At 41.4% G+C, this 60,948-nt stretch overlaps 2 protein-coding genes across 5 annotated transcripts in view; both read right to left on the reverse strand.

Moving 5' to 3' along the window:
* kalrna (kalirin RhoGEF kinase a) overlaps positions 1 to 23,415 on the reverse strand; it is a 119,739-nt gene extending 96,324 nt beyond the window's left edge. For 3 of the 4 annotated variants that reach the window (XM_067515396.1, XM_067515395.1, XM_067515400.1), the window contains exon 1: positions 23,108 to 23,415. In XM_067515396.1, coding sequence (XP_067371497.1) covers positions 23,108 to 23,174 — 67 coding nt within the window. In that variant the 5' untranslated portion in view covers positions 23,175 to 23,415. The remainder of the gene's footprint in view (positions 1 to 23,107) is intronic. The other variant, XM_067515398.1, reaches the window with a different exon arrangement.
* A 5,071-nt stretch (positions 23,416 to 28,486) lies between these two features.
* LOC137132439 (aryl hydrocarbon receptor-like) lies at positions 28,487 to 58,631 on the reverse strand. Its single transcript, XM_067514873.1, has 11 exons — positions 57,814 to 58,631; positions 55,273 to 55,460; positions 43,102 to 43,187; positions 40,009 to 40,098; positions 38,792 to 38,927; positions 37,365 to 37,498; positions 36,846 to 37,048; positions 36,294 to 36,403; positions 35,480 to 35,621; positions 33,703 to 35,278; positions 28,487 to 31,676 (listed from the first exon to the last, which is right to left on the reverse strand). Exons 1-11 carry the CDS (start codon positions 57,852 to 57,854, stop codon positions 31,527 to 31,529), a joined length of 2,856 nt encoding a protein of 951 aa, XP_067370974.1. The 5' UTR covers positions 57,855 to 58,631; the 3' UTR covers positions 28,487 to 31,526.
* Positions 58,632 to 60,948: the final 2,317 nt, after the last annotated feature.

The following is a 60,948-nucleotide window of genomic DNA, read 5'->3' on the forward strand; positions in this document are numbered from 1 at the left end:
TCCAGCACACACACATTTAACACGAGCCAAATATTCAAGAGGCATTTATTCCCACACTGCCAAATAAAAGAGAAAATCATTGTGGAGTGTGTGGTAGCAAAGTCCCAATCTGCTAAGTGTGTATGCGTCAGTGTGTGAAACGACAGGAGTACGGTTGTGCTTGGATTCATTTAGTCATTTAGACACTTTTATCCAGAGCGACCACACACACATACACACATGTAGATGTTAAAGGTCAACATGCAGTGCTGGAAGCACTAACACTGCTACCCCCACCATAAACACAAACACTGGTCAAAGCAGCACAGGAACAAAGTCACTGCCAGTGAAATCAACCCATAATGCAGTGGGAATGAGATAAGCAGTCCACTTTTAAGTTCTGTTGGCATGACAACACCCCTGGTTGGATACGTTTTTCATCAGACTGGGAAGGTGACATTGATGATGCTCAGACGGCTAACAGACGTCCGTCTTAGACATTAAAGCTGATAAAACACAACAGATATGACTCACTGTACTGAACATTTCGGTGATTTATCTAAGGAGAGATGCTCATTTCCCAGATCAGCATGAGAGCAGCCAAAACGTACAGGATCCTGTGTGTGTGTGTGTGTGTGTGTGTTTGATCTGTCCAGCAGTTTTGAATAACAAGTACAGGTTAACAGCTTTATGCAAAACCAAACTGTCGTGTGTGTGTGTGTGTGTGTGTGTTTGTGTGTGTGTGTTTGGGAGGGGCTGTGGATGAATGAGGCACATACACACACACACAAACACACACACACACACACACAGAGGTCATGTGTGTTCCTAAATGTCTTAAGAAGTCAACAGGTGAGGCTGTCTGCACCCTAGCAACAGCTGCCTCGACAACCGGCTGCTTGACCGCATGTGTTACCACGGTGACAGGAGCCAGGGTTTAAACCTGCTTATCTTACATGTTACATGCATGTCACACTGTTCAGTATAAAAGCTGCAGATAACCTACTGGGCTGCAAACGAGCATCTTTTATCCATTAACCAATGAATGATGTTGCCGTGGGTTACCACCGCTGGATCAAAGCAACACCTGTCCTCCAGTCTCGTCAGCACGTGTTCACTGTCAGGATTGGGTTGCACCAGCTGTTTGTATCTATTCCTACATTTGTGTTTGAGTCTATTTAAAGCTCCTACAGTCTCCAGTATGAGCTAAAGTACATTTACTCAAGTACTATGCTTAAATGCTAAATTGAGAATATATCCATGTATAAGTACTGTATAAAAGTACATGCTGATTCTTCAGTATTAACAATCTCATAATCTAGTCCATAACAGTATAAGGGTGACAAGGGACCGTTGTCTTAGTTTTGGTACGTACTCAACATTCTGTTGACGTATGTATGTTTACTTGTTACGCAGTACTTTTACTTATTATATACCTATGGTTTGGCCTTGTGTGGATTTCACTTTCAGATCTAAGAGGTTATAAGCACATGAGCATATGTACTTCAACATGTGCATGTTCATCAAGCATGTAGAAGTGTGTTCTTTAACATTTTTTGATACTCATCCATCCTCACTAGGGCTACAGTATGTCTGTTTTAGTACATATCCCCTCCAGCCCACCCCCTGCCTTCAAATCATCCCTCCTCCGATGCATTTTATGATCCATGACTACAAACAAAAGCTGTCGAATAAATGTAGTAGAGCAAAAGTACTATATTTCTCTCTAAAGTGTAGGGGAGTAGAAGTATTTTAAGTTGCAGGACTTTTTGTGTACCTCAAAACTATAATTACCTACACTCAGTCCATTTTAAGTCAACACAGTATGTCAAACTTAGTTTTTCGGTGACAGTATCTCACTAAATATGAATAATTCATGTCTGTCTCATTATTTTAACATATTACCCACATATATTCTTTAACACTGCAGGGTGAGCGACCATGTTTCCTATCTGAATTTCTCTCTCTCTGTCACACACACACACACACACAAACACACACACACACACACACTTTAATGGCTTCGGCTCCAGTTTCCCCCTGCAGAGGAAAACCACATCCATCACTCTTCCAACACAAACCACACACTGCTCTCTCTGTCTCACACAACCACGCACTCAAGCTCTCTCTCTCTCTGTCACACACACACACACACACACACACACACACAGAAAGAAAGAGCTTGTAATAGTTAAGTGCTTGCCAAGCACCACACTCTGCTCACTACACACACACACACACACACACAAGATGCAGCAGATGATGTGTTCTCCAAAGGGAAGCGTCCTCTCATATAGAGACAGTTGCTGGAAGACAACGATGAAATAATTAGAGATAGGACTGTCTCTGTCTATCTGCGTATTACTGTGTCTCACTCCTCACTTAGTTTAGCTACTTATTCCTGGATAATTGACTTACTGTGAGACTGTCTCACTGTTTTCACTGTGATAACAATGAGCTTTTCCTCCTATTAAACCCTCAAGGCTACTACACACACACACACACACACACACACACACACACACACACACACACACATGCATACACGCTTGGCTGAAGGCCATCAAAACAAAATACTTTCACCTATTAAGGAAACTGGAATATTTTAAATGTGCCTGCATGTACACAGACCGCACTGTACGCGTCTCTATTTCTTGCCCTCTTCTATCGGCACCATCTGACTCATTCAGCGAGGAGCCAATCAAATAAAAGCTTTGGCTCGGTGGTGATGACATCATCTGTGCTGCGTTCCTACCACATGGAGAGGTGCCATCTGGATGGAGCTGACTCAGCACAACACAGAGGAACAGCAGAATCCCTTAGTATTGTAGCAGTGGACTGAAAGGCAGAAGTGATTCTCTTTCTCAGCTCTTGCTTGCGATGTCTGTTGCTGAGGTTTCTACGTCCACCTCCATAACATGGAAGAGAAGTCCCACTTTTACTGTGAGTGATCCACAGACGTCAGTGTGAGATGTTTGCATGAGGATTATTTCTTTGGGAAAGGCTGCTCACAGTCAGACGTGAGCATTTTTTTAGAGCAGGGACAGTGTTTCCAAAGTTCTTAAGCATGTATTTGCTGGGTGCACCACAAAAAAGGTCTTCAACTTCATTCGAGTGGAGAATCTTAGCATCCGGTACGAATAAAGGCAAACTTTTCTGTATGCATTGTTGTCATTTCGGGGAACTTAGAACTCTTGGGGATGACTGAACTATTATCTTAATCCTTTAACAATTATTGGTTGTAACCACTAAACCCGGGTATGGAAAAGAACTGGAGAAGTAGGTTGCATGTGACCACGCTGCAAATCCCTTTACATGTCTTGCTGGCACACTGTGTTCAGCAGAAACTAGCTATGTGCTGGGCAGCAGAAGACAGGACACAGTTTGTGCATCTCAGCTGGAATCAGAACTTCAATAAGGCAATAAATCAAAAATAGTTATTGATATGTTGAAGCTCGGTTAGCCTGCACAGCATGTGCTGGAAAGTCACTGTTAAAAGACCACAATAGGGTGCAAAACGATCCCAAAGAGACAGACAACAATCCTAAAAAGACACATCACAACCAAGAAACAAACACAAAATAACTCCAAGTGAAGACAGAATGACCACAAACACACATTAAATGAGCAAACAGCTACAAAATGACCATAAACACCATGACAGCTTAATTTCTGGACATTTTTTTTTTGTCTCTGTCAAGGAGGTCTCGTTTGTTCCCAGTGTGCCTCTTTTCTCATAATCCATCCATGTATGCGGTAAAAACCAGACATGGCGTGGACATGTCATGCTATCGTGCCTACGTCTCATTACAGAAGTCATTTTTTCTTTTCCTTTTGCCAGGTTTTACAAGCAGGTGCATTAGCAGATACAAGTTTAACTCAGAATTTACACCGTTAGAATCATTTTGTTTTCAGACACATTCCTCTTTTTTGCAAAGGTTCATTGTGGTTGAATTTTCTGTCGAATTTTATGTTTGGAGGAGATTGATTTTTTTGAGAAGATGCACACTTTATTTCACATGTTGTCGCAATAATTTTGTGAGAAGAGGAAAATGGAAGCTAACGTGTAAATAGACCAAACTGTCTATTAGCAGAACAGATTCTACTTTTTAAAGTGTGAATTATATGGATTGTATTTTTTTAGGTTGCTTGGGGCAGCACAGTGGCGGAGTGGTTTGCACTGCCACTTTGCAGCTAGAAGGTCGCTTGTTCAAATCCGCACACGCTCCAAAGAAACTCACGTTTAATTTGGGGATTCTAAATTGTCTGTGTTGGCCCTGAGAGAGACCGGAGACATGTCCAGGGTGGACCTCACCTCTTCTCCTATGACAGCTGGGATGGGCTCGAGCCCCCTTCAACTCTAAACAGGATAGGTGCTTGAAAATAATGAATGGATGGGTGATCTTGGGAATGCGTCTGATCAAAGTCTGGTTTACTCAGCTCAATATCAAACAGTTTTTTATGTGACGGCCATGAAATGTGCTGGTTTGTTGGTAAATTGTTGTTACCCCTCCACGAAAAAAAAAATAAAAAATCCATTTTAACTTTTAAAATAGCTAAGATTATATATAATTATATTATAGTGATCACTTTCCCGTACAAGTTTAGAAAAATAGAAGCCAACAAAATTGTAGTTGTCTTCCACAAGATGCCCCCCCCTCGCCTCCCCCCCTCCCCCCCTTCATCATAGCATACGCTCCTGAAATATCCATCTCGCCATATTGATACAGGCATGCACGCACACGCTTGTTTATCCTGCTGGGACACTCACACACACATAAACATGATTAAGCAGAGAGGTTAGAGGTCAAGGGGAAGCCGGAGGTCCCTTCGTCAAGTAAAGACAGAGCTGGAGACAAAGAGGAACCAAATGTTATAACACAGAACACGTGTTTCAGCTATCAGATGAAACTCTCTCCCACTTGCTCTCGCTGTGGATCAGCTTTCAGTCTCCAGACAGCAGCTGTCTGTGGAGAGGAAAAACTTGGACTGAGATGTCAGACGTGGAATGTGTGAGTGTGTGAGGAGACCCGTGTCGGTTAGGTACTTAGAGCTTCAGCCTTCACTGTAACCGGTGTTGTGCATGAGCATGTTACAATATCATTAAATAAATTAATTTTCTTCGGCGAGTGATGAGCTGAATGTTTGCAACAGAAGAACGTGGGCATCCTTCACGTGAAGGTAAAGGCTTCGTTCCCTTGGTGTGTCCCTAAACTCTGGGCCACCAGGTCTCCATCGTCCTCCTTCAACACCATCATTCACTCCATGCATCTGCGAGGCTTTCAGGGACCACACAGAGGGTAGATCAGTTGCATCTCCAAACCACTGACGAAGTCGCCAAGCTAATACGGCCCTAAACTACATGTAAAACAAAATCCAAATTTTTTTTATGGCGATAAATTTGAATCACAGCAAAATGCCAGCATGGTGGTGCATTTGCATACATACATGTGATGTGGGCATCTCACAAAAAAACGAAGGAAAAAGGCGTCTGAGAAGATTTCATTAGAAAAAACAAGTTTCCCGTTACTTGGAAATGCTTCAGTGACCAATCAGATGTGAATCAAACATTTGTACCAACAACGGTTGGAAACATGGATGGAATTTGTTCCCCCACCTCAAGGAGGAGATCACAGCAGATGTTAGACCAACAAACGTCGCAAAGGCCTTTAATTCAGGGGTTTGTTTGACAGTGGTTCTACTTAAAAGCTGGGACAAACTGACAGAGTCAGTGGCATTTGGCTGAGCCAAAATTGCATGCAGCAATGCAAGAGGGTTTCTGAAAAGCCCATTCACTGTTTGTTTGCATACGGAAACTATCAGAGCATTTCCAATACTGAGATTGACGTGAAATCTCCGGTTGACTCGTCCGTCAAACAAATGGACTTGTTGGGGGAAACGTTGCCACCTTATACAAATCAAAGAACAGTCCCAGAGAGAGCTGTGGTAAGAAACCACCAAGGACAGCTTCCAATTCAGCTGTGCACCTAATCCTGGTTCACACTGACACTGCTGTAATTACCTCTCTCAGGCGTCTAAATAGTGTCAGTGCACAAGTTTTGATTACGACTGACTAGGATTTTTCAGTTCTGTTTTTGAAAGATAAGGCTGCTTATTTTCTGTATTTCTTGTCAACAAATCTCGTAAAAAAAGAGTCAAAAGAGAAAAAGACGTTTACTCACTGTAAACGTGTGAATCCAGAACCTCATTTTTCTCATTTCTAACAGCAAGTCACATCGCTGCCCCGGGTGACATGTTTCTTCAGATGATTTAAGCAACGTGATGCCTGTTTTAATATTTTTCATTTCGGATCAGATTTGGATCAGATCTATTCATCAACTACAGTGCTGTGTTTCTGATTATACACTAATTTCTGAGCTCTAGGTGGTGTTTTTTCCATATTCTATACTAATTAAAGCCTCTCACAATACCACATGGACAGAAATAATTTATTGTCTCCAAAAAAAACAAAAAAAAACCACCTTTGTCTCAAACATTTTGTGTACATGTAAGAACACATTTAAGGAGTCATGGTAAATGGTAAATATACTGTATGTCCCTTTTGTACCGTACTGGCTTTACGCTGTTTCTCTTCCACACACACTCATGGGGGAGCTGCTAACTTAGGGTTCAGTGTTTTGCTCAAGGACACTTTGACATTTGACAGGAGGAGCCGGGAATCAAACCAACCACCCTGGGACTAGTGGACGACTGCTCTACCTCTTGTATGCATTTTACCACAAACCGATTCGGGATACATTCAGGAAAATGGAAAGACAGATATTATGCTTTTTGTTTTTTGTATTTTTAGTTGTACCATAACTGGAATATTAGGTGTCCATATTAAAGATGTAAAAACATGAGTTGAACATATGTAGAAGAAATAAGACAAAAACTAAATCCTATATCAAGAGTTTCCAGAGGCTCCCGGAGACGTTTTCTGGACTCTTCTAACCTTTCCCTGACAGTCCGATGTATGAACCTCATCGGTCCGTAAACTGATGTGCATTCTGCACAAACACAAGCCTTACAGTGTGGCCCACCTGCTCTTGTAATATGTCTATGACTCGGGTTAGAGAAGCCTTCTCTGCTCAGCCCACCGGCAGGATTCCACAAGCTTGCTGATAAGGAAAAAGTCAACTCAGGAACTAACACAAACATTTTAAATACTATGTAAAGGCCTATTTTAACCAAGCAGGCCCCAACACCACTTGTTCCCCCAATGAGTTTACATTTGAGTACTCGTCGATACCGAGTACCAATACAAGCACTAAAGTGTTTTACTTCTAGTATGAATTGATGACCTGTAAAATCCTCATCAATTCACTGCAGTTAAGCAAATCCAGATGGAACGGAAATTTCTGCGTGTTCTTCTGTTTAATAAACGGAACGACTTTTGCTGAAAAGAGCAAATAGTAATAGTAATAAGTATTAATGCAGGGTGAGATCCCGGATGGAGAAGCGTGGAAAACATGGAATGTAGAGTCTACACAGGAATATGAAGGTAAAATAACTTTTTCAAACAAAGTGAATTTCAGGTAATGTTGCTGTTGTTGATGTCAGTCGCAAATTTCAAACAAATTAAATTCTAGCAAAAGATGAGGATGACGTTTAGTAACTAGATCTTCAGACTTTAGCACAGCAAAGCTTTCACTACTCTCTACCTGCAGAACGTGATATCGAGTGGAGTTTAATAGAAGGTTTACAAATGAGAGTAGAAGTACACATGATCATTTTGCAGCATCCCTACTTAAGAAAAACAAGGAGTTTTAAAGGCCAACATATCCAACAGTATCTTGGGGATTTTGCAGTCAAGAGTATCATGTTTTTGAAAAGAACAGTGTTAAAGCGATCATGAATTCGAAGCATTGCAAAGTGACACTTGATCTTAAGTATTTGAGGAGACATTGTTGGAAGTAAAACTGATCCTAATCACTAGAGTTGGCTGCCGGGGCCTCCAGGGCTGCGAATCTGATGAGAGGAAACAGGTTGCAAGATAAGATGAGCACATCATCTAACTCTACCTGTCTACAGGCAGGATGAGAACATGCTGCCTTCGTCTTTGTAGCAGGGTTGTTGTAATGAGCATCCTTGGAAGAGGAACAGTGAGGCTGAATTCTCTGATCGTGGATGAGAAGCCCCGAAGATTAGACGAGAATTGAACCCTGAACTGAGGAATATTAAGGATCAACGTTTCCACTCTCTGTCTCTCTGTTCTATTAATACTCCACGGTGAGCCAGGTTCTGTTCGCTCAATTACAGCCTGAAACAATGTGTGTGTGTGTGTGTGTGTGTGTGTAGCCTCCTCTAAGGATGAATGAGCTTTAATCAGCGCTTGGTTCAAAGACGTCAAGAGGAGAATAATGTCTTGTTAGGAGAAGGTAGATCCACTACCAAACAGAAAAAAAAGAAAGCACTTTAAAAAAAAAAGAACAAAAAAACCCAATAAAAGGAAAAGTATTGTGATTCAGCTGCTTCACTCATTCCGTCCGCATGGAAACTATTAACAGAACGGTGGAAATGAATGAAATTCACAACCCTCCTGCAAAGAGCTACTTGTGGTAATACTGGAGTGTTTTCCTGTATGTGACACACACACACACACACACTGACTCAGTCCAAACCACAGCATACTAAATCCTCATATGCCTGCAAGGTTTAAAGTTTTAGCCTGAACTGAAGTTAAAGTGAGGACAAGAAGCACTCAGTAAACCAGGAAGCATGCGACTTTATAAGCCTCAACATAAAACAGACAAACTGCTGCGGGAAGTGAATTCACCTTCCAGAGGAGACAAACCACCGAAACAAGAATCACGTTGTTGTTGTTGTTGTTGTTGTTGTGGTTGTGGTTCATGCTCATGTTGTGCACGTGCGGCTCACATTTTATTAAAGTCCGACAGTGTTCACTTCTGAGGCAGATACAAGTCACTTACAGTGACGTCGCTGCCTTCATCAGTGGCAAAGCAATGGCTTTCTGTGATTGGTCACTTTATTACACACCCACGTCTGACACAGAAAGACAGAAGATGATGGTTGGTTGGCCCCATCTAGGAATACGCTCCTGACGTAGGATGTTGTTTCTAATCGGCTTTCTGCAACTGAGCGTGTGCGTAACAAAAGATGGCAGACAGAAACACAAATCAAATTCTGCATGAAGTCTGACAGTTTATCTGACACGAAGTGCCTCGTAGAAACCTAAAAAAAAAAATCACTTTCCCCTGTGGATGATTTAAGCTCAGAAAGTTCTCCTAGTGGATCAGCTGTGTGTTTTTTCCTGCCCCTCCCCCTTAGGTGTCACTCTTTTCTGCAACACGCGCACAAACAGAAAAGTGAGAAAGCAGTGTTTTCTGTCAATACAGTTAAAAACTGTGCACTGCGCATCCAAAATGAATGAGGTGGAGGAGAAATCAATTTCCAGGTTTCTTAAGTGCATGTAAACCCTGTTCCCCGAGAAAGCTGATTTCTCTGAGTACCCCGGTTACTTAAGGGCCTACAAACCCAGTGGAGGTCCGACTGAGTAGGACTGGAGCCATGATTACAGACACGTGACCCTGAGACTAATGGAAAGTGCTGCATGTCTGAACGTGGCTCACAAACATCACTGTAAACCATTAACATTTAAGTAATGGATCTAACATCACAATCATTTGTGTAATGTTCTAGAAGCAACAATTCACAGCCACCTGAACAAAACACATGCGAGCAGACAGTCTAAAAACGTTCCAACTGAAATGATCTCTCTCTAGGAAACAGCACAGCTTCGGCGGTTCATTTTATTTCAATTACTCCTAATAGTTAAAATCTGAGCATAAATATGACTTCATGTATTAATGAAAGGCTGCGTGGTAGCTATTAATAAAACTAAGTTCTCTTGCCCACTTCAAACGGTGTTTTCTGATGCTCCTCTTCACCTCAGGGGAACAAGAAACGATTCCTGAAGCTGTCAGCTCACAGACTGATGTCCTGCTTAATAAAAACAGCATTATGATGAACTGGAAACAGACAGACCCGGATTCCCACCAAATCCCCTTGGATTTGTGAGACACGCAAGTTGGAATGTGACTGTAAATTAGGAGCTCGGTGTGCCGGCCGCTGAAGCAGCGCTCTCCTGGGACTGAAAGAGAATATTTGCTGTGGAATATTTGCTGGGATTGAGTATTGTGCTTACAGCCCTTAATTGTGTTCATATAACCATTAAAGTGTTTCGAGCTAAACTCTCCATCCATCAGTCCAGGAACACGAATGTCATGATGACCATTTTTCTTCTCCTTCTGGATGTAAATGTATTAGAAAAGTTGTGTTCTGCCAGTTAAAAAACACTAGTTAGACATAAAATCCCTTCACTTCAAGCTTTTGTCCGTTGAGATCCCATTTGACTAAGAACACAAGCTTTTCCTATATCTCGTTCGCTCTCTCTTGCTCTTTGCCACACACACACACACACACACACACACACACACACACACAGAGTAGTTTCCTTGTTTACTAAGAGCAGCCAATAAAATGTTTTACTGCTGTGTAGTACAGGATAAGAGGCTAATTACTAACTGCAGTAAACTAAGGACATGGAGAAGCAGCAAACGAGACCAAACTATACCCAACTGTAAACAGGTCAGAGGGGATGATCGACAACATGATGCCAGGCCGTGTATAGCTGGATTTATCATCCTCAGGTTCATTTCCAGTGACTGTAGTGGTTTCTCTTCACTATGAGATATTGTTGTTTCAGTGTCTGTTCTTTTTTTGTTTTGTGATCTGATTCTGCATTAGAATAACAGGGAGCAGTCAATATACCCAAAGCAAATGTAATTATACTAGCAAATTCAAAAAAATTCAAAATCACAGCATCAATGTTTTAAATGAAAACGAAATATAAGGTTAAGTTACTTATCTTATGGTAGGATCATTTTTGTGTTTTGGACTGAAAGAGTGATGGCAGATTATAAAATATTCATAAAGCCAAAGATTACTAGACCATAGGCATTTTAGCCATATTAATGTTAAGTTGATTTAAACTGTTGTGTGGAACACGTCCATGGATGCAGCACCAACTGCAGCATGAATTGAAGCATGTGCAGGAAGTGGTTCTGATGCAGAGTCAAATGGAGTCAGTACGTTCAGTCAAGTGTGAACCGGACGTGATGCGGCGCAAATATGACCGTTTTCTTCAGCTGTTTCATGCAAGTTGCTGCATTAAATGCAGTCTGTCAGAACAAAGCTTTATCGAGAAAATCATTTGATTAGAACAATTACTAATCATGAACATCGTTAGGCACAGGGTCAGTGGTCCATCCTCAGCTCCGCCTGGTCTTGTGTCCACGCGTCCTCAGACAAAACCTCCAGGTTTGTATGATAATTTCCCCATTGGGATCAACAAATTTTATTAGAATTTTTATTCTGAATCCTGTGAAGTCAAGTTGGTTTAGAGTGGGCAAGCTGGCCGAAAGAGTAGAAATATTTTAATGAAAATTAGTGAGATACGTCTTGTTATTTCTCACACACACACACACACACACACACACTGCTTTAGACAGGAACTAACGTGTGCAACTCAAACCTCTGAAACGTTTACTGATGTTGTTTTGTGGCCAAGATGCCAGCAAACGTATCTCTGTCCTAGTCGGCAACAGCCAGGTTCGTCACAACCAGTTCATGTACACTGCTTCTAGCAATTTCTGCTAGTGTGTACAGTGTATATAAAACAAGCACATGTCCCATCACAGTTAAAAAGAGCCCAAAACGATTTCTTTACACAAACCCATCAAGAATCCAATCTACAATAAAAACCCTAAGCACAGAAAAGCAGCAGAGCCTCACACCTGCCAATTATGGAAATGATTAATCTTAATTTGCCAAGTTCTCCTATCAATTGATCAATCAAGCGAAAAGCGCTTGAGGGGTAAAACACAGGTGACGTGATGTGGCTCTGCTTTAAAAAAAGAGTGAGACAAAGGAATCAATAAGGGATGAAGAGAGCTCAGTAACGCGGTGGACCGGTCTGATTGACTCTCTCTGGATTCTTATCTGCTCTCTGACAGCTCAGCCAGCCACAGGGGAGCCACACACTTGAACGAAGGGTAGTGAGTAATTACTCTGGGTCAAGGATACTGGTGAGCTCTGTGGAGCTGCTATTAGGTGTGTGTGTGTGTGTGTGTGTGTGTTGACAGCCTCACTCAGGCTGTTAGTGGTCAAGCATGGACAGCAGGGATGTCTAGGTAACAAAGAAATGGGGTCATTTCAACTACAGAAACAGGGAGTGGAGGCGTCAGAGGCCTGTCCAGGGGCCAGTTCAAACAGGAAAGACACCACGTGTGAATATGACCATGTGATTCAGTGATCCGATATCAGCCCATGATGGAGTTTAGTATATTGGCCTTTTACCATCTAGAAGGTGGAGTATCAATCACCCGGGCTGATTCGGTGGGCTCCTATCTTGTGCTATATTCTGCCCAAAGTTTATAGTCACGGTCACAAAAACGAGCGTGGAAGTACAATTTCCTTAGCATTAGCTTAGCTACGGCCACTAGATTCCACGGTATAACCACAGCACCTGACTTTTTTACATAATACAACAAAGACCAAACCAAAGAACAGAGCCACGAGTTTTCTCCCACTGTCTCGATGACTGGTTACAAGACGGAAGCCACGTGATGCTAAGTTTTGGACAGAGTTTGAAACATCAGCATAGTCGTATCATTTATGGACATTTTTCTAAGAAATCAGCTTCGGTCACTTCCGTTTGTTGTATTTGCAAAATATTCAGTTAAATACTCAAAAAGCAAAAGTCTTATTTATTTAAAATTATTCATGGAAGGGAACCAACAATTCCGTCCACATCTGTATATCTGATAAAGGTAAAGTACATCCGAACACCTTTGTGGATAAACCAAAAGTGGCACCGTTTTGTGTTGCTTGAGTTGTTTTTAATATTTATTGTTTATATATTATGAACTTGCTGTTGTTCGTTCTTGTTTGTATGTTAAAGGATTCAGATTACAAAACTCCATAAGACGTGTGTGTTTTTAGACAATAAAATAGGTGAAACTCGATTTGTTAAGGGAAGAAAAACTCATTTTGACAACGTACATAGTTAGATTTTTAAATTCCATTTTGCTTAACAGTCTATTTGTGTTTTTTAACAGCCTCGTGCTTCTCTGTCAATCAGGATAAAAGCTTCCTGTCTCTTGTCTCTCACGCACACAAAGACAAACGCAAACACCTGCCCACAGCAGTTAATAACATCAGGCTCTATCGGCGAGCGCCGCTAATCAGCTAGCAACACACACACTCACATACATGTCTGTAAAATGTCTTTGTGATTGATTGTAGCCAAAACGGATGCTCATTGCACACACACACAAACACACACACACATGGACACATGCACACACCATATGGCTGCAGCTGTCCAAAGACTAGAAAGCTTTTAAAGAAGGGGGAGACAAAAGAAGGAGGAGGAGTGGAAATCCTTTCTTTGGATTTATCTATTTAACACTCTTTCTTGCTCTCTCTCTCTCTCTCTCTCTCTCTCTCTCGTTTGTCCCCTGGTGGGTAATAAGGGCTAATCCACTTAAGCTGCCTCTCTCTCTCTGTTGCTGTCTGTCACCCCAACATCCCACAGACACACACACATAAACACACTTCATTCCTCACACCCATCTGCCACTGCTCTGGACATTGGGTGTGTGTGGAAGACAAAAGAGAGAGAGAGAGAGAGAGAGAGTGGAGGAGGAGGGAGGGAGGGAGGAAGGGAGGGAATCCCTGCCTCTCTCCTCAGCAGCATCTTATTGTTCCTGGTGACAGCAGGGGCGAGAGACCATATCTGTCTCTGTCTCCCTCTCCCCCACACAAACACTCATCAATAATAAATGTGCAGCCCCTCCAGGTCTCCTCACCCTGCACACATCTCCGTTACCCTAACTGCTTCCAAGGAGAGAGGAAACAAGTAAATCTAGACAGGTCCACGAAGGCACCACCACTGGATATGCTGTCAGTCAGTTTAATTATACGTGGAGCTTCTATTCGCCTTTACAGTACATACACACACACACACACATACACTAACACACACAATAATCACAATAATGACAGGGTGCACACTGATCACCGTCAGCAAAGCCCTTTTTCTTCTTTTCTCCGCTGTATGTTTGGATATGTTTCACATCTGCACTTTTATTGTGTTTATGCTGTGCTCAGATCAGACAAACCACAGTGTAACTGCACTTCACTGCTCTGACACACGATGCACGATGCATGTTTACATTGGCACCAAGAACAAATACAGATCCACTACATTTAACGGGATGGTGAATCAGAACGAATCAAATTCAAAACTTCAGATCATCAGATCAGATCGGGTCCATCAGCTGCGGCGTCCAATCAGCAACATGGCCTTGTGTTTCGTCGCCCACAGCCCCTCTTGAATCCCTCCTCGCACCTCAGAGCAGAGGTAGAAGCTTCGGGGTGGCCCTAAAAATGGAGGACCCTAATGACTCCATGGTCGAGAGAGGATCGATGAGCGAGGACTGATCGAATAAGGAAACTGGGATGCACGACGAGACTCAAGACTGACACCTCGATTAAAGAAACACAAGGCTCCTTAAATTGGAAATCTGTAAATCTCAAGCAGTTTGAATGGTTGACTCACAAAAAGATGCCATCAAGACAAGTGCAACATTTATCCTGCTAACAAACCCCGTCTGTACCTGATACGGCTTAATCCAAAGACCTTTACAGTTCAAAACGCATTAACCCACAACATCTCCGCACAAGCTGACCATTGTGAAAATGTGACAATGTGAGGTCCTTCAAAGTGATGACTGCAGTTCATTCTCACACTAACCCACACAGCCGACCGACACTGTTAGAGACAATCGGCTGAACGTTTAGCAGCTAGAAATCCACAGGTGGGAGAGACCAAAACCAGAGCTAAAAGAGAGTGATGGGCTTCTAGCACCTTTTAGATTTACAGTTTCAGCAGCCACATACAAAGAGAGGGGGAAGAGACAAGGACTGATTTACAGTTGGGTTTACTCCTTTTGTTGGATTTCATGAAAATTTTAGCTCGCTGTAATCCTGAGGTCCACTGACTCTTTCCAAGGCAGCATTAACACCAACTACAACTCACGCAAAAATACAGAGTATTACTACTTCAGCAGCAGTTTTTTGGTTCATAGGGTGTCATTAAGCACCAGCTCTGGACGTTATTAACCTTTTTATTGGCCCATTATTTGTTCTTCTCAGCACATACATATGGCACAGTAGGTCATTATAATCTACTGGACCTTTGGGGAAACAAACCTTTGGGTTTGGGTTTGAAAAAGGCTCCAGTTTGCTGAAAAAAAGAGGTTAAAAATGACCAAAAACAGCAAAAACAAAATGAAACAGAGACAAATCAAACATCCAATGACCAGAAACACACAAAAACAGAACAATTGACGTGTTATAATACCACAAACAATGACCCAAAGTGAGGGGCCCTTCCCGTCTGTGCCCAGGGACCCATTTTCTCCGGATCCATCCATGCTGATAGCAGGTAGTACAAGGCCTACTGAACCATAATTATGGACATGATAATGACTGATAACTAACTGCATGACAGCAGTGAAATCATATAACAACCCAAAGAAAGCCATCACCTTATGCACGACCCTGTACTGAACTATCCAGTACAATAAAAAAGGAAACGTGCTTTGTAATTATTAAAATAACTGTATTTGTATGTGTCTTATAGTCATATAGTTTCACTAGAAAGAAAACTTTGACCTTTAACAGTGTGTTAAGGTCCCTGGGTTATCTGTGCATCTCCCATGGTCGAAACAGAAATGAACTCGCAGTAGTGGTATCGTAGACGTCTGTATGTGCATAATCAGAGGCATCAGTGTAATTGTTTGCAGCATTAATAGATTTGCACTAGTCCGAGCAGCGTTACTGACAGTGTGATCTCATTAAGCCTTATTGAAATGACTGCATTCATCATTAGCTGTAATCTGCATAAACTCGGCAATTGCTTTAAATGACACCTTCGATGAGATGTAAGGATGTCCAAAACACAGCTGGTGTTTCTGATTATAAATCTCACCCCCCCCCACCACCACCACCACCACCCACACACATATATAAACACACCTCCCTCTGTCTGTCTCTGTTCTGCTTATATTGCAGGTTACTCTGGCTCTAGGCCTAGAGAAAGCAGAGTGTGTGTGTGTGTGTGTGTGTGTGTGTGTGTGTGTGTGTGTGTGTGTGTGTGTGTGTGAATAAGGGTAAGAATGGATTACTACTCATTCATCCATGTATTGCCTCTGTTCACAAACCTCTGAAACTCACTTTTCTTTGCCAGTTTTACCCACAGGCCAATAAGGTAATTCTTTAAAACAGACTCCTGGGAAACACACACCGGGAAGACGCAGTGTCAACAGGAAGTCCCAATTCTTTGATTCGGTTTCTTTTGTGACTGTAATCTGTTGGTCCTGAGGGAATACTAGAGATGCACCAAGCATATCCAGATCATCTGATCCAACTGATCCACAATTTCTTCATTGTCACTATAAAAAATCACCTGTCACGTATCACTTTCATAGGTTCAGTCGTAGAAAAGCAGCTGAGTCAGGATCTGGTGCTTAAGCAATTCCTGGCATCATGTTACCTACTGTATATATGACTGCGCAGTGATGTAAGATTTTTAATTTGAGAAAACAAGAGCATCAGTACTCGCTCAATACTTTGCATTGGCAGTATATGTGCACCCATGTGGATAACTGCACACACATTTGGAAAGGTCCTACCTTTGATCACGGTGCTGGACTTGGCTGGAAATAGATGCATGAAGGATGAAAATGACACTGAGGTTTGGTTGACTTCAAACTTTTAACAGACTGTAGATTCGGGAAGTTCTGAGAATCGCTTGAGCGTTTCGGCTGCCGACTGATGATCCAATGAGCACTTTGAAACATGCTGAAAGGGTGAAATTAAGTTTTCACTCTGCGTGAAATCCTCAGTCACGACTGGCAGCCACATGGCTAGTAATGGCTTTTTTTTGACCATCTGAATCCAGGTCGCAATCTGCTGCTTGAAGTACATTTGTTTCAAATCTCGAAGAAATTCACAGATTGTTTGGTGAAGACATGAATGATGACATCTTTCACTAGAAGCATTATTCTTGTCTTAGTGCAGTGGCAAAGCCAATTTTTCATAAAATAAGATAGAAGTTGATTATTTGCACAGCTTGTCAATTTAATTGTTATTTATTTAGGGACCATGCGAGTGTAAAAATATCTAAATATGTTTACTATTAAACCATGAACATGCTGCTGTGGTGAAGCCCACAACTTATTTAGCATCTGCTCTAAGACATCCTTCAGTTCAGGCTTATTGGTCTCATTTTTCAACAAATGTCATTTAATAGACCCTATTGAGGCTCATTTCAGATTAAAAGATTTTTGAGAAGTTTAGATTAGACTTAAAATCCAAAACACTGCTTATTTTTCTAACAATGGCTCTTTGTGCAGCAACTCTGTGTGAAACTGTTGGTCTCTTTAAAGCCCGAATGGCCTGTGCCAAACCAACATGTGGACAGATGATCCGCTGTGGCGACCCTGAACTCTCAGGATAAGCCCAAAGGACAAACAAATGTTTATTTCTTCACTAAACTTCGCCACGGCTGCAGAAATCGCTCGTTGCTTTCATCAGATTATCTGAGAAAATGAACTTGAATAAACCGCTCGTGCCCACTGCTCACGTACAACTGGGATAACGAATGAAGAGCACACACGCTGCCGTTCAATCTCACAAGAAGAAGCAGCTACGAAAGCCCCAAAGCAGCAGCTGTATGAAGAAAAGCTTGCACGGAAAAAATGCATTAATGTTCTCTTTCCAATGACAAGTTGGGGCTTTGCAGCCAGATTGTATAGACAAGATTTTCAATAAGATGCAGCATTCAGTGCTTTTTTTAGCGCTGCCATTTGTCTGAGGATAGTCTGAGTATGCCAGCATACCTGTTTCCAACAGGACTCCGACCCGAAAGAAATCACTAACGTCTGCTTATAGTGTTATTCTCACAAAATAGGAAAATGCTGCTTCGTGATGCATCTGGCAGCGTAGCAGCATCAGCAGCTATTGACAGACAGCTGGCGTCAGTCGTCTGATAAACACTCAGACACTGCGCTCTGATTGCGTGTGTGTAGGTATGAATGTGCGCGTTGTTACTTCCTGTTTCCGCCTGATAATTTAGGACCCTATTTATAAACTGCTGATTAGCATAACATCGAGCAGCCGCGTTGCCTGCACTTTCCTTTGGCAGTGTGTTTTAAGGCTCCAGCCTGCCGCCTTTGACTTCATATTAATGTTAACGTGTGAGAGTTCTGGGTGTGTAACGTTCATTTAATCTTTCAATCTTCGCTTACTTCGCGTCAAAAACATATTGTCTTATGCACAAAAGTCAAATAACTAAGCTTTTTCTAACACAGCCCTAAATTTAACTCCACCTTCGCCTTCTAGTACAGTTAATGTATAGAAATCACACAGTCTCTGGTGCCGAACGATGGAAAATCTGACGCAGTTGCTCTTTATCATCGTCTGAGATTATGTTTCATTTTTAGTGACTGGTAATGCCGCTGTCAATATGTGTGAGCGCAGGAACTAATAATAAAAAAGAGCAAATGGTGAGCCGTGAGCAAGAATGATTTAATAATCCAGTTGATCAGGTTTCAGTGCGGAGTCACAGCTCAGCTGAAACTGACCTCACTCTTTGGATGTTCTCTCTCCTCCTGCTCCCTCAGTCCTTGTCATCCAGACTTAGCATTTATCCTCCATTTGTTCAGCCTTTCTGCACGATTTGCAGCATCGACTGCCAGGGTAACGGTGTTTGTGAGAGACACAACACACATAAATTCATTTTTCTCCACCGGCCCCTGATGCTACACTTCTCCTGATACATTCCCTGTGTCATCTACAGCCGTATAAAAACAAACGTGACCTGATTTATTCTCTTTCTGAACTGTTTCAGATGTTAAATGATAACTGTAGTCACTGAAGCAAAAAGTTGATGCAATACAAACATCCACAAAACCACCAAAGTAACCCACAAAGCGATTTGTACAGTTCTTGGACTCCACAGGTCTGCAGTGAGAGACACTATCAACAAATGGAGAAGACCAGGAAGAAGGATACTAAACCTTCTCAGAGGTGCAATTCCGCTCTAGTCCTACAGGAGAACATCAGCTGCAACAGGGTTTTGCAGCAAACCAATAATCTCACTCATGACAGTAAAGCCCTGATTCCAGGGGCTTTGGCAATGCTTTTACAATAAAGGAGGCACCTGGACCTCAGATCGGCTCAAAAGGAAAAACATTTGGACCATTACGTTCAGTGTGCAGTTTTTCACACTTGATAACCTTATTGCTTTGATAAATACTAACATCATTTGTGTTTAGTCACATTGCCTTTGCAGCATGTTAGATTCAGTTTGAACAGTATAGTGTGAGGAGGAAATTGGAAGGAGTTTTAATATTTTTCTTCACTGTTATGTGCCGCATTTGTACTGACTCATCCAATGAAACTAAAAAATGATGTTATGTTGGCTGTGTGCAGAGTAGATTGTAAAGAGAAAACTAGGTGCTAAGAGTGTAATTTGAGTTTTCTGATGTGTCTCATCAATGTCGCAAACATCACAAATGTGATTACAGGCACATGTGTAAGGACATATGACAACTTTGTTCTGCACAAGCATGGAGCACAAAAGAGAAGTCGGCATGAGGCTCACATCAGACCACATCACACCTCAAGTCTGAAATCAGCACTGCAAAAAGCAGCTCTGCACAACGGAGAATCCATCCTGGCAGCGAAGGAGAAGTGCGCTGCAAACAAAAGAGAATAAAGTCGCTTTCATTAGAGGAGACAGGCTGCTTCACTCACAGCTTTACAGACACAGAGGTGCATTCATTCTGTGGCTTCAGCTTTCGCTTTTTACCGTTTACTTTTTACATTTTGCTCAAAGGGGGAAAAAAAGCACGATGAAAGACCTGGATTTCATTGGAAACAGCAAAGCAAACTACGTAAATGAAAGCAGCACACTACTGTATGTCTGAGCCCAGACTGTGAGCTGTACTCAGCTTCATACACAAACACATTATGTAACAAGTGAAGCTAATTATTTTAGAAACACAGTATAAAAGTTGTCCTGACAGGGGAAAGTGTCAGCTGTCATGGCCTCCCCACTGGTGTCCCTCAGAGTTTAGATCTCGGCCCACTTCTCTTCTCCAACCAAACCACATCCATGGGATCTATCATCCACCCAAAAAGCCTCTTCACTTCTATGCTGATGATACACAGCTTTTCCTGTCCTTTCAGCAGAATGACTCCACTTTCCCATCATGCATTTCCGCCTGTCTCCAACATCTCAGCTTGGATGAGAGAAAAAAAACCTTGTGTCGCTTTAAGACAGATATGAGTGTATTTACAAAACAACATCAGCATCAACATGGGGTCTTCAGTGATTATTCCTACAAACTCTGGGGGTCATGGATGACGATCAACTGACCTTACTGACCAAATCTCCTCTATCTTTAGGCAGATTATGCAGATTTGCCCTAATTTTAGGAATTTGTAACCCAACTTATCGTACCGTCACTGTTCATATACTCTGAAAACAGAACTCTTCCTCTGCACTTAAATCTATCACCAACAAAAAAACCCAAAGTTTCTTTCTGCTCTTTCTCGCACTTGCATCCCGTGAAATGAAAACCCTTTTGTGATAGGACTTTGCTTTGATGTTTTCTCCTTGACTTAGATTTTTGCTGCCTGGTACCTCAGTTGTAAGACGCTTTGGATAAAAGCATCTGTTAAATGACTAAATGTAAACGTAAATATGTTATTCTGAAATAATTTTGTCATTTTAAAGACAGAACAATTCTGCAATTCCCTAACCACAAAGAAAAAGAAAAACAAGGAAGACATTTTTCCTCACCTATCCCTATCTGAGGAAACTAAAACTTGTCTTCTCTTGGCAGTTTGCTTTTCATGTTTAATGTTTTCTCCCTGACGATACTTTTTTCTTTCTTGTATGTATATTTCTGGTAAGAGACCAGAAACTGTGCTGTGCTGTGAAACTTGCTGCACACTACATGTGATGACATTAGTCTTTCTTCAAATAGGAGTTAAACCATTTTCCAACGGAGAATCATGGTGGACATCCACCTCTGAACCTCTATGAGGTCTCCAAAACAAGTTCTGAGCCTCTGGAAAACCCACTGTTGACTTATATGACATTAGTTGAACACACATATTGTAGCTTTTAGAATAAACGAATGCACATTTACAAATAGACATTTTGCCTTTGAACATTTCCATTTTAGCACCGATGCCACATTGCGACAAGCAGAAAATCTTACACAACCCGTAACTTTTACTATTTCTTTTACTATGTCCACAATAGGCAGCAAGCGTCTGGATCATTGATACAACGAACAAGCGTATCCCTGCATCAAAAGAGTAAATTGGCCCAAAACTTTTTGTTTCAAATTAGAACAGCGTCGATATGCTCTGGCACTAGAATTCACTCATCCAGCTGTTTCACCTTTGGCCAGATTTCAATGCATCAGACTTTTCTGAGCACAGTGTCTCATTGTTTGTGCTGATGAGTCAACTAGAGGATTTCCACGTCCATATGCTGGAACGGGTCCAACTGACAGTTCTCTAATATTATGGGAAAGACGAAGAACAGAAGATCGCACATGGAGCCCTGTCAGTGTCTGGCAGTGTTTTTCAACTACCTTAGCAGGACTGGTTGTACTAAAGTTACTGAAGTGAATTACACTGACAGAGGGAGTGAGTTAGGGTGTGACCCTGTGTGTGTGTGTGTGTGTGTGTGTGTGTGTGTACTTTAACCAACACATCAACAAGATGTCACCAGTTTTCCAAACAGATCATTTTGTATTGTTGGGATCCTTTTCCCCCCATTACTCCCCCTTTTCCTTTACACACACACACACACTTGAATTGTGTGTTTACACATGATTTGGAAAAATGACAACATGACTGAATCGTCTTCAAACACATTTATACATGTTCACACAGCAATGCCGATAAACCTGGGAACGTATTACAGTGACACTCTTTACACATTAGTGTCCATTGTTCTTGTGATGGTTCTATTTCTAAGCTGACAAAGTTATTTCCAATTTGATATTTTCCAATATGGAAAATCAGTGTATTATCCGACTGAAACTGGTGTTTTCCAATTATTAAAAAACTTACATCAATTCTCAAAGTAGCTGCTGATGCATTTTACTGTTGTTGTACCGAGAGATTAATGGAATAATTGTTCCAGATATTGTAAAACTCCAAAATACTATCAGCTCTCAACTTCTACAAAGTGAGGAGGGGGCTTTATTGTCAGGTATTTTATACCTCTGTGAGGCGGATTTTGTGCATGTTGGTCACACAAAATAAGTTAGAGACCAATTAGGAAGTGAAAGTGAAGGATCAACTGATTTTAAGAGGTGACTCAGGGATGAGAACAACTGCCAGTTGCCACCCTTCCTCACTATGATCTGGTACAAGTGTAAGCCCCACACTTTAGGATCTCACACACACACACACACAGGAACACAATGCACTGCATGCTGCACACAGACACACACAGGACCCGCTGAGTTTAGGTCTAGAATCCCAACGGACTGTGGCGCAGACACACGCACCGCTGCTGCACAGATTTCTTGGGAATTGCAGCAGCGGATCTGATGTGAGTCCTCCATGATTCCTCTTGTCTTTTGTGGAGACCATCAACATCAGACACGGGCTCACACAAACACACACACACAAGCGCGCGCGCACCGACACAATTACGCTTTAAATGCCTGTAAAAAAAATAAAAAAATAAACAGATACATAAAATAAAAAAACTACAAAGAGCAGCACGGAGAGCAGAATGGAGCCCTGTGCTGGGCTGAACAGCAACCATCCCCTGCGGGATTCCCGTGTAGCAGTGCCCGTGTGGGAGCACGGAGCAGATGTCTGCTGGTTTTCGGCACATTTGTGCTCGCTCACGCGGCTCCTGGTGACATTACGCGCACCGACGATGCTTCGGTGGCGGATTTTGGTGCTTTGCAGCAGCTCTGCGCGCTCTTCCTACCTGTTTTGTAGAAGGCATCAGTGTCGGGGTCGCTGGGCGCCTCCTCGGCCGCTTCTGCAGGGTTCATATCGGAATCCGGTTCAATACAATCCACCGACAAAAGAAAGACAGCAAGAAAAGCCCTCCACTCCTTAAAATCCTCCCGTCCTTACTCCCTGCATGTCCTCTGTTTGTCGCCCTCTCCCTCCATCTCCTTCTCTAGGCTCCTTTCTTTCTGTCGCCCTCTCGGCTTGTTTGGTCTTTCAGAGCTGGCTTCGTTTCTCTCTATTGTTCCCGGTCCAACCTCCCTCTGCTGCCGTCCGCCAGGGTCTCTCTACCTCCCTCCCTCTCCCCCAGTACATCCCCTCCCTCTGTCGCTCTCCCTCTCTCGCTCTCTTTCTCTCAATTGAATTCAGTGATTCTTATTAGCAGGACGTGATGGGGACGCTGCTAAAGCCCTTACAGATGACTGTCAACGCACACAAATATTAGTAAAACCACACAAATAGACAAAATCACCACGAAGGGTTAAAAAAGGACCTAAAAACAGCCACTTGACAACCAAAAATAGATATAAAGAGACGACAAACTGTTGCAAATGAGCAATAAAGAGACAGATTAACACATGAAATAGTCACAAAGAGACCAACATGGCCAATAGGAGACAATGGACTCTACAGTAAATAAATAAACACAAATTGGCTAAAAATCACCAAAAAGACACACAAAACAACAACTGGTAAAAAAAATTACCAAAAGGAAATTAAAACAAATACCATAAGCCGGTGAAAGTGAATTAAAATAGTCACAAAATAACCACAAGCTGTTAACTAAGGGTAGTAAATAACCATGTGGACACATTAAAAAGACACCAAATGAGCAAAAAGACATAAATATTATTAATAATACCAATAACAAAGTAAACATTTTAAACAGACGATACAAGAGAAATAACGAAATATTTAAACAAATTACCCAAAGGAGCTAAAAGATAACTGCAAGCTGTTGAACAATAACAATGACAAATGACAATCAAAACTAGACACAGTTAACAGTGAACTACTGAAAATGACCACAAAGAGACACATGACCACAAGACAAACAAAATGACCACAAACTTTTGAAAATTGCCATAAAGGGACACGTGTCTACAATTAATACACACACAAAATGAGCCCAAACAGTTTGCCAAAAGATCCCAGAGGGACGAGAACAGCAACGATAAATGACCACGCAAGTACTAAAACGACACTGTTAAGATCACTTGTAGTTGTGAGGGCTGTGGACAGTTTGTCTGTCTGTGCTGAGAGGCCATTTATCTGATGACCAGTCCACAGTGTTGTGCTGCACAGTGTTTTTATCATATTCTTACAGAGGTGTTCCAAGATTCTTGTGGCACCGAGTTTAACTCTGCACACGATAGTAATTCACCCTCCGGGGGAACATGAATATTAATTTTTTTGTATATGATTGTTGCCGCTCCATTGTTTTTAGCTCCTCTTTCCTCCCGAAGTCCAAAGATGTGCTGTTACATTGAATGAACAGGCAGCTTGAATGGTTGCGGGCCTGTGTGGAGTTAGTCAGGCCTGTGGCACATTCGGGGGACGGTTCCCCCACAATCCAGAGCAAGATGAGCACGTTGAGATGATGGATTGATGCCAGGATTCTTCTGCTTTGTGTTTCTGTTGTCTGTCTATTTACCTCTGTTCAGTTGTTTGTGCAGTGTTTCTTTATCCACAGTGCTGGTCGGGACATAGAGGATGTGAGAGCACAAGTCCTCTACAACTATTATCAAATGAAACTTACAGAACACCGAGGTGTTTGTGGAAAGGTCATTGAAAATGATCCACTAAAAACCGACATAGGGTAGTAATAGTCCTGCAGGGTAAACCACAGAAAATGTTCATAATTTGGACGCCTGCTCTTGTTTAATGGAAATGGAACAAAATCTGTGAATGAAAATGTCAAAGAAAATGCTGAAAATGATTAAATTTAAGATATCGGGCTAAATGTATCATTTTGAATTTACTGTAATCGTCGTTTCATTGTGGCTTGGTCAGTCTTCCCACCTGATCTTCTGCAACAAGCTGCTTTTTTTTTTAGAGATATTAGTCATCATCTCGTAGTGATATATATTTTCAAAGGGCAACAATATTCTTTCTCCACCACCACCACGTTTGGGATAACCAGCTGGCTGGCTGCAACAAAGGAGGGAGATGCTCCACGGATTTAGCAAAGGTTTAACAAATAGTTATTAAAAGTAAAACTGAACATCATGTGAACGTTTGTATGTCTGTGAAAATGTACGAATGCATAAGAACACGTGAGGTGGCTTGTTGAAAATGAATAAAAACGCAGCTTCTGGATCAGAAAAGAGACAAATATGTAAACGAGTTACCATGTTTGAGAGTTAAATTCGAAATGTTCTTTCAGATTCTTGGTTTGTGCACGGACCTAATTTAGGAGTTATTCACATCTGTTTCCCACTCTCAGTTGGGGGCATGTGTGTAAATACCAGGTGCTGCAGCCAAACACAAAGAAGCCTTGAATGACATCAGGGATGGTGGTAATATTGTAGGAAGTCACTGCATATTGGAAAAATTATTTGGATGTTGAGTTGGTGTTAATTCAGCTAAGACATGATGGAGGTTATGTTGAACACAGGTAGGAGACCTGTGTTAATTCCCACTCCCCCATCTCTGCCAGTCTGAGCCTGAACACAGCAGCTCATGTACAAGCTGCTCCAGTCTCTTCATGCTCTCACTATGTGCTGCTGCCACCTAGTGGCTTAGACTGCGCCCAACATCGCCATCATTGTAAAATGCTACAGTTCATGGAATTTTTTTACACTGGACAGTCCCAGAGGGACTCATTAAAGCCCCGCTCAAGTCAGTTCCAATGGATGATTTTTGGCCTTTTCCAGAAAATAGCCTGCACCGAGGGCTGTCTATAGTGCTTTTCTTTCTGGCCCTGAACCAGAAGCCTTTATTTCCTCCTTTGCATTGTTTCCTCATGTTGGGTTTCAGGTGTTTTTTACAGACATGAATGGAAGGAGAATTGAGCTTTGAAAAGCTAAACACTCATTACACCCTATTAACCCCACCAACGGTGTGTGGGTGTGTACAAAGTGGAGAGCGGTCGACGTATTCTGTTTTACACCTGTTTCCTGAGCTCATGGCAACTCGTGCCTCATGGCGGCATCACTCCACACAACAGCAACTGCTGCAAAGGCCTAAACGTCGTAGTTCACTAAATGAAAACGTCAAAGGAAATTTCAAACAGGATACTGTGATTAGTACAAGAGGTAATCACACCATCTACTCTGGTAGAAGTTCTAATATCATCCAGTACAACTACTACGAGTATCATTCAAGTATGACTGTGCAGTCCTCCACCCATCCGTCGTCTGCGACAGCTTTTCCTGTTCGTGGGTCGTTGGGGGGCTGGAGCCTATTCCAGCCTTCACAGGGTGAGAGCCGGGGTTCCACTGGACAGGTCTCCAGTCTGTTTCAGGGGCCAACACAGAGAGACACACCACACACCTGAGGACGTACAACCATTCACACTCACATTCACGTCTATGAGCAATTTAGAGCCCACCAATAATGCGAACCCATGACCTGCCAGCTGTGAGGCGGCAGCGCTGAGCGTCCTGCCTCCCCGTTATGTGATCACTGCTGATTAAAGCTAAATAAGAGCGTGTACTGCAGAAAATTGGATCCTGAGAATATATATATATATATATATATATATATAAATATATGTTGCTTTAATTTTATGTACTGCATGGTGGGCGGGTAAAAACCCACAAACAAACAAACAAACAAACAAAAAATGAAGAACCACACACAAAGCAACACACAGGGAAAAACCCGTTTTTCTAAATGCAATATTTTGTGTTTTATTTTGCTTTCCTGCTAAATGTTGGTGAGTTTTATACTTTCTTGAGCAATGAACAGTAATTTAATTAAAACCACTGTTTAAAGTAAATGCGTAGTTCACTTTGGTGACAATGTCAGCAACTCTTTTGAACATTTGTTGAGAGAACTGGTTTGTGAGAACTCCTGACTTTTTTGCTCCAGATGTCACTAGTTTACAAAGAGGGAAAAAAGCTGTGGTCAACAGCTGGTTTAATGGGTAAACTTGAATGAGGAAAGGAACCAGGAGTCAAAGTGCAAGTAAAGGTACTTTCAGGACTGGAGTTATCTGTGCTGTTCTTCACCCTAATGCTGTGTCAAAGCAGCAGCGACGATTCACAGTCACAGTTTCTGATAATGAGATGCAAATGTTTTCCTGCATGCAGGCAGTTTTGTCTGTGCGACGCCGTGGAAGCTCTATTTTCTGCTCTGTTTGAAATCCCATGAAAACCACAGCGAGGCTATGACAGGCTCAGAGCGAGGAGGCAGATGATTCACTCGTCCCGAGTCTCTAATCGGTTAGCTATTGTCTAAATATGTCTGCAGTCTGCACAGCTGACTCAGCCCTGCACATCCTCCCTCTGAACATCACATCTGTAAGACACTGTTGTTGCCATTGACTTTTTTTTTTTTTTTGAAGTTTTCTTTCGTCTCGTTAAATCAGTGTAACTCCCAGTGTGTCGTCGTCTGAGGAGATTTTACCCAACAGGTTTGACATAGATCAGAGATCTTGTAAATGATCAAGTAACCAAATACTTTGTGTGTTTTGGTCCAGACCCCTCCAGATGTGCACCATCTGTTTCTCAGTCACTGAACATCTGATATGAAATACCAGAAAAGGCTTGTTGTTAACATGTTTTGCAGAAATTACAGGCTACTAATGCTGTGCGTGAAAATAAATCCAATAGTTCGGTGAAATTTGGTGCCAACAAATTAATTGTCAATCAGTGAGATGAACTGTTCACACCTTTAAATGACTCGGGTTCAATCTGTGAGTTGTTGATTTTAAAAAAAAGTATAAAAGGGGGAAAAACAATAAAAATGACTCAAAACAGCGAGGAATCCGGATTCCATTCTTCGTAATTTTATAACTTGGTGCATCTATTTTTATTAGTTCCACCAACATTTTTTTAATGCTTCTCATCTAGTTTTTGGTCAGAAGAATTGGTTCCAATGTTTGGTCTCTTTGGGTTTGTTTTGCATCTCTGGGATCATTTCCCACAATCTCTTTGTGGTCGTTATATTTAGAATTGGATGAACCATTTTAAGACCAAAAATGATCCGTGCTCCTTTTATCAGCGCTGTGACTTCCATAAAAGAAACACTAGCATTCACTGCATACTGAATTATATGAGCACTTCAAAGGGATTCCGGCAGCCCCCTGACCTCTGACGCTCCTGGTCCTGTCCTCGTAGGCCTCTTTGGATTCCATTGGCAGTGGTTTGGTTTATGTAATGATGCAAGCTTGTCAGAGTTTATGTGGTAATGATTTATTGATGTTAAAATGCTACAGTACATATAGCACCTGTTACATGTCGGGGGTCCGCAGTAAAGAGACACCGACAAAGGTTGGACACTGCTGCAGCTTTCTGTCCAGGTGAATAGAAAACTGGAGAACTCAGAGAGGGAGACACATGAGTGGTCAGAGGTATAAGCTTGGAAGATGCTTGTGTTTCTCATCGTGGTTAAAGAAATCCTCCACTTATTATAAAGGAAGAAGAAAAAAAATGACACTTGAAAGAAGCAGGCAAAGGGCCAAGTCTGCAACATCTACGCTTCGTCTGGTGAGCATGTTAAAAGTTACTGTGGCTAAGCGAGAAGACAACATGAAACTGGCCAACATTACAGCCCGTTTCACACATCGCAGTAGCATGGCACCATTTGTAGGCCGTCATAACAGAGTTCGGTGTTTCTGTGATGAGAACACATTATTAAAAAAAAGTGAATCAAACTGAAACAAAAGAATCAAAAAAGGAGTTTGATAAGAATGTGCTTTAAAAATGGTGCTTGAAACAAGTGGCTCAGCATTAAACTATATACATACCTGTATTTTTCAAAGCTTGGTTGCTTATACACACACACACACACACACACACACACACACACACACATATATATGTATACATATACAGATGTGTATACAAACACACACACACACACACACCTTTTTTCACATTGTCATTAAGTCACATCAATCATATTAAATACAGCAGCAGAACAAATCTGCTGTAGAAAAGGGAAAAGGAAAAAAACGTCAATTCGAATGACAGGTAACAACGTGTGTATCACATTTCAACATAAAACATGTTACAATAATATCAATACCAATATTAATGACATTGTTTGAACCACTACATGGAGAAATCTCTGTTCAGCATCTTTTTCTTGATGAAATAATTCTTCTCTGCATTATTTTCCAGTCATTTGCACTATGTACAAGAAAACATTCAGAACTGTTTCCTTCCAGTAGAGATCACTTTTTAATACTCACATTTGGGTTTTTCAGAGTTTAACTGCTCCAAGATCCTGTGTAGACCAAAAAATTACTGACCTGATGAATCACAGAGTTTATTAAAAAAAAAAAAAAACATTTAAAAGGAATAGTGTGGTGTTTTAGTAAGGTCTGTTTTTCTTACCAACTCAGATGAATTGGATGATTTTTCTAAAACATCAGACCTTTTCTTTTTTTTTAAAAGCTTTGATTGTGCTGTAATAAATTTGCGTCTGGAGTTACTGGAAAAAAGATTGAATGGATCCCAGGAGAGCAAGTGTAACCACAAAGCTTTGCACTTTGCCTCTTTTTCCTCTTTAATGTACAAGACAATGTAAATACACATAAATACAAGAAATTAAGTGAATCAAGTCAATGCCCCAAAATATAAAGAAAAAATAATATCAACCACAAAATATAAGAATAATTCAAGTGGAGAAAGATGAGAATGATACTAACTGTACAGTAGCAGCTGTGCGTGTGAGGACATTAACACATCACCTGAAATGTTCCTCAAAACAAGAAAAAAAAAAAAGACTCAAATGTGTCCATGAGGTGCTTTGACGATAAAAAAACCTAAAAGGATCTGTTGTTTTTATAACCCCAGTGTCCCGACTACAGATCTGTGTTAGATGGGTGCTTGAAATAAAGTGCAGGATATTTCTTGTCACCGTTTCCATACTCCATACTTTGTTTTTACCAACGTATAGGGATTAATCTCATTAATCTCACAAAGAAAATCACTGACGACTGAAAGATTACATTCTTGTAAAGTGGCAAAAACTAGCAGCACTGATGTCCTGTCAAACACCAGTACCAAAAACCTGCAACAGTGTTTTATGGTGCAATTAGACAAAAAGCAAAGCAACTAAACCAAACTGCAAAACCTGCAAATGTACATTTTCTTAAGGAATAACTCTACATATGAATAGAGAAAACCTTGATACTCGTTCAACTACTTGGTTTCCTGCCTGTGTGTCTGTACATTCTTGAGGCTTCAGTTTTTCTTTATCTGTTTTCACATCTTAGCTTCCAGTGGTAAACTGGCATCAAACAATTGTCAGCCAGTTTAAACCTTTTAGGACTTTTCCTTTCAACGTGTAAGATTTAGAGGAATCTGTTATGTGTAGTATTCAAAATTGGAAGTGTGTAATCATTCGAAGGAGCGGGTCCCATTTCCCTGGGCGCTGCCATGTTTCTACGGTAGCCCAGAATGGGAAAACCAAACACTCTGTTTTCACATGAAAGTAGCAGCTGGAATTTGATTCTGCCATAGCAGGGCTTCGAATATAGAAAAAAAGATCAATTATTTCGTCAGAAATTTGAGAACCAAAATTTGAAGAAATGTAGGGCTGACGCCAAAATGTAATTGTTAACACTAAACAGTTATCTTCATTGTCAATGAGGCGACAACACGAAGAATTAAGGATAAACACTGGCTTGGCCTTTCCCAGATGGAAATCACTGTTAATCTTTTGCTAGATAGATAATTTAGCCTAACAGGTCAATGAAATGCTATTGTGCTACGTAGCTGTTGTTAGAACGTGGCCCTATGCGTAATGTAGATACCAACACAAGTGACCTTTTTGCACCTGCAAAGCTGGATGGCTGATGGTTGCAATCTGCGGCCTCTGGATGCCACTAAATCTTACACACTGATGGAAATGACCCTTCAAACGTTGGTATGAAGCTAACCACAATTAGACTTGCCTCCAAAATCAGGGCTTTGCATTGGATCTGATTGTACTTTCTAAAACCAAGCCATGAAAACTCTGTGTCACCTAAAACAAATAGAACATAGCACAGTTGACTGCATTATTGTAAACAAAGTACTCATACTGTATGATAGCATGACTGAAATATACCCCCCCCCCCCAACTGCATACATACAAAAAAGCAACTTAAAACAAAAACCCAACAAACAAAAAACATACAGGCCTGTGTTTCTTCAGCTTTGTTACTGTATCTAGATGTGTAAGGCTGCTGCAGTCATCGTGTGTTTCCTGCTGCATGACTGCCCCTGGTCAGATGGTCAGAGGTAGGAGTTGGTGGCTGTTGTGTTGGGGAGGTTGGACAGAGTCTCAGGGCTGGTCATCTGGACACCAGGGGGCGCTGGCCCATTCCCATTGGGCAGAGCACATCCTCCTGGGTACGCGCTATTCAAGATGCAGCCATTCTCCATCTGCACAAGGCAAGTGGGCATCATAAATAAGATTAAGATTAAGATTAACTTTATTGTTTGTCCCCATCAGTGACAGAAATTCATCTTTGACAGGCTCCACAAATCACACGTACTATGTACAATAACCAGTACAGTTGACAGCTGAAAACAACAACAACAGCAGCAGCATAATAAAAATTTTCTATTTTTTACTATTTAATGATTGAATGATTCCTTGTAGATGTTTTTACAGGCCAATGGGACTTTGTAACACCTTCCTGATGGCAGCAGTGTGAAGGAACTATGTAGGGGATGTGAGGGGTCCTTACAAATCTGGGTCATAGCTTTAGTTAGAACGTGGCCCTATGCGTAATGTAGATATCAACACAAATGACCTTTTATGATTATACAATACTGGGTAATGGTTTACATCACAGACCGTAAACTTACTCTGTACTCTGTAATTAAATCGTAGCGTTACTGTACTTAGAAGTACATACTTCATGTACATATGATAACAAGATAAAGAGTTTGACAAGTAAAGGGGGTTATGAACTTATATATTAATTAAACTGTAAGATTTTTAGATGGTCTCAAGTCTTTACAGATTTTAACCCAGTTTGTTTAGCTTTAAGGAATAAAAATCATATTTACTGCTATCGCATACACACAAAAAAAAAATCGTCCTTCATGGTGGTTCGGTTTTTGTTGTTGTTTTATGGAGGGGTTGATTCAGGAGTTTGTGCTGCGGATGAGCTGTGTTTGGGTTGTTTGAACCAGCCTCACGAATATGAATGGGCTGAGTTGGCTCCAGGCAACCAAATTGTGACTCTGCTAAGGTAACAAATAATTTAATTTCATTAGCTTCAGAGGTTTTCAGCCAGCAGACGAGATTGTGTGCAAATTATTGAAACAAAAGTCAAACACAAATCTGTCCGATCACGTGGGCCCTGTCCCTGGTCTCTGTTCTGTCCCTGGACACCAACCGTTTGCCTGGAGCTCTTTTGACGTCTGTTGGATATCAAAGTTCCAAACAGTTTCACTGCAGTGAGTTGATGTGGGTCTAATATTACTAACATGAACTTTGAAATTGAGCTTTTTTCCTCTATTTGACAGCAGGGGGACATACAGAAATACTACATTTCAAATTTACCAGCAAACTAATATTTCTTGTAAACATTTTATATGTTGTGCGGTAAAGTGTTTTAGAAATCGCTCTCCACTGTTTGCATATCAATAAATCACGAGAGACAAGACAATAACCAAATCTTATAGATTTTAACCATTAGTGCACAATGTATAATGTCTTTGTAAAGAATTTTATGTAAAAAACAAAAGTCTGGATCTGATACTGCTTAATGTCGTAAAAAGCACAAATTCAAGTACAACTAAGTTAAGAGAACTTGCAGCTGTATAATTTAAATACTGGGCAGCTTATTCTGTCTGCAAAAACTATAGAAGAGATGTTGCTTCACTGGTTTCTGTCTTGTGTTGTGATTTTGTGGTGATGAAATGACAGATTATAGTTCGTATAGTTTACAACTTGTGATGATAAGTTTTTGTCATACTGGTGAAACAATGTTGGTGGATGATGTGCTGCACTTGAGCTCACGGAAATGTGCGTTTTTTTGGTTACTGACTTGCCTCTTGGGTGTTTAAACCCCAACTCTCCACTTCCCATTGGTAAATGGAGCTGGCAACCCTGTCATGGGCCACATCTTACGCACAGCATTTGACAAATTTAACAAAGTGAATTCAGTCGGGGTGGCAGTGGGTCAGTGGGTAGAGTGGCTGCCCACTGAACATAGGGTCGGAGGTTAAGAACTACTTGACTTGACTTGACTTGCTGTATTTGCCAGGTAAAATCCTAATTGCAGTATGTTTGTCTATTATAATCAATTCAGTGTTTCTTAATTTCTATTAAAAAAACAGATGTTTTATAATCCGGAAAGCTTTTTATATGAGCCAGTTTAACGTTCCATTCCTAAACCCAAGAATTACATTTCAAACCGGGATTATTTGAGCTTTAGGTTTTCAGCAAACTCACCTTGCTATGACTGGGATCATGTGCCATCTCAGAGGACACCATGCTGTAATGGTCCAGCTGCTGGCAGGTACCCACACCTAGGATCTGCTCCAGGGTGGCACTGGGCGGAGGGCACTGTGACAGACTGGAGATGACCTGGGCCAAAGCAACTGGTATCTGCTCTTGCTGATGTTTGTGGTTTAGTCCCTGGACAGATGGAAATGTGGACTGTGCCCCAAGTTGTTGCCCGCTACCCCCTAACAAATCACTTGCACTGGGAGCACAATCCACATTGTCAATAGGAGACATGCTATAATCTATACAAGAATCTGGAAGAGGTATTTGGCTGTCATCGGTGCAGAGGTTGCTGTTCAGAGTCTCGCAGAATCCATAGTCCTGCCACTGAGATTTCCGAGCACAATGCTCTGTGCTGGAGATGCCACACAGTCCATTGAGGTTGGCTTCCTTTAGTTTGGCATGGCACTGCTGTGAGAGCTGGTTCTGCATCCTGGGTTGCTGCTGCTGCTGCTGAAGGAAGTGTTGATGCTGACCATCCAGCTCTGAGGCCTTGCAATGGAAAATAGTCTGTTGTGTGTTTAAATGTTCTAACTGTATCCCTGCACTGGGTAGAATGTCTTGAACAGTCCACTGTCTATTGGAGCTAGGTTGAGTTTGCCCACCCAACTCCCCGTTAACTAAAGTGTTGGCCAAGTGATCACTCTGCTGGTCCCAGTCATAAGTCACTTTACTTGTCCGCATGCTAAGGTGCTGCTGCATCTGCTGTGACAGCTTGAGGATAGGGGTCTGTCCTGCTTGAGGAGGCTTATTGTGTGGACTTGGCAATTGCACAGAAGTGTCAGAGGTGCGATTACTTTCAGGTAGAGCCAACACTGTGGCTGAGGCTGAACTAGAAGGTAACTGTCCTTCGTGCTCCGTTGGATCCATCTTTCCCTCTATGGAGTCGTAGATATATGAAAGGATCTCATCGTTTGTTAACAGGTCATCCAAAGTGGGGACATGTTCAGGGTCTATCTCAACTCTGATCATTCGCTCATCCAGTAGCAGCAGCTCCAAGTCCTCAGCACTCAGCCCCAACCCTTCCAGAGCTCCAAACAGCTCCCCGTTGGAACACTCTTCCTCTTCATCATCCACAACCCCTTGGCCTTCCAGGGAGAGGGAGTCCAGTGTGGCTAGCAACGGGTCAAAGCTGGAGCTCGGCTCTGTGATGCCTTGACCAACCACACTGTTGCTTGGCTCATCCCAGCTCCTGTCCAAGCTGGAGGGTTCAGAAACAGAAAATCCTATTTGGTCGAAGAAACTGCTATGGAAAGACATTTTGGGCTCCAGGGCGGGCTGGCAAACGTACACCGACTCATCCTGGCTCATAAGTGCCCCCAGGAGGGACCCAGGGTCCAGACCTTCCCTAGCCAGCCTGTCAGTCCGGCTCTTTTTTGACTTACTGCTGGTTTTCACAAGGCTTCCCTCTCTAAAGCCTGCAATGGGATGGTTGGACTGGTAAAGCAGGGCTTCTCCTGTAGTGTAAGTAAAGGGTAAATGCATGGAGCGCTTACGCAGGTGTTCTCCTCCCTCTTCATCCCTATAAAGACAGAAAAAGTTTAGATTTTTGAAAATCATGGCAATTTAATTGAAAAGGATAATGTATAGCCTGTGTCCGGTTTTACCCACTATTCCATCACTGAATGGGCCTCGTGTCGTACATTTTTCAAAGTCTGTGTTTTTTAATTTCATACATTCTTTGTAAACAAACAGAATCCAACATAAATGAATGACAACATACAAAAGAGGCCTCTGAGTAGCGATGATGTAGTCTGGTTTGCCGTTCTTGTACACCAGTCTGGCATTAGCCTGGACCCACTTCCAGCGATTCTCCTTGGTGAGGAGCCTGAACACAGTTAGACCACTCTCTCCGGTCTTTATCACTATTGATGTGGAAGAGAAACAAAGCCAGAAAGACTAAATTAAACTACAACATTCATATAAATCTATATAAAGCTATAATGTTATTATTTAATGGGTGGATATGATAAAATGTAAAATATCTACAGTGAATTTCAATCACAGAAATCTGCTGTTTTTTTACTGCTGTTAAGCCTGAAAGGAAGACATCTGGTCCTTGATAAAACTCCACTGACTCTTTGCACTGACGTACGTAGAGGAGAATCAGTAACCTATGTGACCTATAGTGATGCTGCTGTATGGATCATCTCTGATGATTCGCTCATGCAGGGGATTGGTGGGGGCTATCCTATCCCGTGGCAGCTTTGCTCAATCTGCTCTGTAATCCATTAGGATTACTTGCAAAAGCAGTCTGAACTCTCTGACCAGGTTGGATGAGACCACTTCCACTCTTTTGACATGAATAAATCTGCATTACCAACATTGTCTCTCTGTTAGCAAGCGAATACAGTATTTGGTTAAACTCAGATGAACACAATAATCTTTGGGCCACCCTAACATGTGGCCAGGAAGGGGAAGTGTTTATCAGAGGGTCTTGGGACCAAAGCACATCCAATGCAAAAACCACAACAAAAAATGGCTTAAGTTGCAGTCAAATGACTGTCAAACTAGTCAAAGATTTCGAAAGAACTTACTTCTGATATGGTTTTCTGCACAGTACAACATATCTGCTGCATGGATGAACTGATAGCCAGTTCCTCGTACCCGCAGCTCAGCTTCTGTGTAGCCCAGCACTATCTTCCCCCTGCACACACACAGAAGAAAAATGACACACACATTCACGGCCTGATCTTAAAATGCCATAACATGCCGTTTTTCTCACTTGCGATAATCTGGTTGTATGTATCGAATCAAGTCGTATCATACTGTAAACATTTTAACAAGCGGAATAGGGATCGATTCCGTGGTATCGATACTTAGATACCCATTTTGGAGTCGATCATTTTTGAAATATCGCAATACCACTGCGCTAATCCAAAATGTGCAAATTGTTTTCCTTTCTAAGAGTTTTAGGCATTAAATTTATGCCTGAAAACCAGCCCGCAGGTACCCAGACTATGGTAATGGTATCGTATGGCAAGGAAAATGTTGGTATCCTTAAAGTTGACTGACACCTTAACATATCAGATACTAAGAAAGGAGAAACAGTCAGCCAACAGGTACAGTATGCTGACTTCCATCATTACTTTGCATCACAGGCCATGGGTGTGAAGTCCAGCTTGTGCTTGGTTCTAAAGATCATGTTCTTGGTCCTGATCTCCAGAATGGATGGAGGCTGCAGAGGAGTTGCGATGGCGAACAGGGCGAGCTGCGGTGGGGCTTTTCCTCCATTTTCTTGCCAATGGTTCTGACCGTGCAGAAACTTGAGCCTGCCCTGGATGTTCAAAGCCTGTAAAGTGAAGAACATAAATTGAGTTTGATTACACTTGGTTATGTAAAAACAAAATCATCATAATTTCATTCAATCATGTAAAACAGTCTACAGATGAAAGGCGAAAAAAGTACAATTGAACACTCAAAACTAATCCCAGATATTACGAGAAGCACAGACATTTTGTTACATGCTAATTTGAAAACGTACTGTGATTTGTGATTTGTATCATTATCTGGATGATGAAATCTACATGGGAGTGTTAGTTCAGAATATATTGTACATTTAGTCTGCATGTGTTTTTTAGTCTGTTTTGTATCCATGTTTAACGTACCAAAAAACCAGAGGAGTTGTCCAGGAGGCAGCGGAAGCGACACACGAAGCTTCTCTCCAGGAAGGACGAGTTCTCAGGGGGCAGCTGTTCAGGGTTGTAGGTGACCAAGGATGAGCTGCTGTCTGGTTCTGCCTCTGTAATTAATGATTTGCTGTGTTTAACAATAGAATAAAAACAGTCCTCAGCGCTTTGCATCACACTGTATCTGCAATCACAAAAAAATGTTGGTAAATTTCTCTCAAAATGACACCCAGTTCTTTTGACTTGGAAACAGGTCTAACAGTTGAACAGGTTCAAATTAACTAGCACCATAAAACAATGCTTTTGATATCGGGTCTGTTGGGAGAAATTCTCCTGTGATGTGTTCTCCTGTTGTCAGCTGCCATTCACTGTAGAAAATGCACTTATATGTAAATGATGCCAGGAGCCAGCTCTGACTTAACAAGTGACAATGTTTGTTACAGTGAAAGTGGAGACTGCAAACACTTCCTCATTGCAGGAATGGATTAGTCAACTGCTTTGGTTGGTTCTTAACCTAAACACATTGGATTAAAGCATTCAGTCACAAGCATAAGTGCAAACATTGCTGTGACAGTTTACAGACAAGGGTTCCAGGGGGACACTAAAAAGCGACGGACATTTAGATTTGTAAATGTACTGTTATTTGTGTTGTGTCCTTTGCAGCACATTTCTCAATGCTGTGCCCGTGTTCTCAAATTGGTGAAGTGGTTTTTGTCTTTTTGCATGTGTTTTCTCCCATTGCAGTGCTTTGAGCTCTCGGGGCCACCGTACACTTCAGCGAGGATTTAAAGTGTCACGTGACCCGAGCTGAGGATTGTCTTACACCCGAACTGTGTTTACTTAACCCTCAGTGCTGATATCCGAATGTGTGCTCTCAGACCGAATCTGTGGTCAGCAGTGGAGTGTGGTGCATTTAGGATTGAAGTAGTTTGACTGCAAATCATTTTGAGTGGACAATAACACAGAGACATAAGCAATGTTTAACTTTGCTAGAACCTCAGGGTGTTGGTACCTTCCATGTCATGCAGCAAACCCTCAGAGTCTGGAACTAAGTCGTCAGAAATGCACGTGTATTGTATTCCAGCTGTATTCCAAATGTATTGTGCAAATAACATTATGTCACTGCATATTCAACCAACACTTTTGGTTGCATCTGAAATTATGTTTGCAATTCACAGACTAAAACTATTTTCACACCACTAGTAGCCAAAGTCAAATAAAACTGCCCATGAACTAACCTACTTGATATCAGTTATGATATTGCCCACGTCTAGTTTACGGTGTATTGTTTGTGGTTTCCTTTCAGACAAGGGTTTCAGCCAGTATTCGGTTTTCAGTCCCACCAGGATGTCATGGTTTTGTTGTGTCCTTTGTAATAAAGTCACCCAGAATCGCTGGGTCTTTACCTTGAGGAGAGTCCTGAGAAGTGGCAGACGCCGCCGCAGAGGCAGGAGGATTCAAAGCCCAGTGCAAGTTTCTTCTGAGCTCCTGCTGGTCCTCTGTATGGACCAGCTCATAGACACTCTGGTGCATAACATCTGTCTGAGAGAAAACGACAGGAGAAGGAATAAGCTTTTGCCAAAAAAAAAAAAAAAGTTACATAAAGAGAAAGAAAGATATAGGTAGAATTCTGAGGATTAAATAGCAAATTCTGAATATAGGTCTGAATAGGTCAGTACAGATGTTTCCATTGTGTACTGAGGGTGTTGCTACATGGTTGGTGCTTGTTAATGTTTTCTAAATGGGTGGTCGGGCATAACTAAGTGATTTCCAGAGTTTTTTTTTTCTGGATCTTCTTATTGTGCTTCTTGTTGGGCGTCTGAATGTTTAAGTCGTTACATGGTGTGGAACGATTGCTTGGCAGTGGTTAACTCCAAACTTTCCTAATAATGTGTAATTCATCAAATTATACTTTTGAATTAGCTCAGCAAAGACCCACTCAGAGATGTGCTGCCGACTGTAGCCCCCTGATGTGACCAGTGGTTTTTACAAAAGGTCAGACTAATAGGTCAGGTCTTTTAGCTGTTGTTTAAACCTCCTGATTCTGCACCTAGCGGGGAATAGACCAATGGATCGAACCAGACCCCAATCTGCTCCCAGCAGATATCGCACGCATTTCATCTATTTAGACCTCAATCCACTGTAACGCTGAAACGATTACCAGGCTACATGAAAGGCAGTGAGCACTATGGGGACATGATGGACGAGTGACAAGGTAGCCAAGCCCGAGCTATTAGCTATTGTAACCCAGACCCATTTAATATCAAGGTTTAGAGCTCAAGACCTTCATTGTTTTTGGGTCCCAAAATATTATCACTAATGACTTTCAAAGCATTTAGCTTCAGTTTAATAATGTGGCTTTAGGGGACCAGGAATTTAGCTACCATTAGTTTTTGGCTACTTTCTCACTCATAGGGTTTTGTTAGTGCTTGTCACAGCTGTCCCTCAAGATTCCCCTGATTTTGGGGGATATCTCAGTACTTCTATAGTGGTGAAGCTAGTCAATCCAAACCACGAGGGATTTTTATTTCAGATTGGTTCAAAAGTGATCGGAGGTTCTCTTTAACCCTTGAGGGGGGCATTAAAACCCTTTTGCATGTGATTACTGGTATTGATATGATACCTGGTGGAAACCCAAGTAATCCTGAATGGTGTGAGAGGAATAGAAGATGGTCCCATTGGAGGTAATAACCAGGACAAAACCGTTGAGAGCCTGCGGGTAAACAAAGAATGCACAGGGTGTTAGCAGGGAAACCAAACTGTCACTGAGAGCAAATGTCTATATACTACGTTTTTAGTACAAGTTTTCAAAACCTGATATTTTTGTGGCCCACCATTGCAGCAACTCCTTTGTCCCACTGAGGCCCTGACACACCGAGCCTGTTGTCTGCCACTGGTGGGCCACATATGGCTGACAAGAATACCTGATCTGCCTTTCTCTTTTGCTACCACTTGGAGGACATAATATTGAGAATGGGAGGGAAGGAAACATTGTAAGGGGACATAAGTGGACAGAAATGGGACCAGCTATTGTTACTGTTGTGCCAAGTTCACCAAAGCGAATGGTCACAGTGCAGTTCATTACTAAACATCCGGAAATGATGAGTCTTTTTCTTTGATTTCCTTCAGAACTCGTATCTGAACAACAGTACAGCATAACTCATAGTTTTAAGAGGCATATCTGCAAACATACACCATAGAGAAGAACATGAAGCCGTTTACAATAGACTTTTTGTGGACTATAGTTATTAAATATAGAGGCTCCATCTGTCTGCCACAGCTGCCTTTCTGTGCAGCATTTAATATTCAGGCTTTGGATGACTGGAGAAATGACAGCTCTACACTAACTAGGAGGAAGGAAAGGAGAGGACAGGAGCACAGGAGAGCAGAAAGGAAAATGAATGGAAATGAATAGTTTCTGCTGAAAGGGAAACAGCTGCTCCAGCATCTCTTCTCTTAAAAGCACTTACACAGCACATTTATCTTTTTCCAAAATTAACCCACACGGTTGGCGGCGACTAATACCTGGGACGCCATGTTATGCTTTTCAATAATACAAATAATTATCTGCCAAACTTCCTCCAGAGTAACCACAAAAAAAATAAAAACCCAAATGTCAAAATTAAAGCTGTTAAAATAAGCGTATGAGTTACTGCACACGCTTTGACATAAGATGACTTCTTTTGTAAAATACTGTAAAACCTCTTTTTCAATTCCCCCCAAACTTTGTTGAGATTTAGAAAAATTTGTAAGAAGGCTCTGTTGCTACTAGAAGCCGAAAAACGAGGCCATATTTTAATGCCAGACAATTGTAGCTGCAAATGATTTGACGCAGTCAGGAGCACGACAAAAGCAGAGTCGGGACTTTTTGCTGAAATAGTAAAAATAAATAAATAGACTTTTGCTAAAATACTAAAAAGGAATTTTCTCAGTCGGATGTGAAGAACAGGAAAAGGAACTGTGAGAATGAACCTTGCATTCCTCTGTCTGTGATCTACTCTCTGCCCATCTCCCCTTTCATACCAATGAAGAGGAGGAGGAGGAGGAAGCAGGAACCCTGTGGAACGCTCACCTCCTGACTTAGCCTGTCTCTCCAAATGAGCTTTCGTTTCTCATTACTAACAAGCTGGGGAAATGTAGGCTTTTCATAATAATGAAAACTCCCTGCTAGGGGTGGGCAACGGCAGGCAGGCTGTTTCCTCTCCACTCCTGAAATGCCAGTGCGATGAACATTGGGAGGAACTGGACTGGAAAATCGGTGACTCCAGCAGATCCCGAAACGATCTGGCAGCCAGCGAGATCGCTCTTCACTGAATCACATGCAGCAGAGAGGGCACAAAGCCGCCATGAAGCCGGAGAGGGTTTTTTTTTTTTTTTGCCTTTTCCTAAAAAGCTGTACTTTTACAAAGAATGTTTATTGTACAAAGAGTTGGATTCTCAATGATGCATTTTTGGAGCTTATTATTTTCTGATTGAGTGGTGATCTAAAAAAAAAAAAGCATTTAATACATTTGTGTGTAGCTGCAACACTCTTCCCTCCTACAACAGCATTAGTGAGATCCAACACTTTTGATCGGTGATGAGGTCCAGACACAGGGTTCCAGTCCATCGCAAGGCTTTTGGATGGGGTTAGGTGCAGACCAGTTCTTTCGACTGCTGTGGGGAAACCATGTCTTTATGGGCCTGACTTTGTGTACGGAGACAAGTTGAAACATGGAGGGCATCAACCAAACTGTGACAATAAAACGATATTGTTAAAAATGCTTAACCCAACAGAAATAAAGGTAAAAAAGATTTCAACTCTGATATTTCAACATATTTCCACAATAACGATTTCCCGGAATTCTGCAGAACTTACACTGTTCGATGCTAAACTAACAAATGAGCTTTCTATTTACTGAACCGCAGTGTTATCAAGCCTCAGCAAACAATAATAAGGGCAGAGACACACTAAGCCCACATCAAAGAAAAAGTGACGACGAAAACCAACTGCTGCATCGCCTCATTTCGTCTTTTGTCTGGGCTGAGTGGCACTCGAACACACCACAGAGACGATGGCCCACTAACCTGTGACAGAGGAAGGGAAAGCACAAGATCTATGAATGTGGGTCTACACACGGCAGCAAACAGTTGATAAACTAGTCTTGTTCACCACACGTTTATAGCTTCTTCTAATCGAGGATAAGTCTGATAAAAGGTTCCAAACGGTGCTGCTATTATTACTAACAATGACTCTTCTAATGCACTGATTCGTTCGGCTGAACAGCCAATCAGAGTGTTCTCTGTCAACGCTGGGCCTGACGCCCATCCAACATGCCGACCGTCGGCTTGGTGTGTCAAGGGCCGAATTAGCTGTAATCCCGTCTTTGAATCGCACGTCCACGTTCAACTGGATCCATATCAACAAATGAACGATTTCAGAACTAGAGATTCCAACATAAAACTCTTAAGGCCAGATTAGGCGCCAGTTTAATCCACCAGTTCAGGGGCAGCTTCTTGTGACTAAAGACTCTCCAGTGCTTCATGCAGACAGTAAGCTGCCCTGAGCTTCCTTCCCCCCTGTCATTGGCCTACATAGATTTTGGTCATAAAACCAAACAAAACACAAATTCCATCAGTGCAATAGCCCATTCAGAATCAATAACAGGTTTCAGTATGTTATTGATTGTGAATTTGCTTGGCTGTAAGAATCGTTTGATACAGTTTTAATACTGACCTGCAGCAAAAGTTCACCTTCAGGGATCTTGGCCTCTGCTGCTTTACCGTTGTCATTGTTGACTTCAATTCGAGTGTTCAAGGCGACTGTAAGGAGGGTGAGATGGGGAGGGGGGAGGGTGGTGGAGAGGCAGACAAGCTTTAGTCCTGTGATAATGTTTGCAAAGCACTGCTGTGACTGTCAGACTTCCTTACGTTCAGCATGCTGAAGATGCCGCATGCACACTAAATCCCAGCTCATTCAAAATTCAATGCATCCAATCTGAAAGTCTAATTTCCCAAACTCAGACATTTCCGTTTGTCTAACTGGTTTATGACACCGATGATACAGAGTAAAATAGTAAAATTAACTCCTCCGCAGTGTTTGATACTGTGCTAAGTTCACAGCTGATTGACTTTTTCTTTCTGTTTATTGCAAACACTTTGGTAATCAATTAATCATTTGTCATAATATTGGTTCCAGCCATTTATGTGTGAGGAATTGTGGGTTTTCTTTACTGTTTACATATATTTTTTATAACTGGCTGGATACAAAATCTCAGGGTGTATTAGATAGATGTAAATGGGATTTCTCACATTTCGCGACTTGCTTACAGTAAATAGTAATCCATGTAATCTGTCATTGTGTTTTATAAGTTTGTTCCCGAGAGAAGAAGACCCCAAACAAATGTACCCCGATCAGACAATAACAATAACTCTTAAAAATAACGTAACTCTCGGTTTTTAGGTTGGAACTGTCTGTTTATTATCCAGGTCAAAGGTGCTTCGAATGTTTTCACAACCTCATTCATTTTAAATATGGAGGCCAGAACATTAAATTGCACAGGTGAACTTAATGTGTGTATGTCTGCATAGTGCAGGTTGCATGTAAAACATTTCTGTATCTTGTCATGTGCACTTGCCACTTCAGTAATATTCCACATTTTTTTAATAACATTTTTAAAAATTTATAATGATAAAAAAGAAAACTATGTATATTTGTAATAATAGATGTTTTGACATGCAGCTGTAGATTCATTGAGGCCAATTTGTACAATTTTTGTTCAAAATACCCAAATATATCGTTCATTGAAGATAACGTTGAGAGAACAGAGCTGCTTAAAAAAAGCTTCCCATCACTGAGTTGTTTCCACGTTTAAAAGAGACGAGGTGACAGCTCCTTCAGGCAGTACTATATTTGCACTTTACCTTCCACCCCCCCCCCCCCCCCCCCTTCCCCCTTACTGCAGTCTCACCACTGCAGCCCCCCCAGAGTCCTCTCTGCCTCACCTCCGTGTCCCTGCCTGCCTTTCATACATTGGCTGGTGGCCACAGCTGTCCTCATCCTAATGGGATTTTCCTTTTTCCCAGCAGGACGTCAGAACCACTGCTCTAACATACAAGTGCCATCGTGAATTCAGAGGATGAACAGACAGTGACGCCCACTTGAATAATCTTTGCACAACTGTCTGATCCAATTGAGAACATTCCTACATTTATAGGGTGTAAACTGTGTTGGGTTTGCTGATTCTGTGTCAAAGAGCAGCTACAGAATTTCTGATGCTGGAGTTTGTAGTTTCTAACATCCCTCTCAGAAACAGGGTCGGTGAGTCTCACCAACACTGTCTCATAGAATTTTCCAAACATACAGGATGAAGGTCAAACAAACTAAATGATTTAACCTATTAGTAGAAATACGCAGCAGGTACTGTTAAAGAAATATTATGCTGGAGGACAATTGTTTTATGACTATTAACAATTATCTTGCAAATTGCAAACTGAATGTATATTTGTATTTAGTCACTGAATTGGCTGTTACAGTCATACTTCAGCTTCAATACATTTCAATTGATGCACCTTTATGCTGCTAGGTTTCAAAATCTGAGCAATAAAATGAGAAAAGTCCTTACTGATCCTGGTGTGAAATTCACAAACTGCCCAGCAGTAGCTAAAGTAATTCAAATTAGAATTATTCAATTAAAAACCTATGATCATCCAACCAGTGTATAAGGTCATTAACATAAGCTCCATGCCGCTTCAACATGAACCATCCAGGACTTTGGGATGTTGCAATTGCAACAAATAATTCCAACCAATTTCCTGCGAATTTTGTGCGACCGTGCCATCAAAAACATGCTAAAACAGTGCAACAGTGCAGGAGCTGATTAACACTGTGAACACATGACCTAATAACATCATACTCAGATCAGGAAATCTGATGTTTACTTTTGGCAATTCAAGTTTTTTTTTACATTTGTACTGAAGAAACACTTTGAAAGCAGGACTTGCAACAGTGTTTTTACTCCGTGGTGTTGTTTTACTTAAATTAATATTAATTAATTTAGGCACTCACTGTAAATTAAGATCCAGGATAGTTTGTGAGTCATGAGTCATAATCACATTCTAACATATTTAAACGTGACATATTACACATTTTGCCATTTCCAGTCTTGTTTTTATTAATGTGCTAAATCTAATTACAGGTGACGTTTGTGTTGCTTTCTGTGCAAAGTGCTTCACAATAGACTTAGATTTACAGTACTTTAACCTTTAAGACTGCAATCGTCAAGACGCTGGCCTCGATTATGCAGCTAATATGATCATAATGAGGCGATGAGAGCTGTTGAGGCCACGTGAAAGAGAGCAGCGGTGAAAAATATTAATCTGCAGGAGCTTTGTGCTGCGAACTGTAATGAACTTTGACCCTAAAGGTGATGTCTGGCATGACTGGGTGACTGGGTTGTGGGTCAGATCTTTTGTTGTCTGCAATCGGGGTTAACAAGGACTCTCTCTAAAAGGGGGGGTGGGGTAGCCAGTGTCAGAGCAGACACTGGGTAGCATATGGAGTTTGTGTGAGGAGTCTGATGATTCTTGTCCCTTCACACAGCACACAGCTTTGGTCGGACCCCTGACCTTATTCCCACGCAGAAACGCTAGATTCACTTACAGAGGGGCAGCTCAGAACAATGTGTGATATAATCCAACATGCTGGTGAGTAAGCGGCGTGGACAATCACATCACATTCAGGAGAACTCCAGGAGAAAAAGATGTAAAAAGTGGACAAAGGTTGGACAAAGGAATAAATGTTGTTATACTTATGGCCTGCTGGCTTGCTTCAGGTAATTATTATGTTCTTGTGTCAATTTCTGGTCCTTCGTTTCATGTCTGCCCCGTCCCGTTCGCGCTTGTCATCGTCGTCGACAAGCAAATATAGTTGCAAGAATAAGTGATGGCACTGTCGGCAGTTTCCTCGCTTGGTCATGAAATATGACCCTCTGATGAAATCTGATCAACAGACACAGTATTTCTAAGCTGATAAAACACAAATAGTCATGATTCTTCACATCTTTATTGATCGAAAACACCAAACATACAAAGAAATGTGAAAAATGTGGTTGTACAACCTTTGGCAACAATGACTTCAAACATGCTCTTCTGACAGCTGTAGAGTAAAGCTGCTCAACACTCACTTCCTTACAGACGTGTGTCAGATTAGTCATGATGTCAAAATTAACAAACGACTCCCTGATTATGATGCAAAAATCATGTGACCAAAACAAAGACTGTGGTGTGTTAGCCAAAAGAAACAAATGCATATGTAATCCAATTCCCTGTTCCCTCCCACACACACACACACACACACATAGACTAACTGTGTTATTGCTGTGCCTTTGGTCACTGTGGACCACTGTGACTACTGCTCCAGGCTCCCTCCCAGTTACTGAAACTGCAGCAGCAGCTTTTAGAACCAATGTTCAATCTGTGGCCGTGGTTTTTGTTTCGCAGCATCTGTGTTTGTGTGTAGTATTTTTGGCTGCAGTGTGTTTGCACACATCAGAGACCATAGGTTTGCAGCAGCAGCATCAGAGACGTCCAGAAATAAGTAGGCCAACACAAAGCCTCGTGAATGGCCAGAGGATCAGAGCAGATCTTGTTATGAAGCTTCAGTTGGCACAAATGTATAGAATGAATCGTTTACATTCCCACTGTCATCACACACATGTGGAATTAAAAAAAAAGTGCTCCAGCAAATGCCCAGAGGCATTTCCAGTGAATTGAATAGGTCAGACTGGAGTTTCCATGTTTGCTTATCTTAGAATTAAAGAGCTTCAAACCATTCGGCCATGAGACCATCACGCCCATTCAGTTTGTTCTCTACAATCAAATCACTTTCAAATTCACTTTTTTAAGAAGCTGTGAACATGACACTGACAACTGCAATGTTTTTAACCTATATTTCCTATTAGTTAATTGGTTTGTTCTAGTTTATATTTCTTTTTTTAATTGTTTCCCTTTAGCTATATAAAGCACTAAAGCAAGAAAATCTGTCTGTGGTAATGTATTTGTGCTATAATCTACCAAGCTGCTCTTTACACTATTGTAATCCTGTGTTTTTGACTGTGTAGATATGAAAGCTGTGTTGTATAAGGCACCATTTTAGTGCCTGGCCACAAAGTGGTGTAATGTCAGAAGCTGCTTGCTCTTTGAACAAATGCTGCCATGACTCGTATGAAAGGACAGAGATGAGGACATTTAGGTTGGAGGACCTGCTTTGCCTAGAATTAAATTGTTGAGTCCTTAAAATGTGTATTGACTCATTTGTCAGTTTTTCTATTATATATGGTTGATAAGACTCAATCAATGTGAGTACAAATGTATTTTTCTCTTTTCTTTAAATAAAAAATTCCAAGTTGCAAAGTTTTTCAACCTTGTGATATTCTACATGGAAAAACTTCATATCCAATATAAAGCTTGTTAGTCTACATTTTTGCATACATTTAAATATGCTCAGTAATTGATTAAAACATCCTGGGTAATCATTTTGCCTTAAATATGATTGCTGATGGCAAAATTCATCGCTTTGTAACTGCTGTATGAATGAAATGAATTTCCTGCATTATCTGCATCATTCTCACCAATAATAATAAAGTCATGGCAGCCAAACACGACACCATGGTGACTGCAACAATGAAATGTTCTGAAAACTCTTTGTACGGGTCAACGGGAGTTTTCTGTGTGTTTGTTCTGTTTTGTTTTTTTCTGTGCTCGCTGTGTCGTGAAGGGTTATGTAAATTAATAAGCGTATGTATGATTGTATCATCAATGACATCACATAACTGTCTTTGAAGTTTGCCAAGTCAGTTGTCAGGGAAATGATGTTTTGCTGACAGCTATTGGTTTTACAAGGCAGTGGGGGAGCACAACGAGCAACGAGGTCCTTACAAATGAGAGACAACAGTCAAATACTAAAAACCTTCAACTTTTAGAATCAACACTCTGGCAGAAATTTCTTTGTTAACGACGCCTTTACTTATTTTAAAATGGTTTATGTTGGTTCTAGTTAGTGTAGGACATATATAAACCAATAAACTCCACTATATCAATATATCTTTACTTCCAGATATTCCTATATTTTCTGGAAACCTTTACTGAGGTGAAAAATGCCTCCAGACGACATCACTTGAAAGGAACTGTGAGTTCCGATTATATCATCTTGTTGCTCACACTATTGAGTTTGTCAGTGGTCAACCTGCTTTTCCAGAGCTCCTCCAGATGACATTGTTTGAACTCCTAATGATGAAAAACTCCTCCGGGTGATGTCATCTGGAGGAGTTTTCAGCTAGAAGCAGAGAACTATTTTAATATTGGGAAGTTTGAAAGCATTAATGTACATTTACACACTAAACTAAAGCCGTAAATTGGTGAATGGACTGCACAGAAAATGGCTTGTTAGTTGCTGTCAGTTAAGTGTAACGTTTAATGTTAATGTTTCAGGGGAAAAATCGAAATCACTGATTCCGCACTGCTAATGTGATTCAAAAAGAGGACGTGCACGGCCAGGCCTACCTATACTGTGGCCCTTTCTCTCACTGGGCAAACATATCTGCTTCTGGGTCTGATAAATCAAACCTGACATACAAGCTAGTGACCCTGAAAATCCGTCAGACTTCAGCTGCCTTCAGAGGCATTTTTATAGCACGGTGTCGTCCCTGAGAGACGGCAATGCAGCTTAAACCAAACCCCTGTTTACCAACCTCTCAAGTCATGGGTCACTCAGCAATGCAGGTAATGTCAAAAAGGTAAAAAGGTAAATAATGGTTTGTTTTGTAAATTCCAAGCACATTATTATGTTTCACACGGAAAATGCTTGCTCACATTGATCGTGCCCAAATAAGCGACATCATTAGTGTTGCAAACGAAGGTGCCTGAGACTGTGACCAGGAGGCCATTTAGGTCCTGGCCTCCGTTATGAAGCCTCCAGCATAAAGATTACGGACACCACTTCACAGAGAGCTGGGCCGGCTACGCTGGGGGTTTATCTCACAGAAAGCTTAACTTAGCTGGAAGCTAAAACCCCCAAAACACATTTAGTGTACTGCAAATATTTATCAAATATTTGACCACATTCAATTTGTCCCATCATGCTATTTACAACAGGATTAGTGCGGATGTTCTCTGCCTGTGCCTCTTCAATTTCCTGCCCAATCCCTGCATGTCATCTTGGCGAGCTTCCAGAGCGTCGCTTTGGTCTGCAATGCACCCTCGATAACACCAAAACACACACACACACACACACACACTGCAGCCAAAACAGACTTAAAGCGTTTGCACCAATCAAAGAGAAGATGTGGGATAAAAAAGTTACTTAACACCTAAGACTTGCTGTTAAAACCAGACTAGCACTTTCTCTTGTTGGTGGTTATATGACAGTCAAGTTCAGACTATTGCATAATACTGCATACTGTTGGTAGAAGTAAGATTATGTCAATAGATATAATCATATGTGTCTAAACACATATATATTATATATTATATATATAATATATATATATTGTTATAATAATGTTAATGGACTGCTGTGTTTACATGTGTCTGCTGTCTGTCCAGCTCACGTGGAATAACAATCGAAGAATCTTAATCATGAAGCCAGATATGACTGGTCTGCAGTGTGGATGTGGGTGAGGCTGAGATGGGCTGGGTGTGTGCGTGTTGGGGGGGTATTATCGGACGGATTCAGTCTGCAGGCTGCATTTCTCTCATGTCTGAGGAGGCCATCCATCATTTCTGAGTGAAGCTCTTTGCTCTTTATATGCCCCACAGAGTGACCTGATTGTCCATCGAACCGACCACACGACTTTTCTTTGGCTCCATCTAATGCCCATCAGTGTCAGTCTCAACATTACCTGCAGGATTTAACAGCTAAAGTTCAAATCGTTTTCATTTCTGGTTGCTCAAACACTTTCTGCTGGATTAGTTTTTTCTTTCCAAAGCCAAGGTAGCGAGCTCATCCTCCACATTACCGGCCACACGGGGATTCTATCATTCTGTGCTTATTCCACCATGTTTCATGGTCCTCATGCACTATACCGAATGACACAGAGCCCCCTGGATGACACATGTCTTCATTATAAACTGTGTGGTTGACGTAGAAACTGTGCAAACTGATTAGCAAATTGCCAAAACTCCCCCGGAGATTTTTCCCATTCGGGCGTCCACACTAAAAGGCAGTGCAGATACAGAGCGTGTGGGGCAACTTATGTTAAAACTATGTCAACAGGTTTTGAGATGAAGAACTATGTCACCCAGTGTGTGTGCTGGATACGTTTTTAATCGACCTCACACACCAACAAGCTGATCCATGCTTCGGGCTGTCCAGTGGCTAATCGTGAGTAGAGATACTTCAGTGTTGTTCTCAGAGTGTTTACGGGGATTTTTGAGGCTACAATTCATTTAGAAAGTGACTAAAGTTATCGTTTAAACTACTGAAGTCACTGACATCACTTTGCAGATATGAATGCACTTGAACTACTGGGAAGCTGATGCACAATGTAGGTGAACTACTAGTTTAGCTCAATGTAGTTTTCTACTGCTCAACCTGGTTTTGGGGCCATGATGTGATGCTGTTTTTTAACACAACATACAAATGCAAACATGGCAGCATTTGGGAATCTCTGTGTCATCAAGTGCAGCAACAAATGCACAGAATACAGCCTTTAAAGGTTAACAGGCATTTCTTTCTGCACATCACTGATCCTATTCCCACAGTGTGTGAGACACCGCCACACACACACACACATGCCGGAATACAGCGTGAGTGTGTGCACGTGTGTGTAATTACGCTATCAGGGTGTGAATGGCAGCCAGTAAATATAGAACATTTTACCTCTTTCACCCCATGAACACGGTAGTAAATGAACACGCAATGTGCACATACCCCCCTCCCCCCCCCCACAACCATTAACACACATGAATGCATGCAACACACGCATACACACAAACACAGGCTCACATATAGAGGCTGAACATGTCGTCACTGTTAGATGCACCCTGCCCGGCCTTTATGTCTCCTGAGATTTTTTTTTTTTTAAATCACATGGCTGCATATTAGCTTACGGGAGGCCAGTCCGCAACAGGACTGGAAGGGGTGGAGTTGCTCCTGATTACCAGGTTTCCTCTTTGCTGACCTGCATTCTTCGCAGTGCCATATGACGATCAGTGGGGCTGGGGGAGGGTTGTCGAGAGAGGATGAACCACTGATGATTATATAGCCCGCAAATCGCTGCCTTTCAGTTGTGCGCACATACATGACTTTCAGGGAGGAGGGGGGAGGGGAGGCCGCATTTTAAACCATCACCCTCATTCAGGGCGCAACAGAAATGGTTTTAATGACATGTCACAAGACTTTCACAGCAGTCACACAGCTTACGTAACCATAGCCGCCAATAGAAATGTGACTACAGCTCTGAAAGACATTTCCAACTGTGTACGACTCCTGTGTTTGCTGGGTCATGGTAGCAATGCGTGGACATTCATTTCGTTCGGTTATTTGGCCTCATTTTCCTTCAGACTTTGTACAAAATGTTCTGAATGTGAACCTTTTGCTGAACGAAACTACTGTACGATCTATGTTTGCCATCTCTCTGTTAATGTTGCTTTTCTAATGAGCTATACCCTTATGGACACCTGTGAAAGATGAATTTCTCCTCTGTGAAGGTGTTTAGTTGGACTTTGTCATCTTAGGGAAAAACGGCAAAAGTTAAAATTCAGTACAGTTGATTCATCTGTTTTTCATATTTATGTGTCTCTGCTTGACTGCGGCAAAAAGCATAATTACAATTATGTTGGTCAATAATATGATCACAATTATATAATATTCCCACTTGATTTTGGAAATACTTTGTGTATATACAGTATTAGAACTATTTTAGCTTTTATAACAGTCTATGATTAACAGAAAAACACAACATTAAATGAGCTAATAACCTTATTTTCACTAGAGACGTGTTGTTCAGTTTCTCTGTTTTATTCAAAAATCAGTTGAGAGCAGGTGATCGACAAACAAGTGATGCTACACCTAATGTTAGATCCCAAGACTCAGTAGCAGGTAACAGTAACAGGTTCAGATTAAGGTAAGGCCAGTTCCCGCCAGAATTTACCGCAGAGTCTTAGAATCTAGATCTAGACATAAACAGTAACATGAACAGAGGACACTAAAAGCGTTCAAGCGTTCAGCGCGAGTACTGATTATGCAACAGTGGTCATGTGTTAATGGGCCTTGATTCCAGATAAGATACTTGAGAACTGCTTTTAATACTCAGGGAATTCCGGGTAAAAGAGAAGAGGCTGAAATGACAGAGGATACATGAATGGAGACAGGAAAAGGGACATTTGACTGCAGGGAAAGGCTTTTCCAAGAAACCCAGGACACCTCTTATTGGCTTAGTTGTGTCAGCCAGGACCTGGTCAGGGTTTTCTGCAGCAAACATAGTGTAACTATCTCCATCCAGAATATGGAGAATGACTTTGACCCAGACTGCAGATAGAGAGCTCTAAGTACCCATATTAAATCTGCCCAATAGTTGTTGAGATACATTATTCTAGATACTAATAAGCCCATCGTCGATTCTCCGCAGCAAATTATCTGTGACCATACTAACATTGCTGTGGCAAAAGCTAGAAAGCGACCAGTAATGTGGCGTAACACTTTCAGATCGGCAGGTTGGCATCACGGAGCTGCACTTGACACATTTGTCGCATATTAAGCCACCACAGTGCTGTCGTCATGCGTCTTTAAGGGTCCAAAAGCTAGACAACAGCCGTGTGGATTGTCCTTAAGGCTGAGAGGTGCTTCACACCCAAGGAGAGCTGAGCTATGAGTTTAACACCCTTCTTATCAGACCGGCTTGCAGGAAGGAGCTCATTGCAGTTGACGAAAATAGTGGCAGCCAGATAAACCGGGTAAATCAAACATGTCTTAAGCATGAATACTTAAGGTGGGCCTCTTTTAGCAATTAGCAGTTCTTCAAACACCCAAACAGAGCGGCAACAGGACAGCGCGGAACCGATGGCAGCCTTCCCAGAGGGCCATCGCTCCACAGACCACCCACATTCAGATGCCTCCGACAAGCATGATTTGTGCTGTTTACATACAACAAATTAGGGTCGACCTCAAAGGCAGCCCCAAACAGTGAGACCTCAGGGTCCACGCAGCGTTCCCTCTGCAGAGCGCCTTCCTCGTTGCAATGTAAAGCCCTGAGCTTGTTAATTACTTAGAGACTTTTCAGGAAATAGGCTAATGCAGTTAGACTGAAGGTTCGTCTATAGGCTACGCTTTGACCTATTGGTTCTGAAATCCACTATCAATAATCCACCGTGGCTTCCATATGTTACTGAATGAGAATTATAACTCTTGAATGAGCAAGAAGAAAATACAGGGAAAGACACAAAATGACTCAGATCTCAACATATGAGCGAAGCAGCTAAACAACAAACACACAATGCTATATTTTCTGGAAAGATGCTCATATCACTGGTTCCGTCTGCCTAACCCCAAACAGCCATTTCGAAAAGCCGCTGCCTTAAACGAACATTGCACTGCCTCCATTTTATAAATTCTTTAAACTCCAGGGTTCCTCTCAATTATTCATGCATCAGGAGCATCTGACGGCCGCACTGCAGCATCGCCGCCTAAAATAACAATGTCTTTGCTCCACAAAGCAGAAAAAAATGGTACGCAACCATACAACCATTTCCAGTGCTTTGGCATACACTTTCACTGGACCCCAGTTCCATCTCCTAATACTTGAATACACACACGAACGTGGATGAAATATTGACGACTTCTCCCTGTATACGGTGGTTTCTTCTCGCTCTGCGTGGTGGTCCCCAGATCTCTGGTTGAGGAGATGATCCTTTAGATGTCGGCAAACACATCCAGCCCAAATACAGAGCGAGCAACCTGACTGTTGCCGTAATGGCTGGAAAGACCCGAGCAAATCAAGGGCGTTTAAAAGCACGCACTGCTACTTCCTGCTTCGGCTTTTCAGCAGATTTGACGACCGTCACCCTTCAACGGGCCATCATTAGTTGTATCAGCTCATAATTATGGTTCAATAGGCAACCTACTACCTGCCAGTGGGTCCAATTATCATTAGCTCTGAAATGTAGTGGCAATAGTAAATAAGACGGGTGTAGGAGTTAATGATGGAGAAATTGTTTACGCGGTTGTTTGTTCCAAAAACATAAGAAAGCATCAAATTGAGAAATAAAAAAAAAAAATAAACAGATAGAAACAGATACGATCTAGAAAAATGCCTAGGGGAGCATAACAACAACCAACTGAAGCTGATAAGAACTGATAACAGCCCAATGAAAGGTCCAAACACATTCTGATCTGGAGCCATACTAGTTCAAGAGCTTTGGATTTTTCTGTTAATAGAAATATGCTCCATAACTTATCTTGATGCGGCAAGGTTATTTCAAACTCTCAGAACAGTGAGGCTCACGCTTCTGACCAATCACAGATGATCAAACCCAGTGACTCACTATTTTACAGCTTTAGTAACTTTGTAGATTCATAAGATACAAAGTTACAAAATAATACGTTTCTCTGCATTATAAGCAATAAAAATTTACATTTTTCTAAAAAGTTCCTTTTGAGGCTCGTCTTATTTTCACTTTTCTATATTTACTATTGTTTGTTGAATAAAGCAAAATAATTTTTTATCTGGTTGCTCTATTAATCGGTGGAGTAACTGATGGACTACTTGATTACCATTAGAGTAGCTCTACAGTATTAGATCCAGTTTCATACACGAGCAGCTGAAACACTGAAAACCTTCGTCCACACTAAAAGCGGAGTTTGGACCTGTGCTGCTGTGTTACTTAATGATTCAGTCGATGTTGCCTTTACCGGAGAAGAAGTTCTTAGTTCGCAGGTAGCTGACGCTCAGGCGGAGGATGGAGAGCTTGTCCAGACTGGCGGTGACCTCTTCAGGGAAAGGCAGCAGGCTGGCCAGCCGCTCCAGCTCGCCGTTCAGCCGGTCTCGGTGCCGTTTGGACGGGTTGGACTTGGCGCCTTCAGCTGGTGGCTGCTTCACCCTGTCGTAACAATGAAGGGAGAGGTTCAGACCCCGGCCACCTAAAGCGCCCGCACACCAACACGCCAACTCAAAATGTGAACAAAGTTTCAGATTATAACAACTTGCTGGTTCTATGACAAACAGTACAGCAGTAAATCCTGAGATTTACAGTTGCAAATTAGTTTGTGAGGTCGCTATGGCAAATACTTGATAACAAGTACAAATTTTGGTGTGCGGTTTATTATACACGCTTTTCTTTGAGGGGGGGGGGATTTCATATAAACACTTTCACTGAACTGAAAATTGACGTTACCCATTGTAAGCTGATCTTCTCCCAATGAAAAACATTACAGAAGATGATCTTTTCTCATCTGACCATTATCAATGTTTTACCTGCTGCAAACCTTTCTGTTTGTGAAAAGCCACAAACACAAATATACGGAAAGAAATTCATTTCTACAAAACTTTCTGGTAGACAGCAAATTATTATAGATGTGCAGACAGAAATACGTATATTCAGTTCAGTGATGGGTGATAGGTGATGTGATGTGGCAGTAAATATTTATTTTTTTAATGATTCTTCCAGTTAATTACGAAATTAACTGATCAACCAGTTTTATTTCTCTCTGGAGAGAATATGCATGTAGATAAGATGAAAGCGATGATAGAAATGAGAATTGTCAATTTATATTTTCTAACCCGTTTATTATTGTCCTTTGATCCTGTCATGTTCATTCTCAGGTTCATTCAGTATTTTCCTTGGTTATTTTCAAAAGTATTTACCTTCATCATTTGCCCTAAACCATCTTGTATTGGCCAAGGGCCCTTTAAAAGGTTGCATCACAAGCCAACGCACAATTTATACACGCTTATACTTTATATTTTGACAAATATATTTATATAAAATACATATAAATTTCTATGAACATTTTAAAGCTCCAGTGTGCCAGTTTTTTCACAAATTTTCGTAGAAAAAAAAGTAGAAATACGTTACAAAGACAGACTCTCAGCGCTGTGGTGCAGAGGTATTCAATTCTGAAGGTTTGGGAGTGAGGCTCACCTTTCTAACCAATCAGAGAACCCTCTGCATCATGTGCCCACTTGAGTATCTATGATCCATCTTGATTCACCACAGTTGCACACTGTAGCTTTGAGTAACGTCTTTCATATTAGGAAAACTTTAAAAACTTTAGTTCACGAATCATTACTTGTGTAAAATAATATGTAACATCATTAAAATTTTGTGTTGCGTTTCTGCCTGTTTTTAAAGGCCTGTAAATAAATGTGGAAGTGATAGTGTTTTTAATTTTTTTTTATTTTGCCTGTTGGGGATTTCTACACTTCTGGTGGACTTTGTTTTGGTGATGGAATCAGCTTCATGGTTGGGACAGATCCACTGTAAATTTCCATAAATTACATAAGTTACATCCCCTTGTGCTCATTTGCTGGTTTTAACTGGCTTTCAAAATACAAATATCATTTACTTTACTTTTTAAAATGTGGAATAAACAGTCACCTGCATTTCTGTGATGTCACGTCAACAATTACATGCTCAGATCAGATTTTACAAAAATATTTTTCATGTTTGATTTGAAGTTATGCTGCTTACACAGCTGATCAAACGATTATGATGTTAGGGAGTGGATTAAAGGATGTTTCTGCTACAGCTAAAGCAGATTGGATAAAAACAAATACGACTTATTTCTCATTTTACTATTTACAACATTAAAAATTCCAACCCAATCAAAACGACCAGACCAGTTTGAAAAATTATGAATTTAAAAAAAAAAGAAAGAAAAAAGCCAGTCCCCCCTGAAGGGCGTTTTGAGAGAACATGGCATCAGAGTCCCGAAGAGTCAGTGATACTTTGTTAAGCTTAAAAAATAAATCAAGCAAAAAAAAACTTCAATTTTTTTTTTATTCGAATAATTGTCAAACAGACTGTAATAAAAAAAAAAGAGTTGAAGGTTAAAACCGGGCCGCAGTCGCAGGCCCGCAGTAATCCGCAGGCCTTAAAGTCACGCTGCACATTTTTCAACGCACTGAACATTTTTAATATTTTAACAAAGCACCTGAGAGTTTTTACCGTTGGAAACCATTGTTTAATGAGTGATGTTTCCAAATGCACCCGCAGCCAGGATGAAGTGTTCCACATGACACGAACAGGCTTATTTATCATCTTTATTTCATAATTAACCTTCATTTAACAAACAAAAAATAATCAAAAATAAGAGGAAAGGAGTGTTTCATGTAGGCGTGTTAAAAAAAAAAAATCCCATTTCTTTTTTTTTTAAGACAGATCACTTTCATATGAGAATATCTGGCACACAGCGCATCTGACCTGATAACAACGAAGAAGAAAGTCAACTCACGCTCTCTGGACGGGTTTTCTCCTCTTGCGTCCCGCGTACATGACGGCCCTCCTTATATAAGCCTCGGACGACTCCCTCACAGATGCACACGGGCTTCTTCTCGGCTACATGTGAGCCACCATCGAGTATTCTGCTCAAATCCTCCACATCGTCTGTGAACACATTTCAAACACCGAACAAAAACAAAAAACAAAAACAGATGCAGAAAGTTGGAGTGAACAGTTTTACGCGCAGCTCCGCTTGGGAATTAAAAACGCTCCAAAGCAGTAGGAAGGAAATATCCGAACAGGTGCCGTCCGTCCCATCAGCCGCACGGGAAGATGAACTTGCTCCCAGAACAAATAAAGGGCGATGTTGAGTTTCTCATCCTTCAGAGGAAAATGACGTGCGGCTGCCACAGAGGACGCGCAGTCTGTGCACGGAAACCCTGCTCATCTCTCCCGCAGGTCATAAAATCAACACAACAACTTAAAGTAAACGCAGTTAAAGCCTCAAGTATTTACATTTCATAATCTCCATCAGCGCGCACTCCAATTAGCGCCAGGCTGGAGCCGCAGACCAGCCACTGCGGCTGCGCGCATTCCTCCGGCGGGCACGCCACACACTGATTTCTGACGGTCGCGAGCTCCGGGAAGTGCAGCGGAAGGGGGGTATTGGGGAGGTGCGCAGGGTGCGCGCGCGGGCACGTGGGAGAGTCTCCTGGAAACACAGGCCCCGCGCGTTCCCGAGCGAGTCCCGTCGGCCAATCAGCGCGCAGATGAGAGACGGAGGTTTATGTTGAGCCTGCGACGGGCTGCGCTGAATGTGGGTCAGGGGTGAGACTTTTAAATAATGTAAGGGAATTCATTTCAGCACCAAACAGGGGCTCTGGAGGTCTTTACCTGCAGTGAGGGAACTGTTGTCCCAGCTGGTGGCAACTAAAGACAACCTGCAGACCATCTTGGACCAGTCATGACAAAATGGGCACAGACAGGGGGGAGGCCCCCGACCGCTTTTGCCATTTTAGATTTTGCATCACTTTGTTTATTTTTTTAATTTTTTAAACATTTTTGTTCCGTTTTTGGTCAGTTTGTGTCGATTTGTTTTTGTAGTTCAGCTCATTTTTTATGTGTTCGTGGCACTTTGTGCATTTTAACGGAGCCTTTTAAAACAGGAAATAGAAGAAAAATGAACAACAACAACAGCAAAAAAGTAACAACTTTCCTCTTAGGTCCCTGGGTCTTTACACATGTCCGGTTAATCCATCCATGGTCATCATGAAGGAAAACAGTGAGAAAGACCATTGTGACCCTAACAACCCTAAACACACAAGTCATTCTACCAACTAAAGGGTGAAGCAGAAGAAGTCACTAGTTTTCAAATGTCTGAGTGAAAGTCCTAAACTTAATCCTGTATGTGAAGCAGACAGTTCATGCAAACAAGCAGAATGGAGGAAAATCCATTCAAGCTCATGTGCTGAAGGCTATACTTTTCCCAGGTAAACATTTCCACAATAAATAAAAATAAAGTAATTTTTCTGTAATTTGTTTAATTTGCATTTCTTTATCAAGTTAAAGTCACATTTATGCTGAAAGAGAAAATTAGGAATAGATGAGTTGAAAACTTTTAACTAATTACTGAAAACAATCGATTCAATTATGCAAGTAAAATGAAGTTGCCCTCCTCACAACTTGTCACTCGAAGGAAGCATATACCTTATTGTTTTTGGTTTCCCGTGTCAGCAAAGACCCAGTTCTCTTTGGATTGAGTCAAACGATGCATAAATGTGTACTGTCAGCTTTGCAGACAGTAACTGCCACCGACTCTGAACACCAGCTTTCCTGCTGAAGTCTCCTCCTTTACCAACTTACAAACATGAACACACGTCCGGTCCTTGGTCAGACACTCAGCTTCCTGCAGCACAGTAATTAAACAGTAAGTGCTATTTGTTTGTTCCGCTGTTATTGCATTTGCGATTATTATTGTTATTCTTCCTTTTTTGCACGGACGGACTTTGGAGGAAATGGATGTGTGCGATCTCTTTCAAACATGACTGCTCTAGACCATGAGCAGCCTGACCTCTTGGCTCTAGCAGATAAAAGAAAAAAAAACATAAAGAAGACGTGATTTGGGTTGATTGTGGTGCAGTAAAATAGAATCTAAAGTGAGTTTCCACAGTTAAACTGAAATTAAACGTTCAACACAAACTTTACAGTCAGAAGTCAATTAGTCTGTCAGTCTAATAATTCTTTAGGATTGTGAAGGTCCGTATCTTTTTGGATGCCAACACAATTTTCAATATTTTCTTTGCATCACCAAAATTGATCTAACTGTAGATGCAGCTTTACCTTTTCACTAGATGCTGGGTTTTCTGGCCAAGAAAGGGTTTGTGTTTGTTTGGACACAGTTTGTCCCACGGGATAGTTGCCCTCGGGGGTGTAAATGTGGTTTTCATGCTCCGAGCCCAGCAGAAGGTGAAAGATTGACATGTTTTTTTTTTTTTTTTTTTTTTTGCTGGTCTGCTGGTCAAGGTCGTCTTGTTGACCTGCAGGGGAACCGTGCACTCGGTGCGGCAGTTATTTGATGTTGTATCGCAGAAACGATTAACGAGCTTATTTCCAGTGCAAGGCTGAATAAACAGTAAATTGTGCATTGTGTAATTCTTAAAGCGTGACTTCTCTTATTATTGTATGCTCCAGTGTTTGTGACGTACCTTTAACACACATGTAACGACACAGTGTACAGTGTAGGTACTGTCTCTCTGCTTCTCAGTTAAATGTTCAATAAATTCTATTCTGCATATTAGAATACGCATGATGGAGTATTAGGGTCAGTGTGGAGAACGTGTTGGAACCACACAGTGGAATAGTGTAGGTTTACCAGGAGGAGTAATGGCACTAGTCATTTTAGAACTTTATTATTATTTGGAAACAAAAGCTTATGCACTGGCCCATATTCTGACCTATTGTGCGTGTAAGACTTTGCATCACACTGTGTATAATATATGTGTGATATTAATCTAAAACAAATGTTCTTTTTCTGAGGAAATGTCAAGGAAATGCAATCATATGACGAGTGTGTATGATTTATGGAATGTTCCTATGCAGTGGAGAAAAGGAGCTATTGAAAAATGCATGAGCCTTGAGTGATGATTTA

Source organism: Channa argus, chromosome 9, assembly GCF_033026475.1.
Source record: "Channa argus isolate prfri chromosome 9, Channa argus male v1.0, whole genome shotgun sequence".
Taxonomy (NCBI): Eukaryota; Metazoa; Chordata; class Actinopteri; order Anabantiformes; family Channidae; genus Channa; species Channa argus.

Bases quoted from the DNA above. Each gene is read 5' to 3' on its own strand.
- LOC137132439 (XM_067514873.1), bottom strand. From the start codon at position 57,854: ATGTACGCGGGACGCAAGAGGAGAAAACCCGTCCAGAGAGC. The intron at 36,404-36,845 runs GTAATGATGGAA...GTGTGTGTGCAG, and splicing joins CCCATGGCCTGTGATGCAAA to GGGGAAGATAGTGCTGGGCT. The intron at 35,622-36,293 runs GTAAGTTCTTTC...CCACATCAATAG, and splicing joins TGCAGAAAACCATATCAGAA to TGATAAAGACCGGAGAGAGT.